Below are 72089 nucleotides of genomic sequence, written 5' to 3'. Positions count from 1 at the left end.
ATGACTGAGTATTATGCCTTCTCTCACACGGTGATCAAAGCTGACCCTGTGTCTCAACAGTCAGAAGGAGCTCCTCCTGTGCCGTATCAGCATCCGCTGCAATGCAATCTGAAGGCTCCCAGGGCTACCATTCATATATCCCTATCAAGCCCTGTCTGTGGCAGGACTTCATAGGCAACATTCAACTTCACGCCCGTGGCGTGGTATGATAGAATGCCTGTCAGATCGCGATATGATGTAATGCTATGGCATTACATGATACTGCAGGATTGATTAAAGCATCGCAAGCTCTTGTCTCCTCTGGGGGCTTAAAAAAAAGTAAAAATAAGCCTAAAAAATTTTTACTAATTAAAAAAAAAAAAAAAGGTAATAAATAGAGATGAGCGAACGTACTCGTCCGAGCTTGATGCTCGGGCGAATATTAGGGTGTTCGGGATGCTCGTTACTCGTAACGAGTACCACGCGATGTTCGGGTTACTTTCACTTTCATCTCTGAGACGTTAGCGCGCTTTTCTGGCCAATTGAAAGACAGGGAAGGCATTACAACTTCCCCCTGTGATGTTCCAGCCCTATACCACCCGCCTGCTGTGAGTGGCTGGGGAGATCAGGTGTCACCCGAGTATAAAAGTCGGCCCCTCCCACGGCTCGCCTCAGATGCCTTGTGACAGAGATCAGGGACAGTGGTATCGTGTTGGAGCTGCTGTAGGGAGAGTGTTAGGAGTTAGTGTAGGCTTCAAGAACCCCAACGGTCCTTCTTAGGGCCACATCTAACCGTGTGCAGTACTGTGGAGGCTGCCTTTTGCAGTGGTGCACATTTTTTTTTTTCCAAATCGGCCGTGCAGAGCATTGCGCCCTGCAGTAATACTACAGGGACAGAAGTGGTGGTTAGGCAGGGAGAGTGTTAGGAGTTAGTGTAGGCTTCAAGAACCCCAACGGTCCTTCTTAGGGCCACATCTAACCGTGTGCAGTACTGTGGAGGCTGCTGTTAGCAGTGTTGCACATTTTTTTTTTTCCAAATCGGCCGTGCAGAGCATTGCGCCCTGCAGTAATACTCCAGGGACAGAATTGTGTAGGCAGGGCCAGAAGACATATTTTATTGTTTGAATATAGGCAGTGGGCCTTTCCTTTAAAAAAAAAAAAGGGCAAAAATTCTATTTGGCCTGCCTCTGACAGTCCTCAGCGTTCTGGGTACGTGTGTGCTGGGTGGAGAACGTAAAAAAAATCATACGCAGCCAGCTAAGTTTAACAGCAGGCTTGCGCCAATTTATTTCCTGGCTGGGAAATCACCGCTCTGCTGCAGTTAATAACAGTGCAACACTGCAGTTCTGTGACACACAGCAGGGCCATGCAACACATTTATTAATTGATTGAATATAGTCAGTGGGCCTTTCCTTTAAAAAAAAAAAGGGCAAAAATTCTATTTGGCCTGCAGGCTTGCGCCAATTTATTTCCTGGCTGGGAAATCACCGCTCTGCTGCAGTTAATAACAGTGCAACACTGCAGTTCTGTGACACACTGCAGGGCCACAACACATTTATTATTGATTGAATATAGGCAGTGGGCCTTTCCTTTAAAAAAAAAGGGCAACTATTCTATTTGGCCTGCCTCTGACAGTCCTCAGCGTTCTGGGTACGTGTGTGCTGGGTGGAGAACGTAAAAAAAATCATACGCAGCCAGCTAAGTTTAACAGCAGGCTTGCGCCAATTTATTTCCTGGCTGGGAAATCACCGCTCTGCTGCAGTTAATAACAGTGCAACACTGCAGTTCTGTGACACACAGCAGGGCCACACAACACATTTATTAATTGATTGAAGATAGTCAGTGGGCCTTTCCTTTAAAAAAAAAAGGGCAAAAATTCTATTTGGCCTGCCTCTGACAGTCCTCAGCGTTCTGGGTACGTGTGTGCTGGGTGGAGAACGTAAAAAAAATCATACGCAGCCAGCTAAGTTTAACAGCAGGCTTGCGCCAATTTATTTCCTGGCTGGGAAATCACCGCTCTGCTGCAGTTAATAACAGTGCAACACTGCAGTTCTGTGACACACTGCAGGGCCACAACACATTTATTATTGATTAAATATAGGCAGTGGGCCTTTCCTTTAAAAAAAAAGGGCAACTATTCTATTTGGCCTGCCTCTGACAGTCCTCAGCGTTCTGGGTACGTGTGTGCTGGGTGGAGAACTTAAACAAAAATCATACGCAGCCAGCTAAGTTTAACAGCAGGCTTGCGCCAATTTATTTCCTGGCTGGGAAATCATCGCTCTGCTGCAGTTAATAACAGTGCAACACTGCAGTTCTGTGACACACAGCAGGGCCACACAACACATTTATTAATTGATTGAATATAGTCAGTGGGCCTTTCCTTTAAAAAAAAAGGGCAAAAATTCTATTTGGCCTGCAGGCTTGCGCCAATTTATTTCCTGGCTGGGAAATCACTGCTCTGCTGCAGTTAATAACAGTGCAACACTGCAGTTCTGTGACACACTGCAGGGCCACAACACATTTATTATTGATTAAATATAGGCAGTGGGCCTTTCCTTTAAAAAAAAAGGGCAACTATTCTATTTGGCCTGCCTCTGACAGTCCTCAGCGTTCTGGGTACGTGTGTGCTGGGTGGAGAACTTAAACAAAAATCATACGCAGCCAGCTAAGTTTAACAGCAGGCTTGCGCCAATTTATTTCCTGGCTGGGAAATCAAATCACTGGTAATACAGCATGCTGAGGGGTAGGGGTAGGCCTAGAGGACATGGACGCGACCGAGGACGCGTAGGCCCAAGTGAGGGTGTGGGCACAGGCCGAACTCCTGATCCAGGTGTATCGCAGCCGACTGCTGCGCGATTAGGAGAGAGGCACGTTTCTGGCGTCCCCACATTCATCGCACAATTAATGGGTCCACGCGGGAGACCTTTATTAGAAAATGAGCAGTGTGAGCAGGTCCTGTCGTGGATGGCAGAAAGTGCTTCGAGCAACCTATCATCCACCCACAGTTCTACGCCTTCCACTGCTGCAAATCCGAATCCTCTGGCTGCTGCTCCTCCTTCCTCCCAGCCTCCTCACTCCACTACAATGACACATGCTCAGGAGCGGGAAGACTCCCAGGAACTGTTCTCGGGCCCCTGCTCAGATTGGGCAGCAGTGGTTCCTCTCCCACCAGAGGAGTTTATCGTCACTGATGCCCAACCATTGGAAAGTTCCCGGGGTCCGGGGGATGAGGCTGGGGACTTCCGGCAACTGTCTCAAGACCTTTCAGTGGGTGAGGAGGACGATGACGATGAGACACAGTTGTCTATCGGTGAGGTAGTAGTAAGGGCAGTAAGTCCGAGGGAGGAGCACAGAGGATTCTGAGGAAGAGCAGCAGGACGATGAGGTGACTGACCCCACCTGGTTTGCAACGCCTACTCAGGACAGGTCTTCAGAGGGGGAGGCAAGGGCAGCAGCAGGGCAGGTTGCAAGAGGCAGTGCGGTGTCCAGGGGTAGAGGCAGGGCCAGACCGAATAATCCACCAACTGTTTCCCAAAGCGCACCCTCGCGCCATGCCACCCTGCAGAGGCCAAGGTGCTCTAAGGTCTGGCAGTTTTTCACAGAGACGCCTGACGACCGACGAACAGTGGTGTGCAACCTTTGTCGCGCCAAGATCAGCCGGGAAGCCACCACCAACAGCCTCACCACCACCAGCATGCGCAGACATATGATGGCCAAGCACCCCACAAGGTGGGACGAAGGCCGTTCACCGCCTCCGGTTTGCACCGCTGCCTCTCCCCCTGTGCCCCAACCTGCCACTGAGATCCAACCCCCCTCTCAGGACACAGGCACTACCGTCTCCTGGCCTGCACCCACACCCTCACCTCCGCTGTCCTCGGCCCCATCCACCAATGTCTCGCACCGCACCGTCCAGCCGTCGCTAGCGCAAGTGTTTGAGCGCAAGCGCAAGTACGCCACCACGCACCCGCACGCTCAAGCGTTAACCGTCCACATAGCCAAATTTATCAGCCTTGAGATGCTGCCCTATAGGGTTGTGGAAACGGAGTCCTTCAAAAGTATGATGGCGGCGGCGGCCCCGCGCTACTCAGTTCCCAGTCGCCACTACTTTTCCCGATGTGCCATCCCAGCCCTGCACGACCACGTCTCCCGCAACATTGTACGCGCCCTCACCAACGCGGTTACTGCCAAGGCCCACTTAACAACGGACACGTGGACAAGCACAGGCGGGCAGGGCCACTACATCTCCCTGACGGCACATTGGGTGAATTTAGTGGACGCTGGGACAGAGTCAGAGCCTGGGACCGCTCACGTCCTACCCACCCCCAGAATTGCGGGCCCCAGCTCGGTGGTGGTATCTTCGGCGGTGTATGCTTCCTCCACTGTCGGTGTCGCGCGGCGTGGCAGCACAGCGGTGGGCAAGCGTCAGCAGGCCGTGCTGAAACTACTCAGCTTAGGAGATAAGAGGCAGACGGCCCACGAACTGCTGCGGGGTCTAACAGAGCAGACCGACCGTTGGCTTGCGCCGCTGAGCCTCCAACTGGGCATGGTCGTGTGTGACAACGGGCGTAACCTGGTGGCGGCTCTGCAGCTCGGCAGCCTCACGCACGTGCCATGCCTGGCCCACGTCTTTAATTTGGTAGTTCAGCTCTTTTTGAAAAGCTACCCACGCTTGTCAGACCTGCTCGTAAAGGTGCGCCGGCTCTGCGCACATTTCCACAAGTCCCACACGGACGCTGCCACCCTGCGCACCCTGCAACATCGGTTTAATCTGCCAGTGCACCGACTGCTGTGCGACGTGCCCACACGGTGGAACTCTACGCTCCACATGTTGGCCAGGCTCTATGAGCAGCGTAGAGCTATAGTGGAATACCAACTCCAACATGGGCGGCGCAGTGGGAGTCAGCCTCCTCAATTATTTTCAGAAGAGTGGGCCTGGTTGGCAGACATCTGCCAGGTCCTTGGAAAGTTTGAGGAGTCTACCCAGGTGGTGAGCGGCGATGCTGCAATCATTAGCGTCACCATTCCTCTGCTATGCCTCTTGAGAAGTTCCCTGCAAAGCATAAAGGCAGATGCTTTGCGCTCGGAAATGGAGGCGGGGGAAGACAGTATGTCGCTGGATAGTCAGAGCACCCTCCTGTCTATATCTCAGCGCGTTGAGGAGGAGGAGGAGGAGCATGAGGAGGATGAGGAGGAGGGGGAAGAGACAGCTTGGCCCACTGCTGACGGTACCCATGCTGCTTGCCTGTCATCCTTTCAGCGTGTATGGCCTGAGGAGGAGGAGGATCCTGAAAGTGATCTTCCTAGTGAAGACAGCCATGTGTTGCGTACAGGTACCCTGGCACACATGGCTGACTTCATGTTAGGATGCCTTTCTCGTGACCCTCGCGTTGCACGCATTCTGGCCACTACGGATTACTGGGTGTACACACTGCTCGACCCACGGTATAAGGAGAACCTTTCCACTCTCATTCCCGAAGAGGAAAGGGGTTTGAGAGTGTTGCTATACCACAGGACCCTGGCGGACAAGCTGATGGTAAAATTCCCATCCGACAGCGCTAGTGGCAGAAGGCGCAGTTCCGAGGGCCAGGTAGCAGGGAAGGTGCGGAGATCGAGCAGCATGTACAGCACAGGCAGTGCAACACTCTTTAAGGCCTTTGACAGCTTTATGGCTCCCCAGCAAGACTGTCACCGCTTCCCAGTCAAGGCTGAGTCGGCGGGAGCACTGTAAAAGGATGGTGAGGGAGTACGTAGCCGATCGCACGACCGTCCTCCGTGACGCCTCTGCCACCTACAACTACTGGGTGTCGAAGCTGGACACGAGGCCTGAACTCGCGCTGTATGCCCTGGAGGTGCTTGCTTGTCCTGCGGCTAGCGTCTTGTCAGAGAGGGTGTTTAGTGCGGCTGGGGAAATCATCACAGATAAGCGTACACGCCTGTCAACCGACAGTGCCGACAGGCTTACACTCATCAAGATGAACAAAGCCTGGATTTCCCCAGACTTCTCTTCTCCACCAGCGGACAGCAGCGATACCTAAGCAATACGTAGGCTGCACCCGCGGATGGAAGCATCGTTCTCTATCACCATCCAAAACGGGGACATTTCTGCTTCATCAATCTTTGTATAATATTCCTCCTCCTCCTCCTGCTCCTCCTCCTGAAACCTCACGTAATCACGCCGAACGGGCAATTTTTCTTAGGGCCACAAGGCTCACTCATATAATTTTTCTAAACAATTTTTATACGTTTCAATGCTCTTAAAAGCGTTGAAACTTTAACTTGAACCAATTTTTCGTTAAACTGGGCTGCCTCCAGGCCTAGTTACCACTTAAGCCCCATTAACCAAAGCGATTAATGGGTTTCACCTGCCATCTTGGTTGGGCATGGCCAATTTTTTCTGAGGTACATTAGTACTGTTGGTACACCAATTTTTTTGGGCCCTCACCTACAGTGTAATCATAGTAATTTCTATGTTCTTCGCCTACACTCATGGTACAGAAAGGTGTGTGGAGTTGGCCTACACTTTTGCTACATAAATGTAACTGGGGCCTTGTCTATACTGCAGCTACTGAAATGTGAAAGAGACTGTTATCTCCCTAAACTGCTGCAATGGGAATGTTACTGGGGCCTGTCTTGAGTGCTACTATTACTGAAATGGAACTAAGACTGCGCTCCCCCTATACTGCTGCTAGTGATATGTTAGTGGGGCCTGTCCCTAATGCTACCGCTGAAATGTTAATAATTCTGGACTCTGCCTATACCGCTGCTAATGATATGTCACTGGGGTGTGGAAACAGAGGCTTCACAAAGACATGATGGCGGCGAGGCCATTTCCCACCAACGCTGTTACTGTTAAGGTGCATATAACCACGGACACGTGGAGAGGACACGTAGTGCCTCAAAAACATCCCCCTCCTCCTCCAACAATGAAAACATTCTTGGCAAATACCTTTGCATTGGTCCGTCTGGTGGCAGTCCAAGAATTTCACCTTTAACGACACAACAAGAGAGCACCATCAACATCCCCCCGCCACGGCCCACTTAATCCTGGCCACATTCCGAAAACCAACTACATAAAACCGCGCTACCAGGTCCGCAGTCACCACCACATTACCACCAGCGAGGTTACTGTTAAGGTACATATTACCAGTCTGACTGGGGCATGCAGTGTGGGCCGAAGCCCACCTGTATTGTATCTGACGTTAGCTCTGCTGAGTAGGGCACTGCAATGGGATATATTTATGTACCGCCGGTGGGTTCCAGGGAGCCACCCATGCTGTGGGTCCTCACGGAGTTGTAACTGCATCTGTCCACTTGTAAAGAACCCCAGTCTGACTGGGGCATGCAGTGTGGGCCGAAGCCCACCTGCATTAACCTCGACATTACCTCAGCTGTGATGGGCAATGCAATGGGAGTTATTTATGTACCGCCGATGGCTTCCTGGCACCCACCCATGCTGTGGGTCCACAGGGAGTTGTTAATACATCTGTCCACTTGTAAAGAACCCCAGTCAGACTGGGGCATGCAGTGTGGGCCGAAGCCCACCTGCATTAACCACGACATTACCTCAGCTGTGATGGGCAATGCAATGGGATATTTTTATGTACCACCGGTGGGTTCCAGGGAGCCACCCATGCTGTAGGTGCACACGGAGTTTAACCTACATCTGTCCACTTGTAAAGAACCCCAGTCTGACTGGGGCATGCAGTGTGGGCCGAAGCCCACCTGCATTAACCACGACATTACCTCAGCTGTGATGGGCAATGCAATGGGATTTATTTATATACCGCCGGTGGCTTCCTGGCACCCACCCATGCTGTGGGTCCACAGGGAGTTGTTAATACATCTGTCCACTTGTAAAGAACCCCAGTCTGACTGGGGCATGCAGTGTGGGCCGAAGCCCACCTGCATTAATCACGACATTACCTCAGCTGTGATGGGCAATGCAATGGGATATTTTTATGTACCACCGGTGGGTTCCAGGGAGCCACCCATGCTGTGGGTGCACACGGAGTTTAACCTACATCTGTCCACTTGTAAAGAACCCCAGTCTGACTGGGGCATGCAGCGTGGGCCGAAGCCCACCTGTATTGTATCTGACGTTAGCTCTGCTGAGTAGGGCACTGCAATGGGATATATTTTTGTACCGCCGGTGGCTTCCTGGCACCCACCCATGCTGTGGGTCCACAGGGAGTTGTTACTACATCTGTCCACTTGTAAAGAACCCCAGTCTGACTGGGGCATGCAGTGTGGGCCGAAGCCCACTTGCATTAACCACGACATTACCTCAGCTGTGATGGGCAATGCAATGGGATATTTTTATGTACCACCGGTGGGTTCCAGGGAGCCACCCATGCTGTAGGTACACACGGAGTTTAACCTACATCTGTCCACTTCTAAAGAACCCCAGTCTGACTGGGGTATGCAGTGTGGCCCGAAGCCCACCTGTATTGTATCTGACGTTAGCTCTGCTGAGTAGGGCACTGCAATGGGATATATTTATGTACCGCCGGTGGCTTCCTGGCACCCACCCATGCTGTGGGTCCACAGGGAGTTGTTACTACATCTGTCCAGTTGTAAAGAACCCCAGTCTGACTGGGGCATGCAGTGTGGGCCAAAGCCCACCTGCATTAACCATGACATTACCTCAGCTGTGATGGGCAATGCAATGGGATATTTTTATGTACCACCGGTGGGTTCCAGGGAGCCACCCATGCTGTAGGTGCACACGGAGTTTAACCTACATCTGTCCACTTGTAAAGAACCCCAGTCTGACTGGGGCATGCAGTGTGGGCCGAAGCCCACCTGTATTGTATCTGACGTTAGCTCTGCTGAGTAGGGCACTGCAATGGGATATATTTATGTACCCCGGTGGCTTCCTGGCACCCACCCATGCTGTGGGTCCACAGGGAGTTGTTACTACATCTGTCCACTTGTAAAGAACCCCAGTCAGACTGGGGCATGCAGTGTGGGCCGAAGCCCACCTGTATTAAGCACGACATTACCTCAGCTGTGATGGGCAATGCAATGGGATATTTTTATGTACCGCCGGTGGGTTCCAGGGAGCCACCCATGCTGTGGGTGCACACGGAATTCCCATTGCGGAGTTGGACCTGGCTGTGACTATTTATAAAAAACCGCGGTCTGACTGGGGCATGCAGACACCTTGACAGAATGAATAGTGTGTGGCACATAGGTTCCCCATTGCTATGCCCACGTGTGCAGCTCCAGATGGAGGTGTTACAGGATTGGATTTCTAATTGCTTCTGTACAGCATTGTGGACTATCACCCCGCCCCTTTTATGGGGGGGTCGCTGCCTAGCCATGCCAACCCTCTGCAGTGTGTGCCTGCCTTTCCTCTGGCAGACGCACTTATAAATAGACATGAGGGTGGCGTGGCATGAGGGCAGCTGAAGGCTGGGCAGGGACAATTTGGTGTACGCTGTGGACACTGTCATGCGGGGGGGGGGGGGGGGTTGGGCAGCATGTAACCCAGGAGAAGTGGCAGCGGTGTGTCATGCAGGCAGTGATTGTGCTTTGTTGGAGGTAGTGTGGTGCTTAGCTAAGGTATGCCATGCTATTGAGGGCTTTTCAGAAGTAAAAGTTGTTGGGAGGGGGGGGGGCCACTCTTGACGGTATTGTGGCTTAATAGTGGGACCTGTGAACTTGAGATGCAGCCCAACATGTAGCCCCTCGCCTGCCCTATCCGTTGCTGTGTCGTTCCCATCACTTTCTTGAATTGCCCAGATTTTCACACATGAAAACCTTAGCGAGCATCGGCGAAATACAAAAATGCTTGGGTCGCCCATTGACTTCAATGGGGTTCGTTACTCGAAACGAACCCTCGAGCATCGCGAAAAGTTCGTCTCGAGTAACGAGCACCCGAGCATTTTGGTGCTCGCTCATCTCTAGTAATAAAAGTAAAAAAAAAAAAGTTTTAGCATATTTATAATAAAATAATCTAAATAATGAAACAAAAATACATATCTGGCAATGCTACGTCCCTGAAAGTTCCTTCTATCGAAGTAATGCATTATTTACTCTGCATAGTGAATGTCGTAAAAAAACCCCAAAAAAACAGCTAGAATTGCGCTTTTTCGGTCACCTCGTCTTCTAGAAAAAATGCAATAAAAAGCGATCAAAATGTTGTATGTAGTCAAAAATGGTACAAGTAGAAACTACGCGACGTCGCGCAAAACATTGATCCCTCGCTCAAGTATGTTGACGGAAAAATAAAACGTAATGGCTGTCAGTAGATGGCGGCAGAAAATAATTTAAAAAATGTAAATATCTTTGAAAAAAAATAAAAGTAATACAACAAAAAAACCTTTATAAATTTGGTATTGTAGTAATCGTACTGACCCTTACAATAAAGTTTTCAAGTCATTTTTTTGCAGTGCGTAAGCACCAAAAGAGGGCAAAATTTTTTCAAGTTTTCCAGTACATTATATGGTACATTAAATAGTACCATTGAAAAATACAACTCGTCCCTTAAAAAACAAGCCCTCAAACATCTACATCGAGGAATAAATAAAAGAGTTATAATTTTTTAAAAGGTGGGAATAAAAATCGAAAATGGAAAAAAAAAGGGCCGCGTCCTAAGGTTAATACTAGTAATAATATTTTTAAAAGTAGTAATACAACAATTTCTCACAATCGGGTTTCTTCCGCGTTAATACTACGTGCGAGAAAAGATAGGACTTGCCATATCTTCCTACTTTTTTTTTTTAAAACTCGCAAACAATAGCGAGGAGTTTAAATAAGAAATCACAGCTCCAGGGGGGTCAGTGGGCTAATTCGGAATTTTCACAGACTGAAATCCTTTTATAGACTAAAACTTAACCTTTAATAAAGTTTAAATAAAATCGAATAATATCCACAAGACAAGGGCCTCATAAAGAGAACATATAGAACTTAATAAAAATTTGCAGATGATTCATTTCAATTCTCTGCACCTCCGTAAATCTACTCGGCCAATTAGGTTAAATGACCGATTAAAGTATTCTCCTCTATCTCAAAGGAGAGGTTTAGGATACTATCCAGACTAGTTTCAGGGTATGATAATATCAATTATGTTTGTCTGGTTTAGAAATACGGTGGTGCGTACTGATATCAAGGATCCAAGAAGTGTAAATGGAATCAATGAGTTGAAAGAAATAATTCTTTTCCAGGTTCTTAGTGTTATACAAGGCTAAGGCTCAACGCCTTTCTACCGCCTTCACGGTTCATCAGGAGCCATCCACAAATATATATGAATAACCAGATAGAATAGGATTCGACACTAAGGGATAAGCTCAGTCGGTGTTGTTGATAACCCCCGAGCATACACCCCAGGTGTCCAAACGCAGATTTTTAGTTAATTAGATAACAGCATGGTGGAGCATTAGCTCCAATTCCACGCATCCAAAAAGATTATATTATCTGCTGATTGAAAAAAATGACCATCTGTCAGAATCAGCAGTGGCTATCTAGGTTTGCAGATGTTAACTGATGCCTAAAAATATGCGCTGCCAGAAATAGCTAGAAGGGTTTTTAAGAAAATAAGACCACGTTGTGTCAAGTTCAGTATAGAAATATAATTGCGCCACCTCAATAGGTTTCTACACTCAAACCCTAAAAACTTAGTTGTTGGTAACCCAGCCGTATACTTAGGTACTAAATAATACCCTATAGTACTATATATGTGCTTGGGATCCTGTGCTAATCACTGGTATCTCGGCTAAAGGCGGGTAGTAAGAGAACCAAAACAACAAACAAGAAATCCGGCAGCAGCTCCAGCCTCAAAGGTAGGCTGGAGGCATCTGACCTGAATTGACAGGTTGCTTCCTTATAAAGCCCTGTGTAGGCACTCCCACGAGAAGTTGTGTCCCCTTTGTGCCAATCAGAGGATCTCCATGTTTAAATAAGGGCTCATGTATATGACCGTGTTTTCACCGCATGTTACGTTTGCGTGGCACAGGCCCTGTGATGCACGATGAATGGAATAAATTACAGTCAATGGACTTTCATTGATCCATGCACATATGCTGTAGACAATGCGTATCGATACGCATGGGAGATAGATTGCAGCATGCTCTATTTCTCTGCATACCATGCAATGGGAACCCTATACTTTTGTATAGACAGTGTATGAAACAGAGCAGGGAATTAAAAAAAAAAAAAAGAGTCACACTGTGCATGTGATATGCAGGCATGCGCAGTGCATTCGCAGCCATACACGATGTCTGACGACTCTGTATCAGCAGAGCCAATGTTTACAAATCAATAGAACACTGTGGGAAGACCAGGGCCAGGAGCCCTAATCCAAAAAACCCTCCTGCTTCATGCACTAATACGCTCTGTAGCAGTGAGCTTGTTAGCACAAGCTAAACCAGCCCTCCTGACTTTCTGATCAGCCCAGTGCTCAGAACTCAAATGGACTCGGCAACCGTGTGCATTGCGCATGCGCTGAGTAGCATCTCCACTACGGACCCTATTGCCACCATTGCTGTGCGGCAAGGTAAGTACTTTACAGCAGCAAAATAACCATAACGAACAACAATGTGGCTATACAGTATGTGTGATATACATGAGGATGATATTAATCATTATAAAAGAAACAATAAGCAGAACTGTAGACAATAACAACAGTGTTTGTTGGGGATTCTTGTTATGTTTACTCCCAGAGTGTTTGTGTTATTATGTTTAATTCTCCTTATGAATTAATTAGTGACTCTGAGAAAAAGAAATCCCTGTAGACGTGCACAATGGGGAAAATGATTTCTGTGAAGATGCAAAGTGCACAAAAACGTATAATTAAGAAAGAAGAAATGAGTCAAAACATTATTTTTCTCATTATCTTCTGTAGAACGCGTTACATGTACAGTATTTGTGTCAGGAATATTATTACTACTGAAATAGCTAAGCTCTAATCAATATATAGGATTTATGACATACAGGCCTCTTTCACACGGGCGACACGATATCGCCGTGAGAAAATCGCAGCGATATCGCATTGATGGTCTGTGTGATATTGCTGCGTTTTCTTCTGGTGACATTGCGATTTTGTATTGCTTCAAAGTCACACAACGTTGTAGCACTCTTTTGCCAGGATTTTCAGGGGGGCTTGAAATATAAGCCCTTTCCTGAAAATAAGCCTTAGCTGCATAAACAAAAAGTTAAAAAAACAAATGCATCACTTAACAGCCACTGTTCACTCCACCACATCTTTTCTGCAGGTCCCTGACACTTGCTTGTAGTATTCTCTCAGTGCTTCCTGGCCAGGGGTTTAAATTCCCCGCCTCCAGGAAGCGCTGGCTGTGATTGGTTCTGGAGTGCCGCGGCTCAGCCAATCAGAGCCAGCGCTGCTGGGGACATGCAATGAAGATGTGTCAGAGTGAACAGCAGCTGTTAAGGGATGTATTTGTTTTTTTTCTTTGTTTTTCTATGCAGCTAGGGCTTAATTTAGGGTTTTTACAGTAGGATTTTGCATCACACCATACCACAACAGAAAGGAAGGAAGGCTCCATAGGGAAACATGGGCTACAAAATATGGCAAATTGTGATAATATTTAGCAACCCACAATTTTTTCTCTCGCAATGTCGCAGGCTACAAAACATCTAATGTGAAGGAACCCATTGGAAAGCATGGGCGTCACATAAATATAATTTGTAGCACTGTTGTATCGCGAGAAAATTGCACGATTTTGTTGTCCATGTGAAAATAGCTCACACAACCGTGTTTGTACAGCATATTCCGTTCATGGGTCTTGCACATAGAATAAGCTGTACCAATCTCCTATAGGCAACCATGTCACTCACATGAATTGCGTAAAATATGCGTGCAAGAAAAGAATTGCAGCATGTTCTGCTTTGGTGCTTTTTACGCGCACATACACGCTAAGATGGTACAAGGCGATGGGCGGCCCAGAGCAAGTACAAAATGCAATTACTGCGTGCCATGTGTGCCTCTTGTGGGTGGCACGCTGTGAATTACGGTCAAGTGAGCCCAGCCTTAGGGTGTGTTCACACAAGCGTGTTTTTGTGCGTACATACACACGCACAAAAACAAGCTTCTATTTGCAGCAATGCATTCCCTATGGTGCGTGCACATGTCCGTACTTTGCAGGTACGTGCCTGCAAAGATAGGACATGCGTGCACCATAGGGAATGTACGCATTGTTTTTAATGGAGCAGCTCTCCCCGAAGGAATGACGGGCGAGAGCTGCCTGTGATTGGCTGAGCACCTCAGCCAATCACATTCAGCTCCTTCAGCAGCCAGGGATTTCAAATCCCTGGCTGCTGGTAGATCAGCACCACAGTGCAGTGACAGCAGGAGAAGACACGTCTGTGCCCCCGCAGCTGAAGTGAGGTGAGTATCTATTTTTTTGGTTTTTTAAACAATTACATTTAAAGCCCTTTTTTTAAATCAATTGCCAGCAGCAGAATCCTCTACCGCAGCTGACGTGTGACAGCTGCGGTAGAGAATTGAAGAATGTGGCAGATGCAGCAGTAGGGAAATCTTTTAACTAGTGGAGATAAAGGAAACATGCAGATGTGTTCTTCATCCCCGTGGGGGACACAGCAGCGGCCGACAGGTAAGTACATTTTTTTTCTTTACACTACTTTTATTGGCTTTTCAGGGAAGGGCTTATGAAGCCCTTCCCTGAAAAGCCATTCACAGCTGCCGGGGCTCAGCAGCGACTTCTGCCACTGTCCCTAACTCTGTAGTACTGAGCTATCAGCAGCCGGGAATTTAAAATCCCCGCCTGCTGGTAGCTCTGATTGTGATTGGCTGAGCAGTTCAAACAATCACAATCAGAGTTACCAGCAGGCGGGGATTTTAAATCTCCGGCTGCTGATAGTTCAGAACTACAGAGCCGGGGACAGTTGCAGAAGTGAAGGGAGGTGAGTATTTTTTTTTATACACTTTTTTAAATGGCTTTTCAGGGAAAGGCTTATGAAGCCCTTCCCTGAAAAGCCATTGACGGGATGCCGGCAACAGGATTCTTTACCGCAGCTGTCATGTGTGACAGCTACGGTTGAGAATTGAAGAATTCCCTTTGCTGCATCTGCCACAGATGTGGCAGATGTAGCAGCAGGGAATTCTTTTAACTAGCGGGGATGAAGGAAACATCTGTGTTCTTAATGCCCGTGGGGGTCACGGCAGCGGCGGAGAGGTAAGTTTTTGTTTTTGTTTTGCACTAAAATGTTTCTTTTTCAGGGAAGGGCTTATATGTAAAGCCTTTACCTGAAAAAGAATGCAGAGGGCCGGCAGAGCATTGTTTTCAATGGAGCTGCCAGCCGCAGCCGTGGCTCCATTGACAACAAGCACGCTGCTGTGTTCACACATGTTTTTGCTCGTACCTAGTTGCGGACGTATGTACGCACCTAAGTACACACAAAAACACGCTCATGTGAACGCACCCTTAGGCTATGTTCAAATGATAAAATCCATGTTGAAAAAAACTGACATGGATGTCAAAGAAAACCCCTAGCAGAGCTCCATGCATTGGAAAATAAATGTTTGCCACAAATCTGCTTTATTACTTCTGTAATCAACACGTGAATTTTTAGCTTTATTTAATAGGGCTAATCTGTAGGTGGAAAATCCAACATGAATTCACATTAAGAAATCTGCAGTGCAGATTCTCATTCAAATGAATGGGACACTTTTTGACACAGATTTTTCAGTGGATTGCATGTGGAATCAAGTCCACAGCGAAATCATCAATGCCTTAGGGCTTAAACAGATGGGCGCCATTTCTTTCCATTATGCAGCCATGATAATAATGGCCGCATAATGGGATGAAAGAAAATCATTGATTGCAATGGTTTCTTTTTCACTAGCAGTATTCTTGCTTGTTAATAGAACTGGTGGAAAAGATAGGACTTGACCATTCTTTATCGCACGTAGTTAACCCCTTAGTGACCACTCCTGTTTGCGCCTTAACCCCTTAATGACACGGCCATTTTTCTTTTTCCATTTTCGTTTTTTCCTCCCCCCTTTAAAAAAATCATAACTCCTTTATTTATTTATCCACGTCACTGTATGAGGGCTTGTTTTTTGCGGGACTAGTTGTATTTTTCAATGGTGCTATTTAAAGTACCATATAATGTACTGAAAAACTTTTAAAAAATTCTAAGTGGAGTAAAATGAAAAAAAAAACGACATTTTGCCATCTTTTAGTGCGTCTTGCTTCTAAGGCGCACAAATGGCAACAAAAACGACATGATAACTTTATTCTATGGGTCGGTACGATTACTATGATGCCAAACTTGTATAGGTTTTTTTTTACTATACTCCTCTTTTTTTTTTTTAAAAGACATAAAATTTTTTTCAATTATTTTCTGTCGTCATTTTGTGCGCGCGATAACTTTTTTATTTTTCCGTCGACGTAGTTGAGCAAGGTCTCATTTTTTGCGGGATGTCCTGTAGTTTCTGATAGTACCATTTTGGAATACATATGACTTTTTGATCGCTTTTTATTGCGTTTTTTCTGGGAGACAGGGTAACTAAAAAAGTGCATTTCTGGCGTTCTTCATTTTTTTTTCGGACGACATTCACCGTGCGGGAAAAATTATGTGCTACTTTGATAGATCGGACTTTTACAGACGCGGCGATACCAAATACATATTTTTAATTTATTATTTAGATTTTTTAATAATAGATATGGCAAAAGGGGGGTGATTTAAACTTTTACAACTTTTTTTTTTTCAATTAAAAAAAAACTTTATTGATTCTTTCTTTTACTTTACTTTGAAGTCCCCCTGGGGGACTTTAAGATGCGATGCTTTGATCGCTCCTGCAGTATGACGTAATGCTATAGCATTACGTCATACTGCTTTTTGACAGGCAGCCTATGAAGCCACCCCACGGGGATGGCTTGATAGGCAATCTGTTAAGGCAGCCCTGGGGCCTTTCATTAGGCCCCCAGCTGCCATGACACCTGCACAGCTCCCCCGATCTCACCGCGGGGGGGCCGCGCGGGACCCCCGAACATCGTTCAGGGGATTTAAATGCCACTGTCAGAATTGACAGCGGCATTTAAATGGTTAATAGCCGCGATCGGCGGCGCGGCCGCTCGCGGCTATTGCCCGCGGGTGTCAGCTGTTATAAACAGCTGATGCCCGCACTGTATGAAGAGAGGTTGCCACGCAACCTCTCTTCATACATACCCCGACGCTCCATGACGTACCGGTACGTCATTTGTCGTTAAGGGGTTAATGACTAAGCCAAATCTTGGAAATCTGACAAGTGTCACTTTAACATAGAACAACTGTTAAAGTTTTGCATATCCAAGTGATTCTGACATTGTTTTTTTTTCGCCACGTAATGTGCAAACATGCTGTACAAATTTTTGATAAGATACATATTTCCATCTGTTTACTTTATTCATGGTGCACATTTGAAAAATCTTTCATTTTTTTAACCATTTAGGAGACATACAAATTTAACATTAATTATCAACATTTGGAGGAACACTTTGTTTTCCTGCAGCCAAACCAAGATTGCAAAGGCTCATAGGTGTCAGAATGATAGATATCCCCATAAATGACCCCATTTTTAAAACTACACCCCTTAATATATTCATCGCGGGATGTCATCAGTATTTTGACCACACAGTTTTTTTCAGGAGTTAATGCAATGGACAGAAGAAAAAATAAAATTTCATATTTTTGCAAATATGTCATTTTAAAGGCAGGTTGCTTTTCTAAAGTGCACATGTAAATGAGAATTTGCACCCCAAAATGGATACCTCTGTTTGTCCTGTGTTCAGAGACATACCGATTGTGGCCCTTATCTTATGTCTGGATGCACAACGGGGCCCAAAATGAAAGGAGCAGCCAGTAGCTTTCAGAACAGAAATTTAGCTTGAAGGCGTTTTTGGCCCCATTGCAAACTTGTAAAGCGCTTGAGTGGACAAAACGATGGAGAACCCCCACAAATTACCCCATTTTGAAAACTAGACCCCTTAAATTATTCATATAGGGATGTACTGTACTGTGTATTTTGACCCCACAGTTTTTGAATGAATCTAAGCAAAGCAGAAGAAAAAAATTATGATTTTCATTATTTTGATAATCGTGTCATTTTAAAAACAGTTTTTTATACAGCACACATACGAAGGAAGACTTGCACCCCAAAATGGATACCCCTGTTTGTCCTGTGTTCAGAAACATACCCATTGTAGCCCCAATTTGCTTACTGGACACATGGCTAGGCCTATATTGGAGGGAACACCCATTGGATTTCAGGGCACAACTGAATAAATTCCAGGCCGGATTGCACAGGACCCCCCTCTGCGACCTTTTGGTGTTCCCTAAATCTTAGATAAAAGTAATAATCTAAACTGTGTGACATGTCTGAAGACAAGGCTAGTTATGGAGGCCCAGTTAGGATGGGCACATGGGGCAATAAAACCGGGCATCCCTCCTCCACCCATGCTTTTTTGGGGGAATTTCTTGACCTCAGTGGCAGGGATGGGGTGTAAAAAGTGGCGCTCTGTGAGGGTGCTCAACAAGCTGCTCCTGGAACTGCAGGAAGGCGAGCGTTCCTGGGACTTCTTGTAAATTACATATAACAGGTAGTGATCTGAATATTGCCAAGCTCACACGGCTGTATGTGGAATCTGCTTACGGAGGCCCACTCTCGCCTTCCATGCCGAGCCCCTCTCCAGGCTGTAGTCTCCTCTCCCTGCTGGCTCCCTCTCACTACATTGAACCCAGCTACTTTTCTTCCAATTGGGTTCCCTGGTTCAAATGGGAGAGGGGGAGATATAGGTACAGCAGATCAGTTATTTTGTAAATTCTTTGCACCAAGATTCCGATTTATTTGAAGTAGAACATCACCATGATTGCCTAGCATTGATGCAACAAGAAACTGCAGGTTTTGAAACAGTTACTGAAACCCCACTTGACAATGCACATTTGAGCTTTTTGTAGATGGTTCCAGGTACCAGGGTGAGGATGGACGATTCCACACTGGAAATGCAGTGGTCACACAATATGATGTCCTAAAAGAAGAAACACTGCCTCAGCATCTCTCAGCACAAGAAGCGGAACTGAAAGCCCTCACTGAAGCATGTAGAGTGGTAGAAAGTAAGATGGCAAACATTTACACTGATTCCCGATATGCATTTGGCATAACTCATGATAATGGCCCTTTATGGAAGGCCAGACAGTTTCGTACCTCAGCTAGACAACCAATTAAGAATGGTCTAGCAGTGCAGAGTCTCATGGAGGCCTTACTCCTACCTGAAAAAGTAGCAGTCCTCAAGGTGAAAGCTCACACCAAAGCCAACAATGGAGAAGCAAGAGCCAATGCCCTAGCAGACTTCACAGCAAAGGCAGCAGCCCTCAAGCTGTGGAAGAAGGAAGAAAAGAAGATACTAATAGCACAAGTCAGAGACAAAAACTTGGACATTGATATGCTAAAGACTTTACAGTTACAAGTCAGCAAGGAAGTAAAGGATAAATGGACTAAGATGTGAGCGACAGAACAAGATCGCGTATGGCGAACAGTCAACAGAACGTGCCTACCACGATCCTTGTATCCCATGATGGCCCAGCTGACACACAGAAAGACACATCTATCGAAAGCAGCTATGCTACTGACTCTTTAGAAAGGATGGGTGGTTCCTGGATTCTCTGTAGCTGCTGCATCATTTGTCCAATCTTGCATGATCTGTTCCATAAGCAACCCAGGACAGAAGGTAAAGGTGCCACAAAAACACTTGCCTAGGCCACTCTACCCATTTCAAAGATTGCAAATTGACTACATTCAGCTCCCACCTGTTGGAAAGTATGAATATGTGCTTGTTTGTGTTGATGTCTTTTCAGGTTGTATTGAGGCCTACCCTGTTACCAACTGCAAAGGAGCTCATGAATGAGATAATCTGCAGATACGGGGTCTCGGAAGTGATTGAGTCAGACAAAGGTACACACTTCACAGGTGAAATAATGCAACACATCATGTCTGCTCTGGGTGTATCTCAGGCCTTTCACACATCCTACCATCCACAGAGTAGTGGGAAAGTAGAAAGGATGAACGGTACGCTGAAATTAAAAATACAAAAGGCAATGAAGGAAACAGGCAAACCTTGGACTGAGTTCCTTCCATTAGCCCTTTTCTCAGTTAGGTACATACCTAATAGGAAGACAGGATTGTCTCCCTATGAAATTTGTTTGGCAGTGTGCCAAAACTGGGATTGTACTTTCTTCAACAACTGCAGGCACAGTTTGGGACACTGACTGAGTAGGTACAGTCCTTAAGCTAACGTCTGAAAGTAACACATAACCAAGTGTTCTCTTCTATTCCAGATCCTAATTCTTTTGAAGGTACACATAACCAGCATCTTGGAGATTGGGTTGTCATCCGGAGACATGTGAGGAGAGTGCTGGAACCCAGATTTGACAGCCCTTACCAAGTCCTCCTCACCACCAGCACTTCAGTGAAGCTGGAAGAAAAGCCAAATTGGATACACGCCTCACATTGCAAGAAAGCAGCTGCACCCCCAGAGAAAAAATGAAAGCTGTATCCTTCATAGCGTGCGGAATACCTGTCGTAGTCTTTGCATTCTTCCTTTTTGGTTTCCCATCAGCTAAGGAAACAGAGCTGCTAAGGCATAGAAGGGGGTGGATGCAATGGGCAGAAGGGCATGCCAACATGTGGGAATACCTGGCCCGGGATGTATTAAATATTACTAATATGTGTATGGCAAACCTTTAGAGCGGTGAGGACATACTGCGTACCTGCCTTTTAGCAGTACCTACCTCAACTTCAGTACTAAAAAGTGTATTCTCAGTAAACCATAATGACACTGAGGTAGAGGAAAATGATATTCAAAATTTTGTAAATATCTATGAATACTGCCCAGGGTGCCCACAAGTAGAACATACCCAGTGGGCAAACATGACAAAGTTTCAAGTCAGACAGGTGGTAGGAGCAGAAGCCTGCTACCACTTTACCTACAATAAGTCTGAGATAGAAAAATGTGCAAAAGTATCACTTAACCAGATGTCAGCGACAAATGATTCAGTAATCCTGTGCAGCCGAACAAAGTGCCAAAATATGACCAATAGTATGAGGCGTAACAACACTGTAAAAGGTCCTAGTCATATTAGACATGTCAAGTTACCCACCGGTTGGTATTTTTCTTGTGGAAATATAACATATACTTACATTCCTGTAAATATTACAGGAGGAGGACGTACTCTGTCCACGTACTCGTTTAAGTATTTTTATGTATCAGAAGCCAGAACCTCTGCACCGGAGCAGAAGAGAGATAAAATGGCTGGACGAGAACTGTGAAGGACCTCCAACCTTTTTAAGTAACTCCGAAGTAATAGCCCTAGGAGCCTTCAGAGTAGGAGTATGGGGCTTGGCAATATACAGTGGGAAAGTAATAAATGGCATAGCATGTGACATGGCCAAGGCTCTGAATAGTACTTCTCAAGCCCTGGACTTGTTGCTTCTAGATGTACAAGGTGTACGAAAGTCCACCTTGCAGAACAGGGCCACTATTGACTACATGCTGCTGGCCTTAAATTTACCAGTGTGAGGATCCTCGTTCAGCCTATCTTGACTCCGACAGTTGTTCGGAATAGTATATGGAGGGAGTAGTCATCTATATATTGTTGTGTTGCTGCATACAATGTCTACCTTCTTTATTGTCTCTATGCATGGGATGTTTTGGGAACGCTAGGAACAGTCTTGATAAAACCTTTAGTCTAACCACGCGTTAAACAGAAGTAATAATAATGCAACCTGTTATTTTACCCTGTGGTAATTTTGTTTTCTTTGTCATTTTATGTGTAATAAACACTTGATACTGCCAAGTACAGAGACAAGGAAGTAGATGAAACAGCCACTGAAGAGTCGGTGATGGTGGGAATCGGGCAGAAAAACAGAAGAAAAATAAAAGGACAAGCCCCAGAGGGGTGGAATAGAACCCTTTAATGTACCTTTAATGCAATGTCACCAGGAATCTTCAGATGAACTGTTTTAAATGGGGGAAATGTTAATATACAGGTTCTGTCCTCTATTCTTGTCTCCTGTTGGCCATTTATGAACATTACCTTTCTCATCTCCTGTCAGCCATCTCATGAACTTAAGCCTAATTCTTTTTGCAAGCCAAGATATGGATTTTCTGGGCTTGCAACCAGCGTCACCAGCATAGCAATTCTCATGAAGCATATCTTAGTTGTTGCGTCTTGAGTTGGTGTAGAAATGCACTGTTCATCAGTTTCTCATGTACTGCCAAAAACTGTATACAGCTTTAGCATAAAGACACTCCCTTTCTATCTCCATAAAGGTCTATATTTGTAGAATAAATTTTTAGAACTCTTTTGGTATATAGCAACGTGTCTGTTTTTCATTGACTTCTCCAGGCCTGAAAGAACCTCTACTAATTTGGAACTCGGCAACATATTGGGGTCCCTGGAATATCCTTAACAAAAAGGAAACATTTGGCTAGAGCTACATGGTGACTTTAGTCGTGCAACCATAAATGTGTGATTTGTCTCTGACTTGCCGCTGCATTGGAGCCTTATGACTATTTCAGCGTGTGTGTCACAAACCTCTCCAAAAGATCACCTCTTTGAGAAGACCACCCTTTATTCAGACCAGATTTCTGTGACCAATATACTTTGTATTCTATCCATCTTTTTTAAAAAGACCACCCCCAAAAAGACCACTGTTCAGTGCAATTTTGAATGGTCATCTCAAAGAAGTTTCACTGTATAAGGGTGAATGCATACGGCCGGGTCGGATCCCGCTGCGAGCGTTCTTGCATCTGGATGCGACCTGTGCCCTTGCAGTGACCCACGGCTCACCACCTCTGGTGCCTTCCCCCTGCTCTGCAATGTGCCGGTTGGCACACAGCTGCACATACGCAGAGCAGAGCCGGCGTGTCAGTGGTGACATTATTGTGCGGGCCTCTGTGAGGCTTGCACAGAAAAAGAACATACTGCGATTTGTTCTCGCATGAGTTTTCACGTGGTCAAATCACGGCTGTCTGCATAGGATTGCATAAACCAATACAATCCTAAGGCAGCGTGCATGGGCGAAAATTCTGCAGGAAACATCACTGCGGGATTTCCGCCCATGTGCATTCACCCTAAAAAAGGTGAAAAGTTGCAAATAAGTTGTAGTCCTATACTGGTATGAGTTATTACCCAGTAATTTATAATTTTTTTTTAAAATCCAGGCAGAATCAAATCCGCAGAAGATGCCTGGACAGATATGATTGCCAATTAAGATGAATTTCTCTAACAGGAGGATAATTAAATTAATTTGTATGTACATTCAACTGTGTCTGAGGCTAGACTGCCAGTATCCAGTCACACATGTGATAAGAAATGACTTTGTGGGACAAAGGGAAATATAATACTTTAAAGTTATGACTATCATAATCTATGTTTTAGATAACCCAGTTATGTTTTTATGATCAGGGAACTCAGTTGCTTTGTGTATCTCAAGTGCGAGGTTTGTCGGCCTCAGTGAACCACAGGATTCAGTAATGGCTCCAAATATGAATATTATGGCCTCAGTTTTGGTATCCATACATTATAAAAAAAATGCTTTAGGACATAATGGTCATATTGTCTCCATAGGAGTTTCCCATGAGGAGATGTGACTTAAGTAGAATTATGTTCTGCAACTGTTCAGTATGTGTGTTACATCAATGAGTCTGGGAAGACAAACGGACATCACTGTGCATGTGCTGCAATGAGAAGTCCAGTGCCGACACAGAACCTCAGCTTGCACCGTGTCTATAGGTATGGGGAAGCTGGAGATGTCAATCAACAGCCCGGAGAGCATAGTTCAGTGTTTGCAGGAGGGAGTGAGTCCTGAATGAGCTGGTCATTGCAACTACCCATCAGATGGTTTATATATATACTGCATGGGAAGAACAAAAACAACTGCTTTTCTGCAGGTTACATCACTGAAAAAGGTAAAAAAGTAATGTTGGATTCATCTGTTAGTGGCACATTATATATATAATGATAAACTGATATGCAGAAAATAGGTGACAGACTTCCTTTAAACATAGCATTACATAAATAACATGCAAGTGAAGACATAGGTCATAGTTACACCATCAACACAGAATACAGTTAGAAATAGTGAAGAGTAATTCTTGGAATAATCGGTTTGGGTTGGAATTTGTCCGAATAATGGGAGTTGGCCATCCCAAATCCTGACGAAAGTCAATGGGAGTAAAAATCTGGGTTCACATAATTTGCCATGCAGAAGGTCTGTAATACAGCCAAAGACCTCATATTGCTTGGGAATACAGTTAAACCGTGCTCCTCCCAAAAATTGGTGAAATTATTGTACAGTGGTGTGGGGGTCACTCAATCACAGGGGTGTCACTGAAAACAAAAAAAGGAAACATGGAGGTAGCAGGAGAAAGACAACAGCAACAGCAGCAGCACCACCACCAACAGTGCCTATGCTCAGTCCTATGTGATTAAAACCTGCCAGCATGGTAACTAATCAGTGAAATCTGCAATGAGGATGCAAAAGTCACATTAAATCCACACCTGCTTAATTTTTATGAATGTCAGGTTATCCACATTGTCTGTGAACAATCTGTCAGTTATCACATCCCTAGCTATGCTGAACACCATTTCTGATAGCACAATGGCAGAGGGGCAGGCAAATAACTTTAAAGCATGTTGCACAAGCTCCAGACACTTGTCCAGCTTAGAAACGCAGAAGTCAAAGGCACCAACACCATATCTGAGTACATACATACAGGATCTGACACAGTCTTGGGCCATCATTGATAAGTGGTGTCTGTGACTGTGAGCCCTATGCTGTGCTGTTGCTGAAGGCTGCGACAGGCTAAAAAAGTATACTACACCTCTGTTACACATCCCCTGCCACTGGTGGTGGTGCTGCTGTGGTGGATGTACCCCTGTTGCCATGGAGCTCTGCTCAAGCTGCTTAACAGTCTGTCCTGATACTGCTGCATTTTGAGGTCCCTCTCCACTGCTGGAATGAGATTTCTCCTTTTGGCCTTGTAGTGAAGATCAAGGAGGGTAGTCACCCAGTATTTATCTAATATTTTGATGTAGGCTATGCAACTGTCCTTCTGCAAGCACTGTAGCATAAAAGCACTCATATGCTTCAAAGTGCCTAAGGGTGATGGCTCACACTTCTTGGGCTCATGTCTAAGTTTGTCCTCTGGCTGGTCCCACCATCCATGATGAATAGTTGAGGTTATTGATGGATGGAACTTTGGTAGCTCCCTTCCCTGCCTCTGGACCTATACCATCCCCTCCTCTTCTTCCTCTTCCTCCTCTATACTTCTCTCATGGGTGGAAAAACATGTCAAATAAGGCACTCTCCTTTCTTGCCCAAAGCCACCCTTCCTGCAGTGCTCGGTAATGGTGAACTAGCCAGAAAGTTGGGAGAATAGTATCCCTTCCTCCACCTATAACAACACATTATTGTTCCTGAGCCCCAATAATGTCTGTTCCAGCAGGCAGACAACATGGATTGTCATACTGAGCAGTGCGGCATAACGACTGACCATTTTGGTCACTTCCTTAAAGCAGGATAAAATGGCTCACACATCCTTGATGTGCAGCCACTCCACAAATTTCAAGTGCTTAACCTCCATACAGCGTCCACTAATGACACACACCGTCTGGTACTCCATGATAGCTCTCTGCTGCTAGTTTAGACTTTGCAACATTTGTAATGTGGAATTCCAGAGTGTAAGCATGTCAGAGATGAGGCAGTTTACTGATAGCTTTTAGTTTCTTTTTTCTTAATTTTTTTGTTTTCAGTTTATAGAATACCATAGAAAGCGATCGTAATGTACACAACAATCTTATAGGTCAAACTGGCAACTTTGAAAAATCTATGAGGCCACAAACATTTGATCTCTTTTGGCTTTTTCACTGTGTTTTATTTAGGGCAGTCCTCGAAAACCTAATAACAGCTTTGTTAGAATCTAATAAGCCAGAATCCTGCTGAAATGTCAAAGTTCATAGGCCTTTCGTCTTGCAATTTATAGGTTGTGGTTCAGTGTAGCTAATGATAGAGAAAGAATATGAAAGCTACACAGGGGAACTAGCCTGCAACCTTACAGGAATGAAGAAGTGGCTGGAACCTTCTCATGTAAATAGAACCCATTATGATCTATAGCGAAAACACCTTTTACCAGTTGCTAAGGCGATAATGGACAATCCATTTACTATGCATGCTAGCAATTAAAACCACACAAATGTATATTTTTACACATTCCAGGCATGATTACTGTGCCTTACCGAAATATCAAATATCCTGTTTCTAAATGTCTATAAAACCAAGGTGCTTGTAGGAATAAAGTGGAATTTTCTCATTACCTGATACTGTGTAATGTGCTGCTTCTCTGAGCTACTCATATATACATAATATACTTCTTAATATGGAGCTGAAAGATATACCTTAGCAAACTTCTTCTGTGCTCTAGCAATATTAACAAAGAGAGAACTTCAGTCATTAAGGGGTTTGTTGCCTCCTCACAAATGTTTTCAGTTTATAGAATACCATAGAAAGCGATCGTAATGTACACAACAATCTTATAGGTCAAACTGGCAACTTTGAAAAATCTATGAGGCCACAAACATTTGATCTCTTTTGGCTTTTTCACTGTGTTTTATTTAGGGCAGTCCTCGAAAACCTAATAACAGCTTTGTTAGAATCTAATAAGCCAGAATCCTAGTGTGGCACAATTTAAAAAAAACAGAAACGCAGAGAGTATATATTTTGGTCTTTCCCTATTTTCCATGCTTCAGTTTACCACACCCCACAGTCAGCTATGTAATGTATGCAACAAACGTGACTTTGAAAAATCTGTGAGGCTGGAAACAGAGAACTACATAATTCTCCACACAACAACATAGTTTGTTTGTCTGCTGCTATATATGGTGACACCAGAAGAAATATATGCTCTGCAGAGTATCTGTACTACGGTACTGAGCATGATGCATTTACAAAAAATGGGCAGCGCCTCAGGATGTGGTAATTTGTTGTAATAAAATAAGACTCGCCTGCTGTAAGCAGCCCATCAGCTGATAGTCTGCTACGCTGCTGGTCCCAGTTTGCGTGTAAAACACTGGTCACCTTTAACTTCACCTCTGATCCCCGTTGGTGTCTGCAATAACTAGAAGAGCATCTGGGATATGTCCGAGGTGCAGGAGTATCTTGGCCACAGAGTCAGGAAGAAGACAAAGTTAAAAAGAATCCCACACTCTGGGTGTGTGTTGAAAGAGACAGGGTAGAACTGTAGACCACGCAGATACGCGACCGAGTGCCATGAGAAAAACAGCTGCAAAAGGAGGGGCTAATAGAGCAAGCAATATCCAAACAAATAATTCCTTTATATTTTTGTCTCATATCTTATATCTCTCATTTTCATATCCATTTATAAATCAATCAGTCATAATTCACATTAATCATAATAGGTTATAGCATTGCTGAAATGTCAAAGTTCATAGGCCTTTCGTCTTGCAATTTATAGGTTGTGGTTCAGTGTAGCTAATGATAGAGAAAGAATATGAAAGCTACACAGGGGAACTAGCCTGCAACCTTACAGGAATGAAGAAGTGGCTGGAACCTTCTCATGTAAATAGAACCCATTATGATCTATAGCGAAAACACCTTTTACCAGTTGCTAAGGCGATAATGGACAATCCATTTACTATGCATGCTAGCAATTAAAACCACACAAATGTATATTTTTACACATTCCAGGCATGATTACTGTGCCTTACCGAAATATCAAATATCCTGTTTCTAAATGTCTATAAAACCAAGGTGCTTGTAGGAATAAAGTGGAATTTTCTCATTACCTGATACTGTGTAATGTGCTGCTTCTCTGAGCTACTCATATATACATAATATACTTCTTAATATGGAGCTGAAAGATATACCTTAGCAAACTTCTTCTGTGCTCTAGCAATATTAACAAAGAGAGAACTTCAGTCATTAAGGGGTTTGTTGCCTCCTCACAAATCCAAGGTGGCCTTTCACAATCAAATAAACAATGGCCCTAGTGTCTTTCTTATCCAATGTTTATTCCATTCTTGTGGTACAATAGGACAGGATACAAGGTCTTACATATTGCACTTGAAAAAGGAGGCAGGTATGTTGTGAAGACCTCTGAAATGTGTTGCACTGACTGTAGTGTTTGTATCTTGTCCTATGGTACCACAAAGAATGAAATAAAGATTGGATAAGAAAGACACCAGTATCATTGTTTATTCTATTGTGAAAGGCCACCTTGGATTTGTAAGGAGGCAACCAATACCTCAACAAAGACAGTTCTCTCTTTGTTACTGTCAACCCATCTTCGCACACATCCAGAGCGCTGGATTCTTTTTAACTTTGTCTTCCACCTGGCACAGTACTGAGCATGTTTTTGTATAGGCATTTAAATTTGATGCAGATTCCATGGTCTTGCAATGCAATGCAGTTTGTCTCTCTGCTGCTATACATGGTGACACCAGCAGAAATATAAGCTCTGCAGAGTGTCTGTCCTACAGTACTGAGCACATAGGTATATAAATATGTTGCAGCTTCTATGGTCCCTTGAATTTAGCACTGGGTCTTTCTGCTGGTATACAATATTTGGCACCAGCAGAAATATATGTTCTTCAGACTATCCCACCCAAAGCCCACAGCATGTATTCTATAGGCATTTGAAATTGATTCAGCTTCTATGATACTACCAATACAACATAATTTATTTTCTCTGCTTATATACATTTTTTCACATTAGCAGAAATATAGTCTCTGCAGACTATTTCTCGCTAAGTATAGAGCATGTTTTCTATGGGAATTTAAACTTGATGTAGCTTCAGTGTTCCCTACTGTAGCTTATGGCTTCTCTATCCTGTGCTAATCTGTAAAATGGTGGCTGATAATACAGTGCCTATTCGAAATGGCTGGATCATGTGATGCATGCGACCAATGAAGGTGCTGCTCCTATGCAAGATGGTGAATACATTTGGTGACATCATCAAGGTGCTCTGCCTGCTCATTCGCTGCATGCTGACCTCTGTAGCTGGCACTATGAGAAAGTCAATTTTCTACCAATTTTTGCCAAAAATCTGGTCACATTTGGTGAAAATCAGGTCAATTTTATCACCTATCCGATCATGAGGAGCAAATAATAAGGCTATTGTAACATAGAGCCACAGAAATTGATGAAGTCATACTATACCTCTGCACGTGAATTTTTACGTATGCAGACATAAAGACTTTTTCTCATGAATTCAAATGGAATCAGGGAAGAAAACAATTTGTACCATGTTCCTTATCATGGAGCTATTTTACTCAAGAAGCTTAAGTTTTTTTTTACAAAGAAATGAGTGATTCTGTAGAGATCTACCGTTAACCCTGGTTTTTGTACAGTGTGAAACTTTGGGCTCAAGAGATGCTCCATGTGATTGACAGGTCTCCTTCTATAGAATGTACAGCGCTCTGAAAAAGTATTTAGCCTAAGCTTTATGGCCCTGACACTCAGATATGACAGCACGAACAATTGTGTAGGATCGAAACGTTGCAGCTATGTTTTACCATTGAGGAATAAAGTGCTATTTTATTCAAAATAACTCCTGGAGTGCTGATTCAACACATTTTGTAAGGATTCCCTGCTTCTTCTGGTCTTTGGGTCCACAGACCTCTGCTGTGGATCGTGCACCCTTCAAGCCTGTAAGTGCAATTGGATCCATATTGGAACCGCTGTTCCCCATTTCATCTCTTTCTACAAGCTCACATGGTGGGACCAGATTCCGCATGTGGGACGCCCACAGTGAGCCTGCGACCCGGCATACCTGAGTTATTGGAATTGCATATGTGCTGCGGGTTGGACGGCCTCCATTGACTTTAATGGAGGCCATCCATGTGGAATCCATGGCAAAATAGAGCAGGCTGAGATTTGTCCTCTGCTCACGGAATACTCAATCCGTATCCGTGAGCGTGAAGGAAAAAGCGAAAGTTTATGCCTTTCAATGCTCATGTTTTGCCGCGCATACTGCAATTTGAATCCGTATGTGTGAGACACCCCTAAGGCTTGTTGCACATCTCATTAAGGAAATCCATTCTTTTCTGCATCTTTTTAGATCAAGTGAATTATTTAATTGAGCTACAGAATAAGGCAAAGGGAAAACATTCCCTAAGGAAATGTTTCCCCTCTGGTCACATATAACCCTTATATAAAGAGATGCATGGGAGAACAGATCTACTGCATGTGATGTGAAGGACTAATACATTTGTTAGGGTACAAGTATCAATACTTAAATCTATTTTACGATGCAGGTATGAATGTCTGATGGGATTATCAGAGGCAAGCAACCGTTCCTCTGTAAATGAATTTATTCTAACCGGCTTCTCTGAAACACCTGATCTAAGAATATTTTTGAGCCTATTGTTTTTATTCATTTATCTGAATTTTATCTTGGGAAGTGCAGGATTATTGTTTCTTGTATATCATAATGTCAAATTCCATATTCCAATGTACTTTTTCATAAGTAACCTTTCTCTCATAGACCTTGTGTACTCCTCTGATATTGTACCAAATATTCTTGTTGGCCTCATTTTTGATCACAGATCTATTTCCTATCTTGGCTGTGCCATACAGCTTTTCCTTTACTGTGCTGCTGCAAGTTCTGAATGTATCCTTTTTGCTGTTATGGCTTATGACCGTTATATTGCAATTTGTAACCCATTGAACTACAATATGATAATGCAGAAGAAGACATGTGTGAAACTTGTTCTTGCAGCATATATTCCAGGTTGTCTGCATGCACTAATAGAGATTTGTTGTACATTTCGTCTTTCCTTCTGTAAATCTAATGTCCTCCATCATTTTGTCTGTGATTTCCCGCCATTGCTGAAGATCTCCTGTTCAGACACTACAATTAATGAAATGATTATATTAATTTGCTCATCTTCTATCATTATACCTTGTATTATATTCATTCTGGTGTCATATGGCTCCATTTTTATTGTAATTATAAAAATTACAGCTGCTGGAGGAAGACAGAAAGCTTTTTCTACTTGTACTTCTCATATCACAGCAGTAACATTATTTTATGGCACATCACTATCTGTGTATCTCAGTCCTAAATCCCTGTTTTCTACAGACAATGTGCACATAGCAACCATCTTTTATGCTGTGATATTACCCATGATAAATCCAATGATTTATAGTTTCAGAAATAAAGACATTAAATCTGCCCTTATTACAATGTTCTCCAGTAAGAAACAATAAGTCATTCTTCACAGAAGTTTCCATCAAATGATGAAACTTTAAAGAAAATGTAATTGAGGAATGTTTTTTCCAAAATGAGTCAAGTCCGTTTTTAAGATTTTGCACCTCATGATACAGTACCCATCCCTTTGCTTCTGTTTACACGTCTACAAGGCAACCACCTAAAACACATCTCATGTGGTCCCAGTACCATAATATAGCTTTCTAAACCTCTTACAACATATTACTATATATATATATATATTTAAATATATATATTTAAACCATTTACAATTTACAATATATTTTCATTTTTTTTAGATTTTCTCCAAACTAATTGCTTGTGATTTGACTTATTTTAGAAAATCACTCCTCAATTGTTGAATTTAGTATCAGATATGAAGGTGCCAACCATAAAGTATCTACCAGGACATTTGCCGGAAAAAAGGTTGCATGCAAAGCTAATAGCTGAGATACAATTTGCACCTTAGGGCATTGTCATATTATGAAAAACATTCTCTTGGATTAACCCACATGACATTTTTTTGCATGCAAATTAACACCTGGCCAGTAGCTTTTACTACTACTATGCACCCAAAAAAAGGTCTGATAAGTGTTCTAGCCAGTGGAATTGCATATGGATTGTCATTAATAGTCAGGTCATATGTGCATTTTCAATTTCCCATCACTTTATGGAACATACATCCAGAAGCTTAAAACTATACAGATCCACTCCTGCTCAGGGCTGGGATTTTGCCTCACATTAGGATGCTTCAGCCATTTATCAGTGCACACTAACTAAATTTTGTACAGTTTTTAGAACTTGAATGGAGTTTATAAGTTATATTTTAGTTCTTTATGTGCTTTAAAGGGATCATTTAATCCATCTTTAAAGAAGCTCACATTCTCCTGGCATTGGTACTCACATCCTGAACGTCATGATGCCAGAAGTTGGGGAACAAGTGTAGTGGCCCATAGTTAGTAGGGCCCCTCCATAAAGTTATGTGCTTGTCTCGTGTTAATGTCTTGTCAGTATCTTGTTTGTGGAATGCACCAGATTTATGTGTATTGCACATTTGCAGGACTGAATAGGTTAATGTCTGGTATGTCTAGTCCTGTATGGAAAATGTAACGTTTTCTGTATATCGTTTGTGGTCATGTGATCGTACCATGTATATGTGTTTGCAAGAATGCAATACGAGTCAGTTTAAGAGAAGTTGAGAGAGTCTGACATCCACACACCAGACAAATCGGACTGTGTGTGGAGCATGGAGGAGGCCGAGCGATGGCCTGATGGCCTAACCAACCCAGGAGTCCTCAGCGCTTCTGGTGAGTGCTGGGAGTGAAACAACCTGCTGCCTAACGAGAAGAGGAGAAAGTGAGAGTGAATGTTGACCAGTAGAGAGAGAGAGTTTGCCTGGAGAGAAACTTCACAGATAACTTGGACTGTGGAATATCCTGAGTGGGCTCACTCCTTGCAATCTGCACAAGTCGCTGCAGTCTCTGACTTGCTGCAGTGGATCTTCTGTGACAGCCAATGTCACAACAAACACTCGTAATATAGCAGGTGTGCAGCGCTGGATCATAGCGGCAGTTGAAGTGTAAATATAGCTCAGTTTGTTATTTTAATACAGGAATGATTATTAAAGGCGAGTTGTCTGGTAATTGGACAACCCCTATAATGATCAGTGTAATAGTGGACTCAGGTTGATATTTTTTATGTATGCTGAATCATTGTAGTAAACTATAGTAAACTGTAATGATCAGGATAAGGGAGTTAATTGTGCCGTGTTGTGGTTCTATTAGTATATCACTTCAAATATAGCATAAATGTGTATAATTATTTATAATGTTATTATGTTCAATTGGTTTATGAATTCTAGTTTTTGTTCAATAAATTACAAAACAAAAACAGCACCAATCATCTGGGAAGCATTTACGAAGCTTTCTTAAAGATACTGAATTCATTAAAAAAAATGATCTTTGTACCGTCAATAGTATACTGTATATGACAATTTACAAATATGTACCATGTCTATAATGTGATTATCAATCTTTATAAGTGATCTAATAATTGAGAATTATGCAGGACTGTCAGCAGATTAAATTGCAACTAGGAATATCAAGGAGTGTTGTGTTTACACAGCTATGGTGGTGAGGGGAGTATCGGAGACAAGATTAACAGTGGTTCTGAGACCGGGAGCAGTGGATATCAGTGAGATGGGAGACTATTTGAGTATTGGTAAGGAAACATTTGGCTAGGGCTACATGCTGACTTTAGTCGTGCAACCAAAAATGTGTGATTTGTCTGTGACTTGCCGCTGCATTGGAGCCATACGACTATTTCCGCTTGTGAGTCAAAAGCAATTTTAGATTTTTGATGCCCAACAAACAATATACAGTGAAATCTCTCCAAAAGATCACCAATTTGAGAAGACCACCCTTTATTCAGACCGGATTTCTGTGACCAATATACTTTGTATTCTAAATGGAAGGAAAAAAGATCCGTGCTTGTATGGATCAGACTAGAAAATCCTCGCGATGTAAATTAACATCAATTGCTTTTTATTAATGAGCAACGCGTTTCAGCAGCCTTTGCCTTTCTCAAGCTCTTAACATTTAAAATAATACAAATATATATATATATATATATATATATATACATACACTTGCAAGTCAGTAGTCTTCACACCTCTGACGTCACTGTGGGAGGGAAATCCCTCCATGAGTCTTGTCACGTGTTGGTACGTTGCCTGGAACGCACGTTGCGTTCCAAATTTGAATCTAACTTTATTATACCTTGTCAATGACACAAAGTATGTATAGCAATTCAGACGGATGGAAGCTACTCAAGCTTCCCGTTTAAAGTGCATATGCATAATTAATAATAAATTCCCCTAGGTACCTAAACAATCATATCACTATTTACAGTCATATGATTATTATAAAATAAGATTATACAAGTAAAAAAACAACATTATGCAATCAAGATATTCATTTAGAAAATAAATAATTTATACATTATATACAAATGATTAAAATAATGATAGATAATATAAAAATAGGCTGCATATAATGTTTAAAATATCATATATACCTTTAAATAGATTCCAATCATTATAAATAATTTTAAAATTCATTATAACTCTGTAACAGTGACTATTAAATTTTTTCTAAAATTTCATTTACACTGCCTGGAACAAGTGTATCTAATCTATATATCCAAGACACTTGTTCCAGGCAGTTTAAATGAAATTTTAGAAAAAATGTAATAGTCACTGTATCACATTGTATGATTTTCTATGAGTGTATAATTGTATGGACTATGAACCTCTCAGTAAAAGATATGTTGAGCCTAGTTAATCCAGTGCTAACATCACCATTGTCTGAATTAAAGTCCTGCTTGACCAGACTTTATTACACTCTAAATGTGGCCACTTTGGATTTGTGATAACTTCGGGGAAACAAACCTTTGCTCTTTGCAAAGATGCAAGCTTAGGGCATAGTAGATGACTAAGCAATAGTATAGTGTATACAAGATTGGAGACCATGAATGGAAGACAGAAGCCATGGACCCATGAGTAGGGAACTCTCTCTCATGGTGTAGTTTCCCAGGGGCTCTCGGTTTTCCACTGCCCGCTTCTCCAGTGGATGTCCAGACAGATGATGTTAAGGAAGGCTCCTACAGATGGGATTGGTTCTGTCTTTCACTGTCTCTTCCTGCAGTTGATGTTCCAAGACAGATGATGTGTTTGTGATGGGCGTATATTCCTGCGTCAGGTGAAAATGATTCATATACAACACTTGGAGGATCTCTTGGCAATTTCTACTTTGCCTGAGATAGTTCTCTTCATGAATGGGTGGATGATTTCTTTCCTGGTGAACTCAGGAACCACCAGGACATTAATACATCCCAATATGTACCCAATGTAAAATGTAGTAACAGTCATATCATGGTAAAAGGGGGTTAATAGACAGACCCACAGGCAATACCTCTCTGAACCCGTTATAACCGACCCAGAGACAAATAAGCCTGTGAAATGTAAGATTATGTTGTCTCAAATATGTCTAGTAGATCTGTTGAGATGAGATATCATCACAAAATTAGTCCATGAATATGTAAAAAGCAGCACAGCGCAAAAAAGCAAATAGCAGGTCTTCACATCTTCCTTACAAGTAAAAAATACTTATCTTTATTGAGACATCTAAACAGGCAGAGCAATGTTTCAGCTGATATAACAACCTTTTTCAAGCTTAATGCCAAATGACACAGACTCCACATTTATAAAAAACAAACATCAATCAGAGAAACACAAAACAACGTACCCCCAAAATACAGACATATGATTGGGTCACTGGAGAGGGCATCCCACGGACACAAAATCCGGAGTACCAGAGTACCTCAGGGCTATTATGAATCTCCAACAATTTTCTCCCAGGTTATGTCAGCAAATTTAGCCCAGTTCCAACCTCCCAGAGGTAGTCAGCTACTATTGTATGCTGATGACATACTGCTGGCAGCAGACAGTGAGGAGAATTGTAGGGAGGACACAATCGCACTCTTGAGGTTTCTCTATGAGCAAGGCCATAAAGCTAACAGAAAGAAACTCCAATACTATCAGCAAATGGTTAAATATTTGGGATATAATCTGTCAGATGAAGGCAGGCATTTATTTTCATTTAAACATGAATAAATGATACATAGGAAACAACATGTTTTACATTGTATACATACAAAGAATGAATAGTAGAGGAACGCAGTTTAGTAACTGTAGAATGTAGACAGTATCACTTCTTGGGAATTCCGTTTATAGTGGTATTTTGTGTCCCTAAAAGGGACAGACCGTTGTCAAGTCGTTTTCTGGAACACTGTCTTTGAAAACGTTCATATGAACACATGTTGCCCTCCTTATGATAACAGTTAGCACTAAACCAAATAACATAAAACCTGAACATTGGCATCCTTAAGTGATTTATACTTCAAGAAAGTTTATAATGGTTCCCTCCATCCGCTCCACATCTCCTCGTGCCTTACCAAAGAGTCTTCTCTGAATGCCAACCATCTTTCATACACCCTCTGCTCCGCCATCCGGTTTTTAAATTCGTGAATGTTTGGTGGGTCTGGGCCACGCCAATGTTGAGCTATAAGAGTCTTGGCGGTCATGAAGGCGTGTTCTACCAGAAACCTGGCAGGGATGGGGATGTCTTCCAAACCCACGAGAAGCAAAATATGTTTAGCCGCTCTCGGGACGCGAATCTTCAAGACTCTATCAAGTAAGTTCAATATATCTTGCCAGAAGATGGATAATTTAGGGCATGAGCAGAAGATGTGTGAGAGAGTGCCCACCTGTTCACACCCCCTCCAACATAGGCCATCGCCTCTCTTAAATCTATTGCGTAGAAGCGCAGGGGAGTAATACCACCTCATTACAATTTTTATTTGGACTTCCAGTATGCCTAACCCTTTAGTAGATTTTCCAGCCAGCTTAAAAGCATTTTTCCAGAGGTCTAGTGGGACGTCCAATTTTAACTCTTGTTCCCAGTTCAACATATGGGATTTCTTTGAGATGTCGTTGTTACCTGTCAATATATCGTAGAAGGGCCTAGTTTCTGATTTTTTCAGATTGGGCGTTGAGTTAAGTCTGGTAATAATATCACGTGGGATCTTTACTGTGTGTATTAACGATCTATTAATGAAATGGGTGACTCTAGAATATTTGAATAAGTCCTGGTTGTCCAGGCCGTATGTAGTGTTAAGTGCTGTAAAGGGTTTCACACCATTTTTTGACATCAGGTCGGACACCATACATATCCCCTTCTCTTTCCAGTCTCTCAGGTCTAACTCTGGGACAAACGCACCCAACGTCTCGAGAGGAATGTTGGGCGTCTCCAGGGTGTTGGTTATAGCCACTTTTTTTGTCAGTTCACTCCACACTGTAAGAGATGTGAATGTGGTGGGGGATAGCATTTGAGTGTTTATTTTTTGTTTTGCTTTTGTTGGGAGTGCAGCTGACATGGCTTCCAGAGATGCTGCAAGAAGCAACGAGTTACTCGATGTGATTTTAGCGAAACTGCTCTCCATTCCTACCCACCCTGTCCTATCGTCTCCCGCAATTAGGTATCTGGTTTGATTTAAAAGTGACGCTCTGTAGTATTTATTCAGGTTCGGAATATCTGCACTCCCTTTATCCCGACGCATGGATAAGATAGAGAGTCCCAGGCGGGGTTTCTTACCACCCCAGACAAAGCTCGACATCTGCCCTTGTAGCTTGGTTAGAATAGTCTGGGATAGGGTAATTGGCAGAACTCTAAAAAAATAGAGAATTTTAGGGAGGAGTTTCATTTTGTAAGACATAATTCTGCCATACCACGTGAGATTGAGTTTTGCCATGTAATCTAACTCTTTCTGCAATTGGATTATCAGGGGGAGGTAGTTTATTTTTTCCAAATCGGCCATGTTAGGAGTCAAGTGGATGCCTAAGTACCGAAGACCCCCATCCTTCCACACGTAGGGAAATTCTCTTTTAATTGCATTTTTTAGCTCCCTGGAAGTGGTAACTCCCAATATTATTGATTTATTTATGTTGAGTTTATATTGCGAGATATCGCTAAAGGCTTGAAGAACTCGTTGGGCTGCCCTCAGGGAACTGAGTGGACGCGTCAGAGTGAGGATGACATCGTCCGCAAATAGGCCAATCTTGTGTTGACGATGATTCAGTGGGATACCTCTTATCTCAGGGGATAGCCTGATAGCTTCGGCCAAGGGCTCTATTGAAAGGACATATAAAATGGGGGAAAGGGGGCAGCCCTGCCTCGTACCATTGGATATTTTAAAGGTCTCTGAGAGCATGCCGTCCACCAATACTCTTGCTGACGGAGTAGAGTACAGGGCCCGGATAGCACGCCGCAGCCCCTCCCCAAAGCCAAACTTGGCCAGTGTTTGAAAGGCGTAGTCCCAATGGACACGATCAAAAGCCTTTTCGGCGTCGAGGGCTAACATGACCGCTGGGGAGTGCGAGATTCTTAAGGAATGTAGAAGGTTGAGGATTTTGCGGGTGCCATCCGGGGCCTGCCTCCCCTTCACAAAACCGACCTGGTCGGAATGTACAATTTCAGGGAGAATCCCGAGCAGTCTTGTTGCAAGAATCTTGGAGTAAATTTTTATGTCCGAGTTTAGCAAAGAGATCGGACGGAAATTAGAAGGGTCATCCGGGGGCTTGCCCGCCTTGGGTAAGACTACAATAGTAGCCTGGAGGGCTTCTTCTGGGAAGGCTCCGCAGCTCATGGCAGTGTTAAAGTATTTAGTTAGGTACGGGGACAGCACATCGGAGAATAGTTTATAATATTCTGACGAATATCCGTCAGGCCCGGGAGCCTTTTGATTTTTCATAATTGTGATTGTTTCAGTCACCTCCGATACCGACATTTCTCTATCTAACTCTGACGCTTGAGCACCGGTGATGCTCGGGAGATTTAGCTTATTTAGAAAGTTGTCTATCATTAATTTGCTAGGTTGGGTAGAGGCTGAGTCCTCTTTTAGGTTGTACAGTTCGCTATAGTACGAACGAAACTTATCCGCTATCAGCCTTGGGTGGGTGATCTTAGACTCCTTATGTTTTGAGTTCCACACGAAAGGAATGGAGGATCTAATCGTCTTCTTTTTAAGTAGGTTGGCCATCCATTTAGATGGTTTGTTCAGTGACGAGTAAATATTGGCCCTACGAGATGCTACCTCTCTGTCAAAGTCATTTTGAAGAATCTTGCGTAATTCAAGTCTTACTTTGAACAGTTCCTTGTGGGATTGCGAGGCGGGTTTATCCCGTACCTCTTCTTCTAGTCGCTGTATTTCCAATACTAAGGCTTCTGTCCTTTCTACTTTCTTTTTTTTGTAGCTGGCGCCCAGTTTAATAAGTACCCCTCTCATGAATGCCTTATGAGCGTTCCACAGAGAGCGGGGGTCTACGTCGGGAGTGTCGTTTAAAGTAAAAAACTCCTCCATATTTTTTAGGATTTCGGGTCTGTAATCCGGCAGTTTCATTAAATATACATTATTTCTCCACGATCTACTCGGTTGTTTATACCCGCCCAGGGCAATTGAGGTCACTGTTGGAGCGTGGTCCGACCACGTAGCCGTGCCTATCTCTGCCTTTGTTACCGCTGTAATAAGGTGTTTGTCGACCAAGCATAGGTCGATACGTGAGAACGATCGGTGGCGGGGGGAAAAGTACGTGTATTCCCTGGCCGCAGCATTAAGACAGCGGAAGGTGTCATAGAGCGCGTGTTTACGCAGCCAGCAGTTTAGATCCGTACCCAATCTTCTAGAGAGGTGGGTGGAGTCAATAGAACTTTCCGGGGTTGAATTAAAATCACCGCAAAATATTAATGTACCTTCCGCCACTTTACGGACTACTTTCATAAGCTTGTTTAAAAAACTTATTTGTTTTTTGTTAGGGGCATAGACGTTGATTAGGGTGATTGGGTTATCTTTCAGTTTCCCCACCAAAACTATATAGCGGCCACCCGGGTCACATATTTGTTTCGTGAGAGTGAATGGGGTAGACTCACCAAACGCCACCATCACACCCGCTCGTTTCTTTGGAGCACATGCAAACGTGGCGTGTGGGAATTTCTTATGTGTCATGCGGTGTGTGTCTGAATCTATCAAGTGTGTTTCCTGTATACATACGATATTGATGTTGTTTCGGCTGGCCTCCTTCCACACGTAATTTCTTTTCTGTGGGAGATTCAACCCGTTGGCATTCAACGATAAGATTTTCAAAGCCATATTACTGGACTAGGCACTCTGGAGCTAAGAGACAGGAACCATACAGTGGAGGTGATGCCTAACAAAACATAACTGAATAAAAAAGAATAGTTTGTTACACAGAAAGCCACACAATTGTAAGATATGAAGCTGTATGATAAAAGTTTGCTGCAGGCGAAAAAAAAACAGCAAAAAAGAGTGAGAGAAAAGTGGCAAGCTATCGCTTGCTGATTCATTTGGGGGGTATGTAACAGTTCACTTGAGTGATCAGCATAGTTCTCTAGTCTGCCATATCCTATGGCAGCGGAAGCGAGTGCGGGTGAAATGTAGACAAAACTCCTCTTTTCCGGAATCTGACGATGTTGGCGGTTATGGTCTTCTTTCTCTAGATTTTCCCACGGGGTTCTCCATGCGGGCTGGGGGGGGGGTCCCCCATTTCCAATCCTCACGAAGCTAGAGTTGCCCTGGCAGAGGCAACGTCGTGAAACACATGCACTGTGTTTTCTCTGTTAGTAATAACCTTCGTGGGGAATCCCCACCTGTAGGGAATGTTCGCCTCTCTCAAGGCTAAGGTTATGGGGGCGAAATTTCGCCTGGCTTCCATGGTTGCTTGAGAAAGGTCAATAAATAGGCGAATGTCGGCATACGGGCTTGGTAAAGTTTGCATTTTTCTCGCTGCTTGCATAAGAGCCTCCTTCGTGCTGAAATGATGAATTCTCACTATAATGTCTCTGGGACTGTTGTCCTTCAGGAATCTCGGTAGCGGCAGCCTATGGGCTCTGTCAATCTTGAGGTCACGTTCAGGAAGGTTCGGAAGCACTTTCTGAATCAGACGCATAACATATTCAGGGATTTTGTCGTTGGTAATTTTTTCGGAGACACCGCGGATCTTGACGTTGTTACGTCTGTTCCTATCTTCCAAATCATTTAATTTGTTTTGGAGCTTAGTAACAGTCCCTTCGAGTACATAATGTGCATCAATAAGCTCATTGTGCGACTTCACAAGCTCCTCTGTTTTACTTTCAGTGTTCTTTAATCTGGTGTTGACTTCAGAAATTGACTTGTCTACGTGATGAGACAGGCTTTTCAGGTCTACTTGTAAGGTATTTCTCAGAGCTAGTATCGCCTCTTTAATATAAGACTCTGAGGCCGGTTTGTCTGAGGCCGGTAAGTTAACGATTTCTCCATCTTGTGCAAGTTGGGAAGAGGCTGCAACAGAGTACTCTCCCACTATATCGTCAGGTAAACTTTGCCTTTGTTTGGCTGGGCTATTTGAAGCAGAGTAGGTGTCCTGCGACATACTTGGCGCCATTTTTTTGGGGGGGCTGCGATTTATAGGCAGGTTATGGTGTAGTTTATTTTCCTCTGCCCGACTGCTTTCAGGGAGGGAAGCATGTATGTCCGTAAAGTCGGGGTTCTCTCCCTCTGTGTCATTTAACATTCTTTGTTTTTGTTTGGCCGGGCTGCTAGAAGCGGAGTGTGCACTCCCTGCAGCAGCCGGCGCCATTTTGTTTTTGGAGCTGCGGCTCATAGGTGCCCCGGACTTCTTCCTATTCCCTCCTGTGGAAGCTTTCTCCTCCCGTCCTGCTCCCTTTGGCCCCTTCTGCCCGCTATCAACATCCTCCCTGCCCGTGGGTATCGGGATAAGAGACTTGCGGGGTTCTCTTACCGGGGTTCCCGCCGCCGCGTCCGTCTCCTCTTCAGCCGCCATTTCCGGGAGCGAGCCGCGCGGGACAAAGAACTCCTCCAAACGGGTCGGAATCGCCTTGGAGGTCCGTCTTCTCGCTACCGCCATGTTCCAGAGGGCTTTAGCCTGCAATAAGGTGGGTTTTCTCCTTCCGCTGTGTGCTGTGGAGTCGCTGAGACTAGCTGCCGAGCGGAGCCTACGGAAACACTGCCGTCTCGGATTCACTCCAGGCCACGCCCCCATGAAGGTAGGCATTTGAACGACATTAGGAAGCAAGCAATTCTGGAGGTCCCAAAACCACAAACAAATGATGTCCTTTTTGGGAATGATGAACTTCTGCAGAGCCTGGATCCCAAATTATGCATCTCTGACAGCGCTTCTTACCAGACTCATCTATGATGAACCTCTGGCTACAGCTGACAGAATCCAGTGGGATGCGCCCTCTGGGGAAGCCTCTGTCAGGTTAAAATAGACTATGGTGGGCACATCAGTCTTGGGGGCTGCTGAACTACAACAAGCCCTTTGGGCTAACTGTTAAATCAAGGGAAGGATATATGACCTCTGTGTTAACTCAGGAACATGGTGGGAAGCAGACTGCTGGCATACTACTCTTCCAGACTAGATCCAGTGGGATGAGCACTCCCATCCTGTGTACAAGCGGTAGTACCGGCAGCTGAAGCAGTCAGATCTTCTGCCACTATAGAGCTGTTCCCTCACTCTCACTGAAAGTACCGCATACAGTTGCAGTTATTCTCCTACAAAACAAGATCTTATATCTTAGTCCTCCAAGACATCTCTCCTGCATGACACTACTGCTCTCACGACCACACCTTACAATTGAGAGATGCACAACACTCAATCCATCTACCTTACTGCCTATTTCTTCAGATGGTACTCCACACAACTGTCTAGGAGAGATGGCACAAAAGGTGTTACCCAGACCAGATCTGAAGGATATACCTTGTGTAGATGCTGAATACACTCTCTTGTAGATGCTGAATACACTCTCTTGGTAGATGGGTTGTCCAGGAAGAACTTCAATGGAACCAATGCCACTGCATGCTATGGTTACACTAGAGGAGACCCTAATAGCTGGGTCCTTGCCAAGGCACCACTCTGCGCAGGCAGCAGAACTAGTAGCTCTGACTAAGGCCTGTCAATGGCCACAGGGTAAAAAGGTCACTATTTAAATATGCAGCAGTATTGAGCCATGGTCTCTGCCATGTCTCAACAGGAGAGATGGTGGTACTCATATCTAAAGTATTCACAGCGGATGGCTTCACAAATTACTCTAAAAAAATATTTTTTTGTTTATCCCGTATTGTTTCTGCTAAAACACAATGCACAAGAAATTATAAGACCAAAAAGGGTCAATGCAGCCACAGTGGCTAAAGCAATACTAAGGGAAATAATTCCAGGTGATTGGGTCCTTATTAGAGATGAGCGAACGTACTCGTCCGAGCTTGATATTCGTGCGAATATTAGGGTGTTCGGGATGCTCGTTACTCGTAACGAGTACCACGCGGTGTTCCGGTTACTTTCAGTTTCCTCTCTGAGACGTTAGCGCGCTTTTCTGGCCAATTGAAAGACAGGGAAGGCATTACAACTTCCCCCTGTGACGTTCAAGCCCTATACCACCCCCCTGCTGTGAGTGGCTGGAAAGATCAGATGTCACCCGAGTATAAAAATCGGCCCCTCCCGCGGCTCGCCACACATGCCTTGTGACTTAGCTGAGGGAAAGTACTATCGTGCTGGAGCTGCTGTAGGGAGAGCGTTAGGAGTTAGTGTAGGCTTCAAGAACCCCAACGGCCCTTCTTAGGGCCACATCTACTAGTGTGCAGTACTGTGTTAGCACAGTATTTTTATTTTTTTTTCCCAAAATTGGATCTGCAGAGCATTGCGCCCTGCAATAGGGACAGAAGTGGGGGTTAGGCAGGGAGAGTGTTAGGAGTTAGTGTAGGCTTCAAGAACCCCAACGGTCCTTTCTAGGGCCACATCTATCCATGTGCAGTACTGTCCAGGCTGCTGTTAGCAGTGTTGCATTTTTTTTTTTCTTTCTCAAAACCGGCTGTGCAGAGCATTGCACCCGGCATTAATACTACAGGGATAGAATTGTGTAGGCAGGGCCAGAAGACATACATTATTCATTGAATACACGCAGTGTGGGTGTTCCTTGTAAAAAGCAGGGAAAAAATTCTATTTGGCCTGCCTCTGACAGTACTCAGGGCTCTGTGTACGTGTGTGCTGTGCGCTGAACGTTCAGAAAAAATCAGACGCAGTCAGCAACGTTTTACCGCAGGCGTGCGGCAATTTTTTTCCTGCATGGGAAATCCCTGATCTGCTGTAGGTAGCGAATTACTTTGCATCACTGCAGTTCTGGGACAAATTGGCAGGGCCACAACACAGTTATTAAACTTAGTATTCATTGAATACACGCAGTGTGGGTGTTCCTTGTAAAAAGCAGGAAAAAAATTCTATGTGGCCTGCCTCTGACAGTACTCAGGGCTCTGTGTACGTGTGTGCTGTGCGCTGAACGTTCAGAAAAAATCAGACGCAACCAGCTACGGTTGAGTGCAGCCTTGCGCCAATTTCTTTCCTGCCTGGGAAATACCTGCTCTGCCACAGTTAGTAACTCTGCAACTGTAAAGTTCTGTGACAGTTTTGCAGGGCCGCAACACAGTTATTAAAATTATTATTCAGTGAATAGACGCAGTGGGCCTATCCTTTTAAACAAAAGGGAAAAAAGTATATTTGCCCTGCCTCTGACAGCCGTCAGGGCTCTGGGTACGTGTGTGCTGCGTGGAGAACGTAAAAAAATCAGACGCAACCAGCTACGGTTGAGTGCAGCCTTGCGCCAATTTCTTTCCTGCCTGGGAAATACCTGCTCTGCCACAGTTAGTAACTCTGCAACAGTAAAGTTCTGTGACAGTTTTGCAGGGCCGCAACACAGTTATTAAACTTAGTAGTATTCATTGAATACACGCAGTGTGGCTTGTCCTTTGCAAAACAAGGGAAAAAATTGTATTTTGGCTGCAGGCTTGCGCCACTTTCTTTCCTGCCTGGGAAATCAAATCACTGGTAATACACCATGCTGAGGGGTAGGGGTAGGCCTATAGGACGTGGACGCGGGCGAGGACGCGGAGGCCCAAGTCAGGGTGTGGGCACAGGCCGAGCCAGTGTGGTGGCCAGGGGTAGAGGCAGGGCCAGACCGAATAATCCACCAACTGTTTCCCAAAGCGCCCCCTCGCGCCATGCCACCCTGCACAGGTCAAGGTGCTCTACGGTGTGGCAGTTTTTCACAGAGACGCCTGACGACCGACGAACAGTGGTGTGCAACCTTTGTCGCTCCAAGATCAGCTGGGGAGGCACCACCAACAGCATGCGCAGGCATATGATGGCCAAGCACCCCACAAGGTGGGACAATGCCCGTTCACCGCCTCCGGTTTGCACCACTGCCTCTCCCCCTGTGCCCCAACCTGCCACTGAGATCCAACCCCCCTCTGAGGACACAGGCACTACAGTCTCCTGGCCTGCACCCACACCCTCACCTCCGCTGTCCTCGGCCCCATCCAGCAATGTCTCTCAGCGTAGCGTCCAGACGTCGCTAGCGCCACAGTTTGAACGCAAGCGCAAGTACGACGCCACGCACCCGCACCCGCACGCTCAAGCGTTAAACGTGCACATTGCAAAATTGATCAGCCTAGAGATGCTGCCGTATAGGCTTGTGGAAACGGAGGCTTTCAAAAGCATGATGGCGGCGGCGGCCCCGCGCTACTCGGTTCCCAGTCGCCACTACTTTTCCCGATGTGCCGTCCCAGGCCTGCACGACCACGTCTCCCGCAACATTGTACGCGCCCTCACCAACGTGGTTAATGCCAAGGTCCACTTAACAACAGACACGTGGACAAGCACAGGCGGGCAGGGCCACTATATCTCCCTGACGGCACATTGGGTGAATTTAGTGGAGGCTGGGACAGAGTCAGAGCCTGGGACCGCTCACGTCCTACCCACCCCCAGAATTGCGGGCCACAGCTCGGTGGTGGTATCTGCGGCGGTGTATGCTTCCTCCACTAAAGCACCTTCCTCCTCCTCCTCCTCCAACGCAACCTCTGTCTCGCAATCATGATGTGTCAGCAGCACGTCGCCAGCAGTCGGTGTAACGCGGCGTGGCAGCACAGCGGTGGGCAAGCGTCAGCAGGCTGTGCTGAAACTACTCAGCTTAGGAGAGAAGAGGCACACGGCCCACGAACTGCTGCAGGGTCTGACAGAGCAGACCGACCGCTGGCTTGCGCCGCTGAGCCTCCAACCGAGCATGGTCGTGTGTGACAACGGCCGTAAGCTGGTGGCGGCTCTGCAGCTCGGCAGCCTCACGCACGTGCCATGCCTGGCCCATGTGTTTAATTTGGTGGTTCAGCGCTTTGTGAAAAGCTACCCCCACTTGTCATACCTGCTCGGAAAGGTGCGCCAGCTCTGCGCACATTTCCGCAAATCCCACACGCACGCTGCCACCCTGCGGACACTGCAACATCAGTTTAATCTGCCAGTGCACCGACTGCTGTGCGACGTGCCCACACAGTGGAACTCTACGCTCCACATGTTGGCCAGACTCTATGAGCAGCGTAGAGCTATAGTGGAATACCAACTCCAACATGGGCGGCGCAGTGTGAGTCAGCCTCCTCAATTATTTACAGAAGAGTGGCTCTGGTTGGCAGCCATCTGCCAGGTCCTTGGAAAATTTGAGGAGTCTACCCAGGTGGTGAGCGGCGATGCTGCAATCATTAGCGTCACCATTCCTCTGCTATGCATCTTGAGAAGTTCCCTGCAAAGCATAAAGGCAGACGCTTTGCGCTCGGAAACAGAGCCGGGGGAAGACAGTATGTCGCTGGATAGTCAGAGCACCCTCCTGTCTATATCTCAGCGCGTTCAGGAGGAGGAGGAGGAGCATGAGGAGGATGAGGAGGAGGGGGAAGAGACAGCTTGGCCCACTGCTGACGGTACCCATGCTGCTTGCCTGTCATCATTTCAGCGTGTATGGCCTGAGGAGGAGGAGGAGGAGGAGGATCCTGAAAGTGATCTTCCTAGTGAGGACAGCCATGTGTTGCATACAGGTACCCTGGCACACATGGCTGACTTCATGTTAGGATGCCTTTCTCGTGACCCTCGCGTTACACGCATTCTGGCCACTACGGATTACTGGGTGTACACACTGCTCGACCCACGGTATAAGGAGAGCCTTTGCACTCTCATTCCCGAAGAGGAAAGGGGTTCGAGAATGATGCTATACCACAGGGCGCTGGTGGACAAACTGATGGTAAACTTCCCATCCGACAGCGCTAGTGGCAGAAGGCGCAGTTCCGAGGGCCAGGTAGCAGGGGAGGCGCAGAGACCAGGCAGCATGTACAGCGCAGGCAGGGTAACATTCTCCAAGGCCTTTGCCAGCTTTATGGCTCCCCAGCAAGACTGTGTCACCGCTCCCCAGTCATGGCTGAGTCGGCGGGAGCACTGTAAAAGGATGGTGAGGGAGTACGTAGCCGATCGCACGACCGTCCTCCGTGACGCCTCTGCCCCCTACAACTACTGGGTGTCGAAGCTGGACACGTGGCCTGAACTCGCGCTGTATGCCCTGGAGGTGCTTGCTTGTCCTGCGGCTAGCGTCTTGTCAGAGAGTGTGCTTAGTGTGGCTGGGGGAATCATCACGGATAAGCGTACCCACCTGTCAACCGACAGTGCCGACAGGCTTACACTCATCAAGATGAACAAAGCCTGGATTTCCCCAGACTTCTCTTCTGCACCAGCGGACAGCAGCGATACCTAAGCAATACGTAGGCTGCACCCGCGGATCGTTCTCTCTCACCATCCAAAACGGGGACATTTCTGCTTCATCAATCTGTGTATAATATTCCTCCTCCTCCTCCTCCTCCTGCTCCTCCTCCTGAAACCTCACGTAATCACGCCGAACGGGCAATTTTTCTTAGGGCCACAAGGCTCACTCATATAATTTTTCTAAACAATTTTTATACGTTTCAATGCTCTTAAAAGCGTTGAAAGTTTAACTTGAACCAATTTTTCGTTAAACTAGGCTGCCTCCAGGCCTAGTTACCACTTAAGCCACATTAACCAAAGCGATTAATGGGTTTCACCTGCCATCTTGGTTGGGCATGGGCAATTTTTCTGAGGTACATTAGTACTGTTGGTACACCAATTTTTGTGGGCCCTCGCCTACACTGTAATCCAATTAATTTTTTGCCCACCTGCATTACAGCTGACGTTACATCAGCTGTGTTGGGCACTGCAATGGGATATATTTATGTACCGCCGGTGGGTTCCAGGGAGCCACCCATGCCGTGGGTCCACACGGAGTTGTAACTACATGTGTCCACTTCTAAAGAGCCCCAGTCTGACTGGGGCATGCAGTGTGGGCCGAAGCCCACTTGCATTAAACATGACATTACCTCAGCTGTGATGGGCAATGCAATGGGATATATTTATGTACCACCGGTGGCTTCCTGGCACCCACCCATGCTGTGGGTCCACAGGGAATTATAAATGCATCTGTTTCCACTTGTAAAGAACCCCAGTCTGACTGGGGCATGCAGTGTGGGCCGAAGCCCACCTGCATTAAGCACGACATTACTACCTCAGCTGTGTTGGGCAATGCAATGGGATATTTTTGTGTATCACCGGTGGGTTCCAGGGAGCCACCCATGCTGTCGGTCGACAGGGACTTCACAATAGGGAGTTGTACCTGCCTGTGTCTATGAATTAAAAAGCCCGGTCTGACTGGGGCATGCAGAGACACCTTGACAGAATGAATAGTGTGTGGCACATAGGTTCCCCATTGCTATGCCCACGTGTGCAGCTCCTGATGGCGGTGGCACAGGATTCTATTTCTCATTGCTTCTGTACAGCATTGTGGGCTATCGCCCCGCCCCTTTTAAAGAGGGTCGCTGCCTAGCCGTGCCAACCTCTGCAGTGTGTGCCTGCGGTACCTCCTCATGGCAGACGCACTTCTAAATAGACATGAGGGTGGTGTGGTATTAGGGCAGCTGAAGGCTGCGCAGGGACAGTTTGGTGTGCGCTGTGGACGCAGGGTCGTGCAGGGGGGTGTTGGGCAGCATGTAACCCAGGAGAAGTGGCAGTGGAGTGTCATGCAGGCAGTGATTGTGCTTTGTTGGAGGTAGTGTGGTGCTTAGCAAAGGTATGCCATGCTAATGAGGGCTTTTCAGAAGTAAAAGTTTTTGGGAGAGGGGGGGGCCCACTCTTGCCGCTATTGTGGCTTAATAGTGGGACTATGAACTTGCGATGCAGCCCAACATGTAGCTCCTCGCCTGCCCTATCCGTTGCTGTGTCGTTCCCATCACTTTCTTGAATTGCCCAGATTTTCACACAAGGAAACCTTAGCGAGCATCGGCGAAATACAAAAATGCTCGGGTCGCCCATTGACTTCAATGGGGTTCGTTACTCGAAACGAACCCTCGAGCATCGCGAAAAGTTCGTCCCGAGTAACGAGCACCCGAGCATTTTGGTGCTCGCTCATCTCTAGTCCTTATCAAAGTGATAAAGAAAAAGAATTGGAAGACTGCCAAGTGGGAAGGACCTCACCAGGTACTCCTGACCACTCCTACTGCAATAAAGATTGCTGAAAGGCACACCTGGATTCACCAATCTCACTGTAAAAAGGTAACACAGGCAGAGGAGGAACAGTGTGCTGAGGGGGTTCCAGTTCAGGACGCTACAAAGGGGATGGGTCCACATTAGGTAGTCTCCACCTCAACCCGGTGAAGAAATCCACACCCCTGACCCCTGGACCTCCTCAGTAAGGACAAAATGAAAGGAATACGAATTCTTTTCGGAGTATTGGTGAATCTGGGGAACGCTATTGATGACAGCCCTAAAATTGTCAGAGGTCATAATCATATTTACCCCAATCCTACATGATGGAATGATGCTGGTAGAGCTCTGAATTTAACTTTTACAGAAGGAGGGACGAGCACCATTTTGGTAGATATGTGTCAAATGATGCACTGTGGGGATCAAACTGAAGCAAAGAAATTTATCTGGGCAGACTAATACATCTGTTTCATCCCCTTTGGGACTGAGTGTGAAGGATGGACTCAGGCCCTATGGACCAAGGCGGCCCAGGATTGGGGTTATATAGTGTCAAGGACAGATACACAAACTTAAAAAAAAAAGGTTATCAATAATAAAGGCAGTAGAGTTGAGCGAATGTACTCTGCCGAGCTTGATGCTCGTTCGAGTATTAGCGTACTCGATGGTGCTCATCACTCGAACGAGCATCATGCCATGTTTGACCCCACCCAAGTTTTTGGCTCCTCTCCGCTGTGATGTGCCTGTTTGGCCCCTCCCTGCCGCGACGCAGCGCGCACGCCAATGGCAAATTTTTTGGCAGGCAGGTGGGGGAGAAAGAGAGAGAGAAAGAGAGAGAGAACACACGAACCAAGAGAAAAAGAAAAAAAAAGCTCAGGACCCGGCGTCCCACATTCAAAAATGCTCGAGTCTCCCATTGTAGTCAATGGGGTTCATTACTCGAGTAGAGCTCTCGAATTTTACGAAAAGCTCAACTCGAATAACGCAGACCCGAGCACTTGGGTGCTCGCTCATCTCTCAAAGGCAGTAAATTCTCCATGCACACATGGCAAAGATTGTAATCAATTGTTGCTCACACTGCAAAATCCTATCTTAAAAGACCAAAGGTTGTTTGCTATGGGTGCATAGGTATCTGGAATAAATCCTTAGGACATTTCTTTATACAAGTAATTTAAAATAAAATAGAATATATGACCAGCTAGCTTTAGAAGGGGAATATGAGGAAAAGAATAAATGGTTAAAGGATGCTTGATTCTCGCAAACCTCTGATAAAGTTGCAGTTTCACTTTCACCCCTACCTTTCAGCTTTAGAGTCCAGTGAGAAGAAGGGAGGGGAAGTGTGTGACTGACTCTCTAACATAGTAGTCTGAGAGCGATGCTCTGCTTGCATGAAATGAATAGAGACTTGTAATGAAGATGAACATGAATGAAGTTTAGTATAAACTTGTGTGAATAGGAAACATATATTCATGCTGGTATTTGTGTACATGTCAGTTCTGTGATTGGTTGGACATGTGTATACTTGCTAAAAGGTGTTACTGCTGTGTTTTCTCTGTGAAAATGTCCTGTGGGAATAATGAATTATTGATGACCTCTATGTGAGACCTGAGTGTTCCTATTAAATATTACAATGACACTACAGTTAGCTGTAGGAGTCTAGAAGCAGCTAAACCTTTGTTTATCTTACTTCTTCACCTCTCCTTGATAAGAGGAATTCCGGAGGGGGGGTTGTTTAGGTTAGAGGATCAAGAGAGTCTGCAGATAGTTGGAGTAGTAGTAGTTGTGTGAATTTTTATGCTATGCAGTAAACATTGTGTGTTGAGAATTATATGGTAATTAAAATTTATATGAGAGAAAAAGACTTGACCGCACGGATGGATGAAAGTTAATGACAAGTGTTCAAGCTGTGATGAATGTAAAATATATGATTACGCTTTTCTACTCAACCTTCACTCCACAGATAAGTGATCCATGTTATACATTAAGTTTGCTGTTTTCACCTGTGGATGGGGACCAAATACCACCTGCTCTTGTCTCTGATCCTGGGATTATACTTGCTTCGCACTACCTAGTAATGGGACCAATGCAGACTATGGGAGACTGCCTGAGGGATACTGTGTGGAGAGGATAACAGTAAAGGGCACGTTGTTTTCTGGGATATGGCTTGAGCAACAAGAGCATGCGCAGACATGTGGTGGTTGTGTGGTGACAGGCGGCTAAAACAGGTGCCAGGTACGTGCCCTGGTGGGGATTGTGCCTTGGTACGGCTAATAATGACTGTGCACCTCATGACCTCAGAGGGCAATAGCAGGGCCTGTCCAGAGAACTAGGGACACCTCTCCCAAAGGTTCCTTTGACGCCAATATTTACATTCATGCAATCGGGGTCCCAAGGGGGGTACTGGATGAGTATAAGGCGAGAAATCAGATACCTGTGGGTTTTTTGAGTCTCTTCTTGCATGGTGGGCACCACTGGATAAACATATAGACTGGATTAAATATATATATTATAACTAACAGAGATTTGTTAATTATACAAGAGATGCAATCAGGGGCCTAGGACCTACCTCACTTATTGCATGGCAAAATAGAATGGCTGTTGATATGTTACTAGCAGAAAAAGGAGGAGTTTGTAAAATGATTAGAGGATATTGTTGTACTTTCATTCCTAATAACACGGCACCAGATGATACAAGGGTTAAATGCATAATAAAATGAACTAGCTGATAACTCTGGCATAGATGATCCATTCAGGGACTGGTTGAAAGCTTGTTCGGACACTGGTCACAAGTCATATACTCCATACTGTGTCAGTATTTACCTCCATTCTAGTACTCTGTGGTTGCTGCTGTATTCCATATATTCGAGGACGGCTACAAAACCTTATTGGCACTTCCATCACCAAAAGATGACTTACTGGGTCAGGTGACCACCTCTGTCTGACAAGTGATAGTTAAAAGTTCTACGAAGAAAGCGCCATTTTACTTTGATGATTTTAAAGTGTGATATTTTGATTCCAATGTGTTCCGATTGTACTGGAGGATTGCTCTAAATAACTGATTGACACTTCGATAAGTAAGATTTTATATTATGATGGACAATAATCTCTATGATATGAAGAAAGAAAAAACATCAATTGGATAATAATAAATCAAGGCCAAGATTCTCTTGGGGGCAAGCCTAATTTTGAATAAATTGGTGGAATAACTTTATATATATGGATCAATGTAATATTTTTATATGAAATAATTACATACTTAGTCTTAAAGTGTGAACCCAGATCTTCTGCTAATAAAGCTTCGGGCCTGAGGAAGCCAGGGGTCTGTGGTAAAGCCATTTTATATATGTATTTGAGACAAAATCTTACTAAGATACTGTGTTGATGTATTGATCTAAAGAGGTAAATGTTAAAAAATTGTCGAGCAATGGATCAGTTAATTGTTCTGCTATTAGATTGTAGACTAGGAAGATATAGCATGCTGCTAGTATAAGTAGTGAAGGGGTTAAACAAAACCTTTTCTATATACGAGTAGTATGAGATAAGACAAACAGAAGATAAGGTCTCTCAGACCACCTCCCTTGCATTCCTTCTCACTGAAATCATAGCGGCTTCATTGTATATGATAGTTACACCTTAAAAGGTGTAACATATGTTAAACATTTTAGTTGTAGCCTGTCATGTATTATAATTATTCTTGGAGGTATATACTTTCCTGTGATGTCATTTATGGTATATAAACCAAATGCACCTTTGAATAAATTAGAAATCATTTGATACTGCAACAGGCTGGTGTGATTTGTATTTCTCCTATGGGCCCGTACTTCTACAGGAGATCTGATTGTCTTCTCCTTGGTAAACACATAAATTCTCCTTACATTATCAAAATTAATGTTTGCGATAACCCAGTTATGTTTTTATGATCAGGGAGCTCAGTTGCTTTGTATATCTCAAGTGCCAGTCTTATCAGCCTCAGTGAACCACAGGATTCAGTAATGTCTCTAATTATGAATATTACACACTCAATTTTGGTTTCTATACATTATAAAAAATATGCTTTAGGACATAACGGTCATATTATCTCCATAGGAGTTTCCCATGAGGAGATATGACAGTAGAATTATGTTCTGCAACTATCTAGCATGTGTGTGACATCAATGAGTCTGGCGAGACAAATGGACACCACTGTGAATGTGCTGCTATGGGAAGTCCAGTGCTGACACAGAACCTCAGCTATGCACAGCGTCTATAGGTCTGAGAAAGCTGGAGATGTCAATCAACAGCCCGGGGGGCATAGTTCAGTGTTCGGAGGAGGCAGTGAGTCCTGAATGAGCTGGCCATTGCAACTACCCATCAGATGGTTTATATATATACTACATGGGAAACTCAAAAACAATGGTTTTCTGCTGGTTATAACACTGAAGAAGGTAAAAAAGTAATATTGGATTCATCTGTTAGTGGCACATTATATATAATGATAAACTGGATATGCAAAAAATAGGTGACAGACTTCCTTTAACCATAGCCTTACATAAATAACACGCAAGTGAAGACATAGGTCATGGCTACACCATCAACACAGTTATAAATAGTGAAGAGTAATTCCTGGAATAATTGGCAGGATTTGTCCGAATAATGGGAGTTGGCCGTTCCGATTTTTGATGAAAGTCAATGGGAGTTAAAATCCGGGTTCACTAATTTGCCCTGAAAAAATTTGTAATACAGCCAAAGACCTCTTGGGAATACAGTTACACCGTGCTCCTCCAAAAAATTGGTGAAATTAGTTTACAGTGTTGTGGGGGTCACTCAAACACAGGGGTGTCACTGACAACAAAAAAAGGAAACGTGGAGGTAGCAGGGAAAGGACAGAAGCAACAGCATCAGCAGCACCACCAATAACAGCGCCTATGCAGAGTCTAATGTGATTAAAACTTCCCAGCATGGCAACTAATCAGTGGAATCTGCCATGGGGGTGCAGAAGTCATGTTAAATCTACACCTGGTTCGTTTTTGTGAATGTCAGTATATGCACATTGTCTGTGAACAATCTGTCAGTTATCACATCCCCAGCTATGCTGAACACCATTTCTGATAGCACAATGGCAGAGGAGCAGGCAAATAACTTTAAAGCATGTTGCACAAGCTCCAGCCACTTGTCCAGCTTAGAAACTCATAAGTCAAAGGCGTTAAGACTATTTCTGAGTACATACACACATGATCTGACACAGTCTTGGGCCATCATTGATAAGTGGTGCCTGTGACTGTGAGCCCTATGCAATACTGTTGCTGCAGGCTGCGACAGGCTGAAAAGTCTGTTAGACCCCCCCTGCCACTGGTGGTGGTGCTGCTGTGGTGGATCCATCCCTGTTGCCATGGAGAAATGCTCTGCTCAAGCTGCTTAACAGTCTGTCCTGATACTGCTGCATTTTGAGGTCTCTCTCCACTGCTGGAATGGGATTTCTCATTTTGGCCTTGTAGTAGAGATCAAGGAGGGTGGCCACCCAGCATTTATCTAATATTTTGATGTGGGCTATTCAACGGTCCTTCTGCAAGCACTGTAGCATAAAGGCACTCATATGCTTCAAAATGCCCAAGGGTGATGTCTCACACTCCTTGGGGTCATGTCTAAGTATTTCCTCTGGCTGGTCCCAACATCCATAGTGAATAGTTGAGGTTATTGATGGATAGAAGGAACTTTAGTAGCTTCCCTCCCTGTCTCTGGGCCTATGTTATTCCCCTCCTCTTCTTCCTCTTCCTCCTCTATACTTCTTCCATGGTTGGAAAAACATGTCAGATACGACACTTCCTTTTCTTGCCCAAAGCCAGCCTTCCTGCAGAGCTCACTAATGGTGAACTAGCCAGAAAGTTGGGAGAATAATATCGCTTCCTCCACCTGTGACAACACATCATTGTCCCTGAGCCCCAATAATGTCTGTTCCAGCAAGCAGGCAACATGGATTGTCATACTGAGCAGTGCGGCATAACAACCGACCATTTTGGTCACTTCCTCAAAGCAGGTTAAAATGGCTCACACATCCTTGATGTGCAGCCACTCCACAATTGTCAAGTGAAAAACCTCCATACAGCGTCCACTAATGCCGTACACCATATGGTACTCCTTGATAGCTCTCTGCTGCTGGTTTAGCCTCTGCAATATTTGTAATGTGGAATTCCAGAGTGTAAGTATGTCAGCGATGAGACGGTTTACAAATTTACACAATTTGTAAGAACAGAAACGCAGAGAGTATATATTTTTGGTCTTTCCCTATTTTCCATGCTTCAGTTTACCACACCCCACAGTCAGCTATGTAATGTATGCAACAAACGTGACTTTGAAAAATCTGTGAGGCTGGAAACAGAGAACTACATAATTCTCCACACAACAACATAGTTTGTCTGTCTGCTGCTATATATGCTGACACCAGAAGAAATACATGCTCCGCAGAGTATTTGTACTGCGGTATTGAGTATGATACAATTAGAAAAAACGCCTCAGGATGTGGTAAAGTGTTGTAAAAAAATAAGACTCCCCTGCTGTAAGCAGCCCATCAGCTGACAGTCTGCTACACCACTGGTCCAAGTTTGCGTGTAAAACACTGGTCACCTTCAACTTCACCTCTTATCCCCGTTGGTGTCTGCAATAACTAGAAGAGCGTCTGGGATATGTCCGAGGTGCAGGAATATTTTGGCCACAGAGTTAGGAAGAAGACAAAGTTAAAAATAATCCCATGCTCTGGGTGTGTGTTGAAAGAGACAGGGTGGTACTGTAGACCATGCAGTTGCGGGATCCAGTGCCATCAGAAAAACAGCCACAAAAGGAGGGGCTGATAGAGCAAGCAATATTCAAACAAATAATTCCTTTACATTTTTGTCTCATATCTTATATCTTTCATTTTCATATCCATTTATAAATCGATCAGTCATAATTTACATTGATTATAATAGTTTACAGCATTGCTGAAATGTCAAAGTTCATAGGCCTTCTCTTGCAATTTATAGGTTGTGCTTCAGTGTAGCTAATGATAGAGAAAGAATGTGAAAGCTACACAGGGGAACTAGCCTGCAACCTTACAGGAATGAAGAAGTGGCTGGAACCTTCTCATGTAAATAGAACCCATTATGATCCATAGAGAAACCACCATTTACCAGTTGCTAAGGCAATAATGGACAATATTATTACTGTGCGTGCTAGCAATTAAAACCACACAAATGTAATGTAAAGCCAAGGTGCTTGTAGGGGAACACTCTCATTACCTGATACTGTGTAATTTGTTACTTCCCCGAGCTGCTCATATATACATAATATACTTCTTAATATGGAGCCAAAAGATATACCTTAGCAAACTTCTTCTGTGCTCTAACAATAATAACAAAGAGAGAACTTCAGTCATTGAGGGGTTTGTTGCCTCCTCACAAATCCAAGGTGGCCTTTCACAATCAAATAAATAATGGCCCTGGTGTCTTTCTTATCCAATGTTTATTCCATTCCTTGTGGTACAATAGGACAGGATACAAGGTCTTACATATTGCACTTGAAAAAGGAGGCAGGTATGTTGTGAAGACCTCTGAAATGTGTTGCACTGACTGTAGTGTTTGTATCTAGAGATGAGCGAGCACCAAAATGCTCGGGTGCTCATTGTTCGAATCGAACTTTTCATAATGTTCGTGAGCTCGTTTCGAGTAACGAACCCCATTGAAGTCAATGGGCGACTTGAGCATTTTTGTATGGGACCGATGCTCCGCATAACTGGTGACTTGTGAAACACCGGAAAACATCAGAAAGTGATGGAAACACCACAGAAACTGATAGGGAAGGGCAGGGGCAGCATGCATGGCTGCATCTGAGGCTCCCAGGTCCCACTATTAAGCCAAAATGGGGGCAAGAGTCTGGCGTCACCCCCCTAACAATTTACTTACTTTGAAAGTGTGGGTGATAGCCTACAATGCTGTTAAGAATTGATGATAAATTGACGTACGAACGTCATTCCAATCCCGTGCCACCTCCGTCACAAAATTGTCAGGAGCCGCAAACGTGGGCATAAAGGGAACTCAGGTGCCAGCACTACTACACATCTCCACAATGCAGCAATACTCTGTGTGGGAAGTACATGAGCGGGCCCAGGGTAAGGCTCGGTCCCAGCCTCCACCTTGTGTGACCCAAGGTGCCGCGAGTTACATAGCAATGGGAAATCCATGTGTCCCCACACAATTCATTCTGTGTAGATGTCAGATAGCTCAACACCGCAATGGGAAGTCTTTGAGTTCCTTGGGCTCGCCTATGCTGTTGGTGCACAAAGATGGTATTACACAGGAAGAGATCAGATTGCCCAAACATGGCAGAGTTTCACCCTGCCAAGGACCTTGGCCCACATTTCTGCCCTAGTCAGTCAGTGTATTTGTGCCAGACAGGTAAAACACTACGATGGGAAGCCTTTGTGCACCCACAGCATAGGCAGACCCCTGTAACATTTCTGTAGCAAGAGTATAGGCAAACCCCTCAAACCATTCAGTAGAAACTGTATAGGCAGGCCCCAGTAACATTTCTGTAGCAAAAGTATAGGCAGACCCCAGTAACATTTCTGTAGCCAAAGTATAGGCAGACCCCAGTAACATTTCTGTAGCAAAAGTATAGGCGAACAGCTCTAACATTTCTATAGCAAGAGTATAGGCGGACCCCAGTAACATTTCTGTAGCAAAAGTATAGGCGAACCCCTGTAACATTTCTGTAGCAAGAGTATAGGCGAACCCCTCAAACCGTTCAGTAGAAAAGGTATAGGCAGACCCCAGTAACATTTCTGCAGCCAAAGTATAGGCGGACCCCAGTAACATTTCTGTAGCAAAAGTATAGGCGAACAGCTCTAACATTTCTATAGCAAGAGTATAGGCGGACCCCAGTAACATTTCTGTAGAAAAGTATAGGCGAACCCCTGTAACATTTCTGTAGCAATACTATAGGTAAACCCCAGTAACACTGGTGTAACAATAGTATAGGCGAACACCTGTAAAAATTTGTTCACCAAGAGTATAGGCGAAGCCTGGAAAAATTAGTTTGCTAACAGTATTGGCAATGGCCTGAAAAATAGTACAAGCGTCCCCCTGAAAAATTGCTCAACCGCGAGGGCACATGAAACCCACAAACATTTTCTGAAGATACAGCACATTATTGGTTAATTTGTAACAGGGCCTGGAGGCAGCCCTCCGCAAAAATTGGTTTAAGTTTAACTTTTAAAACTTTAAAAACTGATAAAAATTTAAAAGTTTTAAACAGAGCATTTTGAGCCACATAAATATTTTCAGTTCAGAGTGATGACATGCTGTTTTAGGAGGAGGAGTAATAATATCTGAGAGGGATACACAAATTTTTCTTCTGTTGCAGTGAAAAGATTCTTTAGGATCCACTGCTTTCTGCCGTGGGAAAGAGAAGTCTGGGAAAATCCAGCCTTGTTCATCTTTATGAAGGTAAGCATGTCGGCGCTGTCCGGTGACAGGCGGATATGCTCCTTTGGGATGATTCCCCCAGCTGCACTAAACACCCTCTCTGACAAGATGCTAGCGGCAGGGCTGGTCAACACCTACAGGGCGTACAGCGCAAGTTCGTGCCACGTGTCTAGCTTTGACACCCAATAGTTGTATGGGGCAGAGGCATCACGGAGGACGGTGGTACGATCGGCTACGTACTCCCTCACCATCTTTTTACAGTGCTCCCTCCGACTCAGCCTTGACTGGTGAGTGGTGACACAGTCTTGCTGGGGAGCCATAAAGCTGGCAAAGGCCTTGGAGAGTGTTCCCCTGCCTGCACTGGACATGCTGCCTGATCCTCGTGCCTCCCCTGCTAGTTGGCCCTCTGAATTGCGTCTTCTGCCACTAGCACTGTCAGATGACAAGTGTAGCATCACTTTTTCCACCAGGGCCCTGTGGTATTGCATCACTCTCGTACCCCTTTCCTTTTCGGGAATGAGAGTAGAATGTTTCTCCTTATACCGTGGGTCTAGAAGGGTGTACACCCAGTAATCCGTGTTGGCCAGAATGCGTCTAATGTGAGGGTCACGGGAAAGGCAGCCTAACATGAAGTCAGCCATGTGTGCCAGGGTACCAGTACGCAACACATCGCTGTCCTCACTAGGAGGATGACTTTCAGGATCCTCCTCCTCCTCTTCAGCCTAAACACGCTGAACAGATGAAAGGCAAGCAGCATGGGTACCCTGTGCAGTGTGGCCAGCTGTCTCTTCCCCCATCCTCCTTCTCCTCCTAAAAAACGTGCGGAGATATAGACATGAGGGTGGTCTGGCTATCAAGCGACATACTGTCATCCCCCATCTCATGTTCTAACCGCAAAGCGTCGTCCTTTATGCTTAGCAGTGAACTTCTCAGCAGGCAAAGCAGCGGGATGGAAACGCTAATGATGGCCACATCGCCGCTCACTATCTGGGTAGACTCCTAAAAGTTTCCGAGGAACTGGCAGATGTCTGCCATCCATGCCCACCGGTCAGTAAAGAATTGCAGAGGCTGACTACCACTCAGCCGCCCATGTTACAGCTGATATTCCACTATTGCTCTACGCTGCTTGTACAGCCTGGCCAACATGTGCAGCGTAGAATTCCAGTGTGTGAGCACGTCGCACAGCAGTCGGTGCTCTGGCAGCTGAAACCAACGTTGCAGGGTCCTCAGGGTGGCAGCGTCCGTGGTGGACTTGCGGAAATGTGCGCAGACGCGGCGCACCTTGTCGAGCAGGTCAGACAAGTGGGGGTAGTTTTTCAGAAACTGCTGAAGCAGCAGAATGAAGACGTAGGCCAGGCATGGCACGTGTGTGAGGCTGCCGAGCTGCAGAGCCACCACCAGGTTACGGCCATTGTCACACACAACCATGCCCAGTTGGAGGCTCAGGGGCGAAAGCCAGAGGTCGATATGCTCTGTCAGACCCTGCAGCAGCTATGGGGCCGTGTGCCTCTTGTCACCTAAGCTGATTAGTTTCAGCACTGCTTGCTGATGCTTGCCCACCGCCGTGCTGCTGGCTGTGCACTACTGACTGCTGGCGATGTGCTCACACTTCTTAATTGAGAGGTAGAGGTGATGGAGGAAGAGGAGGGGGAGGGTTTGGAGGTGGCATAAAATGCCGCAGATACCAGCACCGAGGTAGAACTCGCTATTCTGGGTGTGGGTAGATGTGAGCGGTCCCAGGCTCTGACTCGGTCCCAGCCTCCACCAAGTTCACCCAATGTGCAATCAAGGAGATATAGTGGCCCTGCCCGCCAGTACTTGTCAATATGTCCGTGATTAAGTGGACCTAACCCAGTAACCGCATTGGTGAGGGCATGATTTATGTTGTGGGAGACGTGCTGGTGTAGGGTGGGGATGGCACACCGGGAAAAATAGTGGCGACTGGGGACCGAGTAGCACGGGACCGGCGCCGCCATCATGTTTTTGAAAGCCTCCGTTTCCACAAGCCTGTATGGCAGCATCTCCAGGCTGATTAATTTGGCAATGTGCACATTTAAAGCTTGTGCATGTGGGTGGATGGCGACGTATTTCCGCTTTCGCTCCAACGCTTGTGTTAGCGACAGCTGAACGCTGCGCTGAGAGACATTGCTGGATGGAGTGGAGGACCGTGGAGGTGAGGGTGTGGGTGCAGGCCGGGAAGCGCTCGTGCCTGTGTCCCGGGAGGGTAATTGGATCTGTGTGGCAGTTTGTGGCACAGGGGAAGAGACAGTGGTGTGACCCGGAGGCAGTAAATGACCTTCATCCCACCTTGTGGGGTGCTTGGCCATCATATGCCTGCGCATGCTGGTGGTGGTCAGGCTGGTAGTGGTGGCTCCCCGGCTGATCTTGGTGCGACACAGGTTGCACATTACAGTTCGTCGGTCGTCCGCGCTCTTACTAAAAAGCATCCACACCTTTGAACACCTAGCCCTCTGCACGGAGGCTTGCATCGAGAGGGTGCTTTGGGAAATTTTTAGCTCTGCCCCTGCCTCTTCCAACCTGTCCTGCTGCTGCACGTGCCTCCCCCTCTGAAGCCCTGTCCTCAGAAGGCTTTACAAACCAGGTGGGGTCTGTCACCTCCTCTTCCAGCAGCTCTTCCTCCGAATCCTCTGTGTGCTTCTCCCTCGGACTTACTGCCCTTACTAGTACCTCACTGACAGCCAACTGTGTCTCATCATCCTCATCTACAAAAAGCTCTTGAGACAGTTGCCGGAAGTCCCCAGCCTCATCACCCGGACTCCGGGAACTTTCCAAAGGTTGGGCATCGATCACGACAAACTCCTCATGTGAGAGAGGAACTAGTTTTTCCCACTCATGGCAGGGACCCAAGAACAGTTCCTGGGAGTCTGCCTGCTCAGAATATGTCATTTTCATGGAGTGAGGAGGCTGGGAGGAAGGAGGAGCAGCCAGAGGATTCACAGTTGCAGTCCCTAGGCCAGGAATAGTGGCCTGCCTAGAATACTGGGTGGTTGATACATTGCTGGACACATTTTCTGCTATCCACGACAGGACCTGCTCGCACTGCTCAGTTTGTAGTAAAGGTCTACCACACTGACCCGCAAATTGTGATATGAAGCTGGGGAGCCCAGAAACTTGCCTCTCTCCTAATCCCTCAGCAGCTGTCTGTGATTCACCCCATCCAGGAACTCGGTCTGTGCCCAGACCCTTACTTGGGCGCCCGCGTCCGTGTCCTCGACCTTTACCCCTACTAATCATCATTGCGGATTAAGGATAGAGCAGGGCCCAAATAAATTAACCCACTGGACAGCGCTGACAACTGTGGCTAATTCACCACACACAGAGACTTGTAGATAGCAGAGGCTCTATGCTGTGACTTGAAAAAATTAACCTGCTGTCTTTTGCTGATACCTAGGGGTAATTTACCACTCACAGAGACTTGTAGATAAAGGAGGCTGTATGGAGTGGGAGAAGACGCTAAAGTCAGTGAATAGTGCTGGTAACTGTGGCTATCTCAACCCCCCTCAAAGAAAGGGTATTGTGAGATGCTCTGCACAGTGGCAGAGCTGAAATACTTTGCAGTAGCCTAGGAAATATTAGAGTGCTCTGCAGGCTGAGAACGCTATAAGTGAAAGGCTGGAAACATGCCTAGATGCGTAATAAAAAAATTGATGCACTACTGCGCCCAGCCAGCCACAACTATAATGCACATGGTGAGAAGTTGCCCTAAAAAGGATCGTTGGGGTTCTTGTACAGAGGATCACAACTGTAAAACGTTCCCTATATAGTCAGCTCTGTCCCTAAACTCTGCGTAATGCACTGCAGACTGAGAACGCTATAGCTGAAATCAGGGGCGTAACTAAAGGCTCAGGGGCCCTTATGCAAAAGGTGAACTGGGGCCCCCCTCTATCTGTATCTGTACCCGTACCCATACCTAAACCATGCTGCACAGAGGTATATCTTGAAGCTTCTGGGCCCCAATGCAAAACCTGTAACAGGGCCCCCAACTATAATGCTTTATTCATAGTACTGGGCTCCCTATATGGGGAAGAGAGGCCTTATGGGCCCCCTAAGGCTCCTGGGCCCGGGTGCAACCGCATCCCCTGCATCCTCTATAGTTACGCCCCTGGCTGAAATGGCCTGCACAGCCCAAGATGCTTAAAAAAAAATTGGTGCACTTGTGCTCCCAGCCAGCCACAACTATAATGCACATGATGAGGAGTAGCCCTAAGAAGGACCGTTGGGGTTCTTAAAGACAGGATCCTACCCTAACACTATCCCTGTATAAGCAGCAGCACTTTCCCTAACCTCTGCCAGCATGCGTCTGAGGTGAGCCATGGGCGGGACTAATTTAAGTACTCGGCGGTCACCTGATTGGCCCAGCCACTCACTGTTGTTGGCGGGCAGAGGGCTGCCATGTCACAGCAGGAAGTGGTAATGTCTTCCCCGCATGTTTATTTGCTAGAAAATGGTGCTAAACATGTGGGGAAGGAAATGCAATTGACTCGAGTACCGCGTGGTGTTCATCTCGAGTAACGATCATCTCGAGTAGCCTAATACTCGAATGAGCATCAAGCTTGGACGAGTGTGCTTGCTCATCTCTATTTTCTACCAATTTTTGCCAAAAATCTGGTCACATTTGGTGAAAATCAGGCCAATTGTATCACCCATCTGATTATGACGAGCAAATAATAAGGCTATTGTAACATAGATCCACAGAAAATGATGAGGTCATAACATACCTCTGCATGTGAACTTTTACGTATGCAGACATAAAGACTTTTTCTCATGAATTCAAATGGAATCAGGAAAGAAAACAATTTGTACCATGCTCCTTATAATGGAGCTATTTTACCCAAGAAGCGTAAGTTGTTTTTTTTTACAAAGAAATGAGTGGTTCTGTAGAGATCTACCGTTAACCCCGGTTTTTGTACAGTGTGAAACTTTGGTCTCAAGAGATGCTCCATGTGATTGACAGGCCTCCTTCTATAGAATGTACAGCGCTCTGAAAAAGTATTTAGCCTAAGCTTTATGGCCCTGACACTCAGATATGGCAGCATGAACAATGTGGCAGATTTCCTTTAGGTTGTTAAAAAGCATACTACTGCCGAATACGGACAAGCTCACATGGTGGGACCGGATTCCGCATGTGGGATGCCCACAGTGAGCCTGCGACTCGGCATACCTGAGTTACTGGAATTGCGTATGTGCTGCGGGTTGGACGGCCTCCATTGACTTCAATGGAGGCCATCCACGTGGAGTCCATGGCAAAATAGAGCAGGCTGAGATTTGTCCTCAATCCGTATCCGCGAGTGTGAAGGAAAAAGCGAAAGTTTATGCCTTTCAATGCTCATGTTTTGCCGTGCATACTGCAATTTGAATCCATATATGTGAGACACCCCTAAGGCTTGTTGCACATCTCATTAAGGAAATCCATTCTTTTGTGCATCTTTTTAGATCAAGTGAATTATTTAATTGAGCTACAGAATAAGGCAAAGGGAAAACATTCCCTAAGGAAATGTTTCCCCTCTGGTCATATATAACCCTTATATAAAGAGATGCATGGGAGAACAGATCTACTGCATGTGATGTGAAGGACTAATACATTTGTTAGAGTACAAGTATCAATACTTAAATCTATTTTACGATGCAGGTATGAATGTCTGATGGGATTATCAGAGGCAAGCAACCGTTCCTCTGTAAATGAATTTATTCTAACCGGCTTCTCTGAAACGCCTGATCTAAGAGTATTTTTAAGCCTATTGTTTTTATTCATTTATCTGATTTCTATCTTGGGAAGTGGAGGAATATTGTTTCTTGTATATCATAATGTCAAATTCCATATTCCAATGTACTTTTTCATAAGTAACCTTTCTCTTATAGACCTTGTGTACTCCTCTGATATTGTACCAAATATTCTTGTTGGCCTCATTTTTGATCACAGATCTATTTCCTATCTTGGCTGTGCCATACAGCTTTTCCTTTACTGCGCTCTCGGAAGTACTGAATGTATCCTTTTTGCTGTTATGGCTTATGACCGTTATATTGCAATTTGTTACCCATTAAACTACAACATGATAATGCAGAAGAAGACATGTGTGAAACTTGTTCTTGCAGCATATATTCCAGGTTGTCTGCATGCACTAATTGAGATTTGTTGTACATTTCGTCTTTCCTTCTGTAAATCTAATGTCCTCCATCATTTTGTCTGTGATTTCCCGCCATTGCTGAAGATCTCCTGTTCAGACACTACAATTAATGAAATGATTATATTCATTTGCTCATCTTCTATCATTATACCTTGTATTGTATTAATTCTAGTGTCATATGGCTCCATTTTTATTGTTATCCTAAAAATTACAGCTGCTGGAGGAAGACAGAAAGCTTTTTCAACTTGTACTTCTCATATCACAGCAGTAACATTATTTTATGGCACATTACTGTCTGTGTATATCAGTCCTAAATCCCTGTTTTCTACAAACAATGTGCACATAGCAACCATCTTTTATACTGTGATATTGCCTATGATAAATCCAATGATTTATAGTTTCAGAAATAAAGACATTAAATCTGCCCTTATTACAATGTTCTCCAGTAAGAAACAATAAGTTATTCTTCACAGAAGTTTCCATCATTTGATGAAACTTTAGAGAAAATGTAATTGAGGAATGATTTTTCCAAAATGAGTCAAGTCCATTTTTAAGGATTTTGCACCTTATGATACAGTACCCATCCCTTTGCTTCTGTTTACACGTCTACAAGGCAACCACCTAAAACACATCTCATGTGGTCCCAGTACAATAATAATATAGTTTTTAAACCTATTTTACTATAAAATTTTATGTTTTGATTTAATAAAATAATTCTTTATGATTTAACTCATTTTAGAAAATCACTCCTCAATTGTTGAAGTTAGCCTCAGATATTACTGCCACCCAATATGTGTGTACCAGGATACTTGTTGGAAAACAACTACTATTCACCCAGAAAAAAGGTCTGATACCTGTTCAAGCCAGTGAAATTGGTTATGGATTGTCACTAATAATGGATTCAGGTTGATGTTTTTTAAGTATGCTGAATCATTGCAGTAAATTATAGTAAACAGTAATGATCAGGACAAAGGGGTTAATTGTGCTGTATTGTGGTTCTATTAGTATATCACTTCAAATACAGCATCAATGTGTATAATTAACACGTGTTCATAATGTTATTATGTTCAACTCGTTTGTGAATTTTAGTTTTTGTTCAATATATAACAAAAACAGCACCAATCGTCTGGGAAGCATTTCCGAAGCATTCACAAATGTACAGAATTTATTTCAAAAATGATCTTTGTACCGTCTCCAGAATACTTTACAGTATATGACAATTTCCAAATATGTACCATGTCTATAATGCGATTATCCATCTTTATAAGTGATCTAATAATTGAGAATGATGGAAGACTGTCAGCAGATTAAATTACAACTAGGAATATCAAGGAGTGTTGTGCTTACACAGCTATGGTGGTAAGGGGTGTATCAGAGACCATATTAACATTGGTTCTAAGACCGGGAGCAGTGGATATCAGCGGGATGGGAGACTGAGTACTGGTAAGGAAACACTTGGCTAGGGCTACATGGTGATTTTGGTTGTGCAACCAAAAATATGTGATTTGTCTGTGACTTGCCGCTGCATTGGAGCCTTATGACTATTTCAGCTTGTGAGTCACAAACAATTTTAGATTTCTGATGCCCAACAAACAATATACAGTGAAATCTCTCCAAAAGATCACCTCTTTATTTAGACCAGATTTCCTGTGACCGATTTTCAGTTACATCATATACTTTGCATTCTAGCCATCTTTTTTGAGAAGACCACCCCAAAAAGTGGCCATCTCAATGAAGCTTCACTGTATAAAAATGGAGACAAGTTGCAAATGAGTTGTAGTCCCACTGGTATGAGTTATGTCCCAGGCATTTATAATTTCTTTTATTAAATCCAGGCTGAATCAAATCCACATAAGATGCCTGGTCAGATATGATTGCTAATTAAGATGAGTTTTTCTAACAGGAGGATAATTTGTATGTACATGCAAATGTGTCTGAGGCTAGACTGCCAGTATTCAGTCACACATGTGATAAGAAATGTCTTTATGGGACAAAGGGAAATATAATACTTCAAAGTTATGACTATCACAATCTAAGTTTTAGATAACCCAGTTATGTTTTTATGATCTGGGAACTCAGTTGCTTTGTGTATCTCAAGTGCCAGTCTTATCAGCCACAGTGAACCACAGGATTCAGTAATTGCTCAAATTATGAATATTATGGCCTCCGTTTTGGTATCTATACATTATAAAAAATATGCTTTAGAATATAATGGTCATATTATCTCCATAGGAGTTTCCGATGAGGAGATATGACATAAGTAGAATTATGTTCTGCAACTGTCCACCATGTGTGTGACATCAATGAGTCTGGGGAGACAAACGGATATCACTGTGCATATGCTGCTATGGGAAGTCCAGTGCCGACACAGAACCTTAGCTTTGCACAGCGTCTATAGGTCTGTGGAAGCTGGAGATGTCAATCAACAGCCCGGAGAGCATAGTTCAGTGTTTGCAGGAGGGAGTGAGTCCTGAATGAGCTGGCCATTGCAACTACCCATCAGATGGTTTTGAAGATATATATATATATATATATTTATATATATATATATATATATATTGCATGGGAAGCATAACAAAACTGTTTTTTGGCAGGTTATAGCACAGAAGAAGGTAATAAAAAAGAGGGGTTGGATTCATTGGTTAGTTTCACATTATATGTACTGATAAACTGGATATATAAAATATAGGTGACAGACTTCCTTATAGTTATAAATAGTAAAGAGCAATTATTGGAATAATCGGTTCGGGGCGGGATTGGTCCGGATAATGGGAGTTGGCCATCTCAATTCCTGATGAGACTCAATGGGAGTAAAAATCCGGGTTCACTAATTTGCACTGCAGAAGGTCCCTAATGCCGTAAAAGGCTCTTAAATTGCGTGTGAATACAGTCACACTGTGCTCCTCCCGAAAATTGGTGAAAATAGTGTACAGTGATGTGCGGGTCACTCGAACACAGCGGGGGGTCACTGAAAACAAAAGAAGGAAACATCGTGGAAGCAAGACAAGGACAGAAACAACGGCATCAGCAGCACCACCACGACCACCACCAACAGCGCCTATGCTCAGTCCTATGTGATCAAAACTTGCCAGCGTGGTAACTAATCAGTGGAATCTGCCATAGGGGTGCAGAAGTCATATGAAATCCATATCTGGTTCATTTTTATGAATGTCAGACTATCTGCATTATTATAAGCCAAAAAAGAAATATGGGCTCACCTCACCAGCAGTATCTTCCAGTGTTGCAGGGAGATCTGAGATTCAACAGGAGCTCCGTCCTCAAGCAGCTGACGGCAAACGGCTAAATTCCATATAAAGAAAAATAGAAGTGGAGAGGAGCTGCTACCGTTAAAAAAAAAATTCATTCTTTATTGAGTAAAAAAAGCATACAGCTCACAGGTTTGCGCTGAACGCGTTTCGGCTATAGTAGCCTTTGTCAACAGCTATGAGGTATGAAATACACAAGACATTTATAGACAGAATACAAATTAAAATCAAAGAAGCAATACCTGTGTGTGCTAACTTGTCAGGAGGAGAGATGGCTGAGGAATGGTGTGGAGGGTGTGTTCAGGAGTAAATTGCACCACATGTTGTAACTAGCATGCAGAGATTTGTCGCAAAAAAGTTTAAAACAGACAGAGGAACAAGTATGTATGTGGATATCTGGAAAATAGTATTTGAATACATAGTATTTGAGTTCACCAAAATCCACAAAGCATAAGTCAAAAAGAATTTGTATAAAAAAAAAAAAAAAATTTTTTTTTTAGTTTTTTCTCTCCTTTCTCTTCTCTTTTTCCTCGAATACATGTTCTTAGATCTCATAGATATATAATTACATAAATTATCTCTGCATAGTAATAAAACGATTGCAGGGTATATGAGTTCACCAAAATCTACAGAGCAGAAGTCAAGAAGAAAAGAGAAAAAAATAAATAAATAAATAAAAATTCTTTCCCTTTTCTTCTGAAAGCATACTCCCAAATCTCATAGATATATAGTTACATAAATTATCTTTGCATAGTAATAAAACAATTGCAGGATATATGAGTTCACCAAAAATTACAGAGCAGAAGTCAAGAAAGAAAAAAAAAAAAGGTGATATGGACAGCGCTCCACAATATAGGCTATAACTAATATTTTTTAAAGGCTTGTAAAATAGAAAAAAGTAAAATGAAGGGACTTACTCAGTGCCCAGTGGGGTTCTACGTGGGAAACACTCCACTAGCACCCCAAAGTTCCAGTCGTTTTTTAGTAAGAGGGAAACATCTGAAGCCCATCTGTATCCTGTCCACTCAGGAGAGACACTGAGACCTATATGCCAACTTCGCATGAAGTGGCATAAATCAAAGCATTCCAAAGTAAAAGAACCATATAGTGACCAACTCAAGAACCTTTTAGGGCCTTACCAGACCCTGGAATCGACACACAAGCAAACTGTAGACTCAGGGTCAGGTTCTGAGCTAATACAATTGAGGAAACAGGTATACTCACTGTATATGTCACATGACAGAGGTTTTGTAGCAAAATGTAGGAGACACTTTTATGAGTACAGCAATAAACTCAGCTGTTCTCTGGCCCATACATTAAGAAACGAGAGGACCTACTCCTACATTCCACACATTTCTTCCCCTTCTGGCCACAGCCTGAATTTGCCACAACAGATCGCTGAGACGTTCCAAATCAATCTATATATAATCTTTCCCCACCACTTTCAGCGCAGGACCGATCGGCGCGTAGTTCACTAATTCAATCTTATCTCCCTAACTTAGGCTTTCCCCACCTCTCACGGGAAGCAATCCAATCATTAGAAGTTCACATCTCACAAGAGGAACTTGCTTCCACCCTAAAAGAATCCCACACAGGAAAAGCCCCTAGCCCAGATGGATTTACTCTATCGTACTACAAGACTTTTTCTGATATCCTGTCCCCTCATTTCCTCTGGGCCTTTAACTCCCTTACATTAAGTACCAGTCTACCAAGAGACACCCTGAAAGCATTTATTACAGTAAACCCAAAAGAGGGGAAGGATCCCTTCCTGTGTCAGAGTTATCGTCCCATTTCTCTGCTAAACATTGATCTAAAATTCTTCTCAAAAAACATTGACAATCACTTATTGCCCCTCCTCCTCTACGTTTTACATGGGGTCCAGGTGGGCTTTGTGCCACTGAACTAGATGACTAGCTTGTATTCATCCCCTTCAGCCTCGATTAAAGCTAACGGTCAGTTTTCCACCCCTTTTCCAATTTCCAATGGCACAGGTCAGGGAGGCTATCTTTTCCCCCTTCTCTTTATCTTGTGTCTGGAGCCCCTCCTCGGCCATACACGTTCCAACACCAACGTTGGGGGAGTACAGATAGGGGTCATCAAAGCACAAGGGAGCTGCATACGTAGATAATCTTCTGTTGTTTCTTTCATCTCCTAGGATCTCTCTCCCTAACCTCCTAAATGAACTTTGTCACTATTCAACGCTATTGAATTTCAAAATTAATCAAAGATCTCAAAAAACTCAATGTATCTCTGTCTCACTCCCTGGCCACTGAGCTAAAAGGTTCCTTTTCTTTTGATGGGCAACAGATAACATTAAATATTTGGGGATCCACCTAATGGCGGACACCTCCAATTTATATGCTGCCAATTACCCAAGCCTTTTAAACAACATTGAAAGGGACCTAATTTCCTTTCCTTTTTTCCTGGTTTGGCAGATGTTTAATATTCAAGATGAATGTCCTTCCCAGAATATTATATACCCTCCAAGCCTTACTCATTTATATCCCCAGACCTTTTTTCAGACACTTCCTTGCTCACAAAGTTTATATGGGCGGACAAGCCCACTCGCATAGCCCAGAGTACCCTGTTGAAGCCTAAGGAAATGGGCGGTCTTGGCCTACCAAATTTGATGGTCTATCACTAAGCTTCTCATCTTCTGCGTGTAGTCGACTGGAATAGGCACACTGACTATAAGCAGTGCATCTCGGTGGAACAGATGATTTCTCCCATGCCCCTTGGGTACATGGTTACCTACCTATAGAGGCCAGTTCTCACTCCACAATGGGTCCCACCCTCAGAGTCCTCTCCCGAGTTTTCCCTAAACCTGGCATCTCACCCATGCCCTGACCCTTATTTCCCATTTTGAGAAATCCTGCTTTCCCACCTGGCCTTGAAGGGGGGTGCTCAAAATATGGCTCTGCATTGGTAGGTTCAGAGCATTCCGCTTCCTATCAGAGGAACATGGGTATTTATAGCGGGGCTGGCAAATATTACAGAGCCTTTGCCGCTGACTTACTGGCAAATCCTACAAAGTAGACATTTTCTCCATTCCTTACCACATGCCATGGGATTCTCAAGAGGAAAGACTCCATTTGAACAGCTCTGCAGTGGGACAGGTCCCTCCCATCACACCCTTTCCTGTATTTATGTAACATTCTAACTACACATGTAGAGGCCCCACCACCATCATATGTATGCGATTGGTAAAGAGATTTGTTAATATCTTTTACAACTGAACAGTTAAAAAGATTTTTCATCCTTACACATAAATCATGAAGCGCAAATACCCTGAAACAGCTGTCTGTACATGGAGTCTGACTTTACTTTTAATTCCCAGTCATTGTTACAAGGCTTGTATAAAGAGTCTAACTTTGGCTTGAAGGAACGCTGCCTTCCAATAGATGGCACTGTGGAGGTATTATTCTATCTCCCTTATTTGCATATTACCCAGAGGAGGATGAATGGTCTTTTGAGTCTCCTCGTTCACCGTCTAGGTGGTCTCCCTAAGGAGAAAAGATAGCATTTCGAAACAAGGTTCAGGAAATGGCATTAAAAATTATCTTGCGGTGGTAGATTACATAAAATGATACCAGCCATTTCCCCCTTGTGTTGGAGGTGCGGTGCAGGCCGGGGAACTCTTGTACATGTTTTTTGGGATTGTCCGTGTTGGCAAACTTCTGGTCTGAGGTTTGGCGCACTCCCTCCAAATTTACTGGTTTTGTTCTACCATAACCACCCGCATTCTTCCTTCTACATGTCAATGGCATCCCCTTGTATCCCTATAGGCACTCTGTGGTGAGACATCTGGTTGATGCAGCAAGGGCATGCATACCGAAACTATGGAGACAAACATCACCTCCCTCTGTGGCTGAAACAGACCTACGCGACAATGGAGATGGATGACCTTACAGCCTCTATAAAATATTCTCATGATAAGATCTCAGAAACGTGGCACTATTCGTCGGAGCTTCTA

Source organism: Eleutherodactylus coqui, chromosome 2 (assembly GCF_035609145.1).
Source record: "Eleutherodactylus coqui strain aEleCoq1 chromosome 2, aEleCoq1.hap1, whole genome shotgun sequence".
NCBI classification, from domain to species: Eukaryota; Metazoa; Chordata; class Amphibia; order Anura; family Eleutherodactylidae; genus Eleutherodactylus; species Eleutherodactylus coqui.
This window is presented reverse-complemented; position numbering follows the sequence as displayed.